General features: G+C 36.8%; 1 protein-coding gene across 2 annotated transcripts; it reads left to right on the forward strand.

Moving 5' to 3' along the window:
- The first annotated feature begins 38407 nt into the window (after positions 1–38407).
- Positions 38408–52130, forward strand: LOC110789965 (uncharacterized). Of its 2 annotated transcripts, none has more exons than XM_021994694.2 (14): positions 38408–39003; positions 41432–41518; positions 41977–42080; positions 42223–42273; positions 42489–42660; positions 42786–43106; positions 44342–44545; positions 44631–45146; positions 45271–45480; positions 45873–46061; positions 46260–46432; positions 50819–50971; positions 51111–51192; positions 51264–52130. In XM_021994694.2, exons 1-14 carry the CDS (start codon positions 38545–38547, stop codon positions 51651–51653), a joined length of 3111 nt encoding a protein of 1036 aa, XP_021850386.2. In that variant the 5' UTR covers positions 38408–38544; the 3' UTR covers positions 51654–52130. The 2 variants fall into 2 exon arrangements, with proteins under 2 accessions (XP_021850386.2, XP_021850387.2); XM_021994695.2 differs by having other exon boundaries at positions 38891–39003; positions 41439–41518.
- The last annotated feature ends 19959 nt before the right edge of the window (positions 52131–72089 follow it).

The following is a 72089-nucleotide window of genomic DNA, read 5'->3' on the forward strand; positions in this document are numbered from 1 at the left end:
CCAAGGATGAAGAACGAAGTGGCTGAATTTGTGGCTAGATGTCTGACTTGTCAGAAGGTTAAGATTGAGCATAGGAGACCTCAAGGGAAGGTCCAACCTTTAGAGATTCCAAGCTGGAAATGGGACTGTATTTCTATGGACTTCGTCACTTGTTTACCTAAGTCAAAGACTGGGAATGATACAATTTGGGTTGTGGTAGATAGATTTACTAAGTCAGCAGTGTTTATACCAATGAAGGAAACCTGGAAAATGGAACAACTTGCTAAAGCCTACATTAAGAATGTTGTGAGGTTACATGGAGTTCCTAAGGATATCGTATCAGATAGGGATTCAAGGTTTCTTTCGAATTTCTGGAAAAGTGTGCAGAAGAGCTTTGGTACGACATTGAAAATGAGTACAGCCTTCCACCCAGCCACGGATGGACAAACTGAAAGGACTATCCAAACCCTGGAGGACATGCTTCGGGCATGCGTTATTGATTTCCAAGGAAGTTGGGAAGATAGCCTAGATTTGATTGAGTTTTCCTATAACAATAGCTATCATGCTAGCATTGGAATGGCACTATTTGAGGCTTTGTATGGACGAAAGTGTAGAAGTCCACTTTGTTGGAACGATATTAGTGAAACCATAGTGTTGGGACCTCAAATGATAGAGGACACCATGAACCAAATCCGAACCATCCAATCAAAGATTCAAGCGGCGCAGGATCGCCAAAAGAGTTATGCAGACTTGAAACGTAGGGATGAAGAGTGCAACATAGGTGATAAAGTGTTGCTCAAAGTGTCACCAATGAAAGGTGTCATGAGATTTGGAAAGAAAGGGAAGTTAAGCCCTAAGTACATAGGCCCATATGAGATCTTAAAAAGAATCGGAAAGGTAGCCTATAGACTAGCCTTGCATATGGACTTGCATAGAGTGCATAATGTGTTCCACATATCTCAGTTAAGGAAATATATCCCGGATAAATCGCATGTGTTGCAACCGGAGACCATAGAATTAGACCAAAGTCTAACCTTTGAGGAAAGACCTGTCAAAATCCTTGATAGCAAAGTGCGTAGTACGCGTACTAAAGATGTGAAAATTGTCAAAGTGTTGTGGTCTAATCAAGAATCTGAGGAAGACACTTGGGAAGCGGAGGACGAAATGATAAAAAATATCCCGAGCTTTTTCCCGAGGTTAGTTGAGTTACGGGGTCGTAACTCGTGTCTTTTAAGGGGGGTAGAGTGCGGTAGAATTTCGCGCTTTTTACCTTGTTTTCCCTTATTTTATGCTCAATTTAGTGCTTTCTATTGAATTTGCACTTATTATTGTCCTGTTTAATCATGTAAAGAGTACAACAACTTAAAATTTTTGTAAATGAACTTATTGAAAGTCTCAGAAAGTCTCAAGTTTTGAGTTGAATTTTGATTTCTGAACCCAAGTTTTGGGACGAAACTTCTTTTAAGGAGGGTAGACTGTAATACCTCGTATTTTTATAATATTTATAAGTATATTTTATTATATTTATAAAGCATTTTATGATTTATTAACATTTAAATAATATTTAAATGCATTTTATTTAATGTATTTTAATTAATTAGAATATTTATTATTTTAATTAATTACGAAACGAATTTAATTCTTGAGTCGGAAAATTAAATGAGTTGCAAATGATTTTTAAAGCTTCGGGTTTTAAATAAAAAGTCCAATTCGTTTTACTAAACGAGCCCAATCAATAGCATTTAATTTAAATCCTAAGCTAGCCCAATTCATTTAATTCCTAAGCCCAACTCAAATATCCTAAGCCTAGCCCATCAAGGGATTAGGGAGCCTATAAATAGGACTCCCCCATCATTAAATGAGCCCCTAAAATTCATAAACCCTCTTTTGTTTTTCTTGCCCCTCACTCCATCTCTCCCCTTCTCTCTCTTTGCTCGGCACCCGCACGCCCTCAAGGCTCGTGCCCTCGTGCTGCACCCGCACGCCCGCACGGCCTCGTGCTCTCGTCGCCCACACACACTCTCGCCCTTCTTCTCTCGCAGCCCGCCCAGCCAGCGCGCATAGCTGCTGGTGCGGTGCTGCTGTGTTGTTGCTTCGTGTGCATCGCACACCCACACCCTTGTTAGGTTATGATTCATATGACAAAACATAAATCATGCGGAAAAACCATAAAACCAGGAAAGCATATTATTTACACATAATCATTTAGCATAGTTTAGATGCATACACTTTGTTGCGTGCCCTCCCTAGCTGCGCCCGAACCGAACAAGAACAAGTCTTTAGGACTCCAAGTGTCGTCCCTCCGTAGATAGTCCACAGTACGTCCGGATCCGCCTCAAGATTGACAAACTAGAATCGCCCTTAAGATACTAGGATTTTCGGGTAGGTTAGTGCAAGTGTATGGCTGAATTTTTCTTTCAAAAACTTACCTTTTGAATACTTCAATTGTATCTGTAAATAATGACCCTACGCACTTATTTATAGAGGTATGGAAAAGGAACTGGAATCCTATTAGGATACTAATTAATTAAACTAGAATCCTAGTAGGACTCTGACTTAATTAATTTATCCTTTTAGGATTAGGAATTTAATCATATATCAAATCCTAATAACTTTAGGATTCGTGTACGAACACAAACACACACACACGCACGGCAGCCCACGAGGGGCGAATATGCGCGCGCGGACTGTGAGCTCGCAGCCCACGCCACGAGGCCCACACGCTTCAGTGGCCTTGGCGCGCGCTGGGCCTGCCTTGCGGTGGGCCTGGGCGCTGCCTTGGCTTGGGGCATTTGTGGCGCGCTGGTATGCTGGGCGATGGCCCGGCTTCGTGTTGGGCCTTCGTCCGGCAGGCCTCGTTCGATGCTTATTCGTACGATGCGCTTCCGATTGAATTCCCGGTTCCGGAATTCATTTCCGATACGAACAATATTTAATATTTCCGATTCCGGAATTAATTTCCGTTTCGAAAAAATATTTAATATTTCCGTTTCCGGCAATATTTCCGATTCCGGCAACATTTCCATTTCCATTAATATTTTCCGATACGTACCATGTTTCCGTTTCCGGCAACATCTACGACTTGGATAATATTTATATTTCCGATACGATCCATATTTCCGTTTCCGGCAATATCATCGTTTCCGGAGTATTCATTTCTTGCTTGTGACGATCTCAGCTCCCACTGAAACGAAGATCCGTCGATTCCGAATATCCATAGATGGAGTATTTAATGCCATTAAATACTTGATCCGTTTACGTACTATTTGTGTGACCCTACGGGTTCAGTCAAGAGTAAGCTGTGGATTAATATCATTAATTCCTCTTGAACTGAAGCGGCCTCTAGCTAGGCATTCAGCTCACTTGATCTCACTGAATTATTAACTTCTTAATTAATACTGAACCGCATTTATTAGACTTAACATTGAATGCATACTTGGACCAAGGGCACTATTTCCTTCAGTCTCCCACTTGTCCTTAGGGACAAGTGTGCATTACCTAATTCCTTTGTCGCTCGATGCTTGCTCTTGAACATAAGATAAGAGTTGTCATCCTTACTATATCCAGAGGTGTTTCTCGGTTTCAGAGTTCAACTGATCAAATAAACAGATAATCATAGCCTATGATTCATCCGAGCACGACCATGCATTTTACAGTTTCTAGCTCTCCGAGTGGCCTTGTACAACTTTTAAGCATCTCATCCCGATTTATGGGAGGATAATCCCAATCTTGCGATCTTGAGATTAGACTTCGTTTGATAGGTGATTACTTGAGCGTTGCCTTTATAGCCTCCTTTTACGGTGCGACGGTTGGTCAACGTCAAAGCAACCAGTTCTCAAACAAGTAATCTCAAATCACTCAGGTATTGAGGATTTAGTGTCTAATAATTTTAATGAAATTTACTTATGACAGATTTTCATCTCTTACAGTAAAGTTTCATAGGTCTGTCCGATACTAGTCTTCCCAAAGTAAGTATCTATGCAAATGATTATGACATTGCCATGTCCACATAGTTCAAGAAACAGATCTACTAGTCATCTTGCATTCTAGTCGTGTAATGTTTTCTATGCGTCCAATTTTACAGAAAACTCCGCCCAGGGACCATTTTCAACTTTTGACATTCAAGTTCACTTGATAGACATTTCTTAGTCACAGGACTGGTCCTGACAGTCTATCTTGAATATATCGTCAAATTGAAGGGACTCATCATTTAATAAACCCACAATTAAATGGAAAAATGAATTCTATTCATTTATTGTGAATGATTAACCAATAATGTTTTACAAAGATTTAAACTCTAAAACTTTAAAACATTAAATAAGGACATCAAAGCTATTCTCCAATATGCTTGATTCCCATGGCTGCAGTGTGCGAGTTGTGCTTCGCCTGCGGCAGAGGTTTAGTCAATGGATCTGATATGTTGTCACCAGTTCCAATCTTGCTTATCTCGACTTCTTTTCTTTCAAAGAACTCTCGTAGAAGGTGAAATCTACGAAGTACATGCTTGACTCTTTGGTGGTGTCTAGGCTCCTTTGCCTGTGCAATAGCTCCGTTATTATCACAATACAGGGCTATTGGTCCTTTAATGGAGGGGACTACACCAAGTTCACCTATGAACTTCCTTAGCCATATAGCTTCCTTTGCTGCTTCATGTGCAGCAATGTACTCCGCTTCAGTTGTAGAATCCGCAATGGTGCTTTGCTTAGAACTTTTCCAGCTTACTGCTCCTCCGTTGAGGCAGAAGACAAACCCAGACTGTGATCTGAAATCATCTTTGTCGGTTTGGAAACTTGCGTCCGTATAGCCTTTAACAATTAATTCATCATCTCCACCATAGACCAGGAAGTCATCTTTGTGCCTTTTCAGGTACTTCAGAATGTTCTTGGCAGCAGTCCAATGTGCCTCTCCTGGGTCTGACTGGTATCTGCTCGCAGCACTGAGTGCGTACGCAACATCCGGGCGTGTACATATCATAGCATACATTATTGAACCAATCAATGATGCATACGGAATCCCATTCATTCGTCTACGCTCATCAAGTGTTTTTGGGCACTGAGTCTTGCTTAGAGTTATTCCATGAGACATGGGTAGGTAGCCTCGCTTGGAGTCTGCCATCTTGAACCTATTTAGCACCTTATTGATATAAGTGCTTTGACTAAGTCCAATCATCTTTTTAGATCTATGTCTGTAAATCTTGATGCCCAATATGTACTGTGCTTCTCCTAGATCCTTCATCGAAAAACATTTCCCAAGCCAAATCTTGACAGAGTTCAACATAGGAATGTCATTTCCGATAAGTAATATGTCATCGACATATAATACTAGGAAAGCAATTTTGCTCCCACTGACCTTCTTGTATACACAAGATTCGTCTGCGTTCTTGATGAAACCAAAGTCATTGACTGCTTCATCAAAACGTATATTCTAGCTCCTGGATGCCTGCTTCAATCCGTAGATTGATTTCTTTAACTTGCATACCTTTTTAGCATTCTTTGGATCCTCAAAACCTTCAGGTTGTGTCATAAACACAGTTTCTGTTAAAACGCCGTTTAAGAAAGCGGTTTTGACATCCATCTGCCATATTTCGTAATCGTAATATGCAGCGATTGCTAACATTATCCGAATTGACTTTAGCATTGCAACTGGTGAAAAGGTTTCATCGTAATCCACACCGTGGACTTGCCTGTAACCTTTTGCAACTAATCTAGCTTTGAAAACTTCAAGTTTCCCATCCTTGTCCTTTTTCAGTTTGAAAACCCATTTGCTTCCAATGGCTTGGTAGCCATCTGGCAAATCGACCAAATCCCATACTTGGTTTTCTGACATGGAGTCTAATTCAGATTGCATGGCTTCTTGCCATTGCTTGGAGCTAGGGCTCGTCATAGCTTGTTTGTAAGTCGCAGGTTCATCACTTTCAAGTAATAGAACGCCATAGCTCTCGTTCTTCAAAATACCTAAGTACCTTTCCGGTTGAGATCTATATCTCTGCGATCTACGCGGGGTTACATCTCTAGATTGACCATGATCCTCACCAGATTCTTCTAAAGATCTCTGAGTTTCATCTTGAATATCATCTTGAGCATTCTCTAGAGTTTGTTGTTCGACTCGAATTTCTTCGAGGTCTACTTTTCTCCCACTTGTCATTTTGGAAATGTGATCCTTCTCCAAAAAGACACCATCTCGAACAACAAACACCTTGTTCTCAGATGTATTGTAGAAGTAATACCCCTTTGTTTCCTTTGGATAGCCCATAAGGATACATTTGTCAGATTTTGGATGAAGTTTGTATGAAATTAATCGTTTGACGTATACTTCACATCCCCAAATCTTAAGAAAAGACACTTTTGGAGGCTTTCCAAACCATAACTCATATGGAGTCTTTTCGACAGCTTTAGACGGAGCTCTATTTATAGTGAGTGCAGTTGTATTTAGTGCATGTCCCCAAAATTCTATTGGAAGTTCGGCCTGACCCATCATTGACCTAACCATGTCTAGCAAGGTTCTGTTCCTCCGTTCCGACTTACCGTTCCATTGTGGTGTTCCAGGAGGGGTCAATTCTGATAGAATTCCACATTCTTTCAGATTGTCATCAAATTCATAGCTCAGATATTCACCGCCTCTATCAGACCGCAGTGCCTTAATCTTCTTGCCTAATTGATTCTCTACTTCACTCTGAAATTCCTTGAATTTATCAAAGGATTCAGACTTATGCTTCATTAGGTAGACATAACCATATCTACTGAAGTCATCAGTGAAAGTGATAAAGTAGCTGAAACCACCTCTAGCATTTGTACTCATTGGTTCACATACATCTGTATGGATTAAACCCAATAGTTCAGTTGCTCTTTCTCCAACTTTAGAGAAAGGTTGCTTTGTCATTTTGCCAAGTAAACATGATTCGCACTTACCATAATCCTCTAAGTCAAATGGTTATAGGATTCCTTCCTTTTGAAGTCTTTCCATGCGTTTCAAGTTAATATGGCCTAATCGACAATGCCACAGATAGGTGAGATCTGAATCATCCTTTTTGGCCTTTTTGGTATTTATGTTATAAACTTGTTTGTCGTGATCTAATAAATAAAGTCCATTGACTAATCTAGCAGATCCATAAAACATCTCTTTAAAATAAAACGAACAACTATTGTCTTTTATTAAAAAGGAAAATCCCTTAGCATCTAAGCAAGAAACTGAAATGATGTTTTTAGTAAGACTTGGAACATGGAAACAGTCTTCCAGTTCCAAAACTAGCCCAGAGGGCAACGACAAATAATAAGTTCCTACAGCTAATGCAGCAATCCGTGCTCCATTTCCCACTCGTAGGTCGACTTCACCCTTGCTTAACTTTCTACTTCTTCTTAGTCCCTGAGAATTGGAACATAAGTGTGAGCCACAACCTGTATCTAATACCCAAGAAGTTGAATTAACAAGTGTACAGTCTATAACGAAAATACCTGAAGATAGAACGACTGTTCCGTTCTTCTGATCTTCCTTTAGCTTCAAGCAATCTCTCTTCCAATGCCCCTTCTTCTTGCAGTAGAAGCATTCGGATTCAGAAGTGGGTTGACTGGCCTTCCTCTTTTCAGACTTGGCGCCAGTTTGCTTAGTTGGGCTGGCCTTGTTTCCACCTTTCTTAGCATTCCTCTTCTTTCCAGATTTCTTGAACTTGCCCCCACGCACCATAAGCACATCTTGCTTATCACTTTTGAGCGTCTTTTCAGCGGTCTTCAGCATACCGTGAAACTCAGTGAGCGTTTTGTCCAGACTATTCATACTGTAGTTCAGTTTGAACTGATCATACCCGTTATGAAGAGAATGGAGGATGTTGTCTACAGCCATTTCCTGAGAGAATTGCTGATCCAGCCGACTCATATTCTCAATGAGTCCAATTATTTTGAGAACATGTGGACTTACGGGCTCGCCTTTCTTAAGCTTGGTCTCAAGAATTTGCCTATGAGTCTCGAATCTTTCGACTCGAGCCAGATCTTGGAACATGTTCTTCAACTCACTGATGATTGTGAAAGCATCTGAGTTGATGAACGTTTTCTGGAGATCTGCACTCATGGTGGCGAGCATTAGACATTTCACATCCTTGTTGGCATCAATCCAACGATTGAGGGCTGCCTGAGTGACCCCTTCGCCTGCGGCTTCGGGCATCGCCTCTTCCAGGACATACTCCTTTTCTTCCTGCATAAGAACTATTTGCAAGTTCCTTTGCCAGTCAAGGAATTTTTTCCCGCTTAACTTCTCCTTTTCGAGAATTGATCGAATGTTGAATGAATTGTTGTTTGCCATAATTAAAACTACAATTGAAAAGAATAAACAAATAAATAATCATTCACAGTTTCTCTTAATAAACTTAAATTCTAGCATACATGCATAATTCAATGTTCATTAAGCATTTTATTCAAGTTATGTGTTCCGGCAGGTGTGAATAAAATGATTCCAAGATCATAAAATCCATTGAAGAATTAAGCACATTATGTATTTAGACTTAATTCTAAAATCTTTTAGGTAAGCAAAAGCCTTTTGCTAATAATCTAGAAACTATACTTGGTTGATAGGCACGTCTAAGAACTTATTAGGTAAACCTATCGATTTTGCCACGACATAAAAGGACTCCTTACTTATATCGTTGAGTTTCACCAAAACTAACATGTACTCACAATTATTTGTGTACCTTACCCCTTTAGTATCGATAAGTAACACCTCGCTATGGCGGAAAACTATTACTAAGATCGATGAAGAAAGGATATCCAAGTAAGTGTTATTTTGGCATGGCACCTTTTAACTCAATTTTTAAGTTTGGAACTTAAAGCTCTTACTATGTTGGTTAGATTTTAAGTGAACTAAAATCCTTAATCATGCAACATAATCAAGCTTTGATCTCATGCATATTTAAGACATATTTAAAAGCAATAAATAACTTAAAACATGCATTAGATAAATGTGATCTAGTATGGCCTGACTTCATCTTGAAGCTTCAACTTCAAAGTCCGTCTTGAAAATCTCCGTGGGAGGCGCCATTTTCTTCAAATAGGATAAGCTATAATTAAACTAATTACAACTATTTGATGGTACGCAGACCATATTTGAATTGAAAAACAATCTTGGTACTTTAGACCAATTACATTCAAATTAATGGTACGCAGACCATATTTTCTATCCTATTTGGGCCATACTAGTCACTTCATAACCTGCAAAAGAGTACATATACAATATATATACCATTCACCCATTCATTATCATGAATGGCCCACATAGCTGGTTAGTAAAACACGTTATGCATCACATAAATATTTGCAGCAATTAATCAAGGCCACCAATAATCTACCAATTATTTAGTCCTTATTAATTCTAATCAAGTTGTTTAACCTTAAGGGATTTGTAGACCTAATCAAGAGTTTATGACTAAAAATGCTCCCACTTAAACCAATAAATTCATATGCTTTACTAATTTTAAACATAAAAATGTATTTCTAGTCTAACCGGAAACATACAAATTTAATTAAAATTTAAAGATCATATAAATTTATAATCGAATCCATTAAATTAATTTATTTCAGTTGAATTAAACGAACTTAAATTAATTCAAGATTTAACTTTAGTAAAATAATTAGTATAAATAAAATTTATAATAATTATAATATTCAAAATTAAATCCAAGAAAACAATTTAAATTTCGAATTTTAAAATTAATTAAAATCGTTTCCGAACTGAAAATTAAAATCAAAACGTACCAATCGTCGCAAGACGAGGCACTTTGGGCTTGCGCCCAAGCCCCATCAAGCTACGAGGCAGCGCGCCCCGCTCGATTGATCGTAGCACAAAGCATACACAGCCACACGCCACAGCTGGCCACGCTGCGCGCAGCCTTGTGTTGTGTCGCGTGTTGCTGGGCAGGCCAGCGCGCGCCGAGCGAGGAATCCCTCCCTGCTCGCGCGTTCTACTTGCTGGCTGGGCGAGCCAGGTGCGCTGTGGCGCGGCAGCATCGCTGCCCACACGCGTCTTGCTCGTCGCTCGTGCCTTGCATCGTCGCCCTCGCCCATCGTATAGCACATACGGCATACACGCACAGGCTCTCTTGCCTCGTGCACGCGCCATGCGCTAGGTTGCTCGCTGCATTCGTACCGCACAGGCGACGAGCTCCCTTGCTCGTCGTCGCGTGCCCGCACTATACAACACCCCTTAAGGGTAACACGTAGCTTCCATTGCTTTGTGCGTGCAACATTAATGAGCGGTTTATAAAAATTTAAAATTTTTAATTCAAAATTAATGACAAATTAATAAAACATATTAATTTCATAATTTTAGGGCGAAAAATCGAAAATTTATTAATCAATTAATTTCCGATTAACATGGATTCAAATCTAGGTCATAAAAATTAAAAATTCAACATAAATTAACAATTTTTATCGTGGATTTTAATCATAGATACCTAATTAAACTATTAATTAATTATGAAAATCAAATTAATTCTAAATTATTCGAATTTCAACAAATTAATCATAATTACAAATTAGGTTGTATAATTAATAAGGCTAGGCATTCAAACTTGTTAAACATATACTATAGGTCAATCAAAAATTCAAGATTTATCAACAAGAATCGCAAATACTTAATTTAACATCTTAAATTTACAAACTTTTGCGTTCGAAAAACTAAAACCTCCGAAAAGTCATAGTTAGGCTTCGAATTTGGGAATTCTGGGTTCGGCCGAAAAACACTATTTTTGTCAAAAATTTAGAATGCCTTTTACATGCGGAATTGACACAAAAATCACCCGATTTGGATGAGTAACGAAGAAACTGCCGAAAAACTGCGTACATATAATTAAATAAACGCAGTTTGCAATTAATTAACAATTACGAAAATTAATCACCCCTTTTAATTCCTTGCAAATTTGTGAAATTTAACCATGTTTATGCAATTTAGATTATGAAAATAATAAGAGGCTCGTGATACCACTGTTAGGTTATGATTCAAATGACAAAACATAAATCATGCAGAAAAACCATAAAGCCAAGAAAGCATATTATTTACACATAATCATTTAGCATAGTTTAGATGCATACACTTTGTTGCGTGCCCTCCCTAGTTGCGCCCGAACCGAACAAGAACAAGTCTTTAGGACTCCAACTGTCGTCCCTCCGTAGATAGTCCACAGTGTTAGGTTATGATACATATGACATTTACATAGATCATGCGGAAACAACCATTAACCCAGGAAACATATTATTTACACATAATCATATAGCATAATTAGATGCATACTCTTTGTTGCGTGCCTTCCCTAGCTGCGCCCGAACCGAACAAGAACAAGTCTTTTAGGACTCCAAGTGTCGTCCCTCCGTAGAAAGTCCACAGCACGTCCGGATCCGCCTTAAGATTGACCAACTAGAATCGCCCTTAAGGTACTCAGAAAATTCGGCACTTTTGGGGCAAGATGGGTGTTTGAATTTTCTCTCAAAAACCTCACTTTTGAATACTTTGAAACTTATGTATAAATTATGACCCCTAGGCCTTTATTTATAGAGTTATGGAAAAGGAATCGTAATCCTAGTAGGATGCGAATTAATTGGAATTAGAATTCTACATGAATTCTACTTAATCAATTTATCCAATAGGAATAGACATTTAATCATACACTGACTCTTGCAGATTCAGGAATCTCGCATGAGCTCAAACTCACACACACACGGCAGCCACAAGGGCTGCCCACGCATGCGAGCAGCAGCCCACGCAGCGCGGCCCACGCATGCGCGGCCTTGTGCGCGCTGGGCTGTGGCGTGCGTGCTTGCTGGGCGATGGCCTGGCTTCGTGCTGGGCCTTCGTCCGGCAGGCCTCGTCCGATGCTAATTCGTACGATACGCTTCCGATTAAATTTCCATTTCCGGAATCTATTTCCGATACGAACAATATTTAATATTTCCGATTCCGGAATTAATTTCCGTTTCGAACAAATATTTAATATTTCCGTTTTCGGAATTATTTTCCGATTCCGGCAATATTTCCGATTCTGACAATATTTCCGTTTCCGGCAATATTTCCGATTCTGGTAATATTTCCATTTCCAATAATATTTTCCGATACGTACCATGTTTCCGTTTCCGGCAACATCTACGACTTGGATAATATTCATATTTCCGATACGATCCATATTTCCGTTTCCGGCAATATTATCGTTTCCGGAGTATTCATTTCTTGCCTGTGACGATCTTAGCTCCCACTGAAACCAAGATCCGTCGGTTCCGAATATTCATAGATGGAGTATTTAATGCCATTAAATACTTGATCCGTTTACGTACTATTTGTGTGACCCTACGGGTTCAGTCAAGAGTAAGCTGTGGATTAATATCATTAATTCCACTTGAACTGAAGCGGCCTCTAGCTAGGCATTCAGCTCACTTGATCTCACTGAATTATTAACTTGTTAATTAATACTGAACCGCATTTATTAGACTTAACATAGAATGCATACTTGGACCAAGGGCATTATTTCCTTCAGTCTCCCACTTGTCCTTAGGGACAAGTGTGCATTTCCTAATTCCTTTGTCGCTCGATGCTTGCTCTTGAACATAAGGTAAGAGTTGTCATCCTTATTATGTCCAGAGGTGTTCCTCGGTTTCAGAGTTCAACTGATCAAATAAACAGATAATCATAGCCTATGATTCATCCGAGCACGGCCATGCATTTCACAGTTTCTAGCTCTCCGAGTGGCCTTGTACAACTTTTAAGCATCTCATCCCGATTTATGGGAGGACAATCCCAATCTTGCGATCTTGAGATTAGACTTCGTTTGATAGGTGATTACCTGAGCGTTGCCTTTATAGCCTCCTTTTACGGTGCGACGGTTGGTCAACGTCAAAGCAACCAGTTCTCAAACAAGTAATCTCAAATCACTCAGGTATTGAGGATTTAGTGTCTAATAATTTAATGAAATTTACTTATGACAGACTTTCATCTCTTACAGTAAAGTTTCATAGGTCTTGTCCGATACTAGTCTTCCCAAAGTAAGTATCTATGCAAATGATTATGACATTGCCATGTCCACATAGTTCAAGAAACAGAACTACTAGTCATCTTGCATTCTAATCGTCTAACGTTTTCTATGCGTCCAATTTTATAGAAAACTCCGACTAGGGACCATTTTCAACCTTTGACATTCAAGTTCACTTGATAGACATTTCTTAGTCACAGGACTGGTCCTGACAGTCTATCTTGAATATATCGTCAAGTTGAAGGGACTCATCATTTAATAAACCACAAATTAAATGGAAAAATGAATTCCTTTCATTTATTGTGAATGATTAACCAATAATGTTTTACAAAGATTTAAACTCTAAAACTTTAAAACATTAAACAGAGACATCAAAGCCATTCTCCAATATGCTTGATTCCCATAGCTGCAGTGTGCGAGTTGTGCTTCGCTTGCGGCAGAGGTTTAGTTAATGGATCTGATATGTTGTCATCAGTTCCAATTTTGCTTATCTCGACTTCTTTTCTTTCAACGAACTCTCGTAGAAGGTGAAATCTACGAAGTACATGCTTGACTCTCTGGTGGTGTCTAGGCTCTTTTGCCTGTGCAATAGCTCCGTTATTATCACAATACAGGGCTATTGGTCCTTTAATGGAGGGGACTACACCAAGTTCTCCTATGAACTTCCTTAGCCATATAGCTTCCTTTGCTGCTTCATGTGCAGCAATGTACTCCGCTTCAGTTGTAGAATCCGCAATGGTGCTTTGCTTAGCACTTTTCCAGCTTACTGCTCCTCCGTTGAGGCAGAAGACAAACCCAGACTGTGATCTGAAATCATCTTTGTCGGTTTGGAAACTTGCGTCCGTATAGCCTTTAACAATTAATTCATCATCTCCACCATAGACCAGGAAGTCATCTTTGTGCCTTTTCAGGTACTTCAGAATGTTCTTGGCAGCAGTCCAATGCGCCTCTCCTGGGTCTGACTGGTATCTGCTCGTAGCACTGAGTGCGTACGCAACATCCGGGCGTGTACATATCATAGCATACATTATTGAACCAATCAATGATGCATATGGAATCCCATTCATTCGTCTACGCTCATCAAGTGTTTTTGGGCACTGAGTCTTGCTTAGAGTCATTCCATGAGACATGGGTAGGTAGCCTCGCTTGGAGTCCGCCATCTTGAACCTATCAAGCACCTTATTGATATAAGTGCTTTGACTAAGTCCAATCATCCTTTTAGATCTATCTCTGTAAATCTTGATGCCCAATATGTACTGTGCTTCTCCTAGATCCTTCATCGAAAAACATTTCCCAAGCCAAATCTTGACAGAGTTCAACATAGGAATGTCATTTCCGATAAGCAATATGTCGTCGACATATAATACTAGGAAAGCAATTTTGCTCCCACTGACCTTCTTGTATACACAAGATTCGTCCGCGTTCTTGATGAAACCAAAGTCACTGACTGCTTCATCAAAACGTATATTCCAGCTCCTGGATGCCTGCTTCAATCCGTAGATTGACTTCTTTAGCTTGCATACCTTTTTAGCATTCTTTGGATCCTCAAAACCTTCAGGCTGTGTCATAAACACAGTTTCTGTTAAAACGCCGTTTAAGAAAGCAGTTTTGACATCCATCTGCCATATTTCGTAATCGTAATATGCAGCGATTGCTAACATTATTCGAATAGACTTTAGCATTGCAACTGGTGAAAAGGTTTCATCGTAATCCACACCGTGGACTTGCCTGTAACCTTTTGCAACCAATCTAGCTTTGAAAACTTCAAGTTTCCCATCCTTGTCCTTTTTCAGTTTGAAAACCCATTTGCTTCCAATGGCTTGGTAGCCATCTGGCAAATCGACCAAATCCCATACTTGGTTTTCAGACATGGAGTCTAATTCAGATTGCATGGCTTCTTGCCATTGCTTGGAGCTAGGGCTCGTCATAGCTTGCTTGTAAGTCGCAGGTTCATCACTTTCAAGTAATAGAACGTCATAGCTCTCGTTCGTCAAAATACCTAAGTACCTTTCCGGTTGAGATCTATATCTTTGCGATCTACGCGGGGTAACATTTCTAGATTGACCATGATTCTCACCAAATTCTTCTAAAGGTCTCTGAGTTTCATCCTGAATGTCATCTTGAGCATTCTCTAGAGTTTGTTGTTCGACTCGAATTTCTTCGAGGTCTACTTTTCTCCCACTTGTCATTTTGGAAATGTGATCTTTCTCCAAAAAGACACCATCTCGAGCAACAAACACTTTGTTCTCAGATGTATTGTAGAAGTAATACCCCTTTGTTTCCTTTGGATAGCCCACAAGGATACATTTGTCAGATTTTGGATGAAGTTTGTCTGAAATTAATCGTTTGACGTATACTTCACATCCCCAAATCTTAAGAAAAGACACATTTGGAGGCTTTCCAAACCATAATTCGTATGGAGTCTTTTCGACAGCTTTAGACGGAGCTCTATTTATAGTGAGTGCAGCTGTATTTAGTGCATGTCCCCAAAATTCTAATGGAAGTTCGGCCTGACCCATCATTGACCTGACCATGTCTAGCAAGGTTCTGTTCCTCCGTTCTGACACACCGTTCCATTGTGGTGTTCCAGGAGGAGTCAATTCTGATAGAATTCCACATTCTTTCAGATGGTCATCAAATTCATAGCTCAGATATTCACCGCCTCTATCAGACCGCAGTGCCTTAATCTTCTTGCCTAATTGATTCTCTACTTCACTCTGAAATTCCTTGAATTTGTCAAAGGATTCAGACTTATGCTTCATTAGGTAGACATAACCATACCTACTGAAGTCATCAGTGAAAGTGATAAAGTAGCTGAAACCACCTCTAGCATTTGTACTCATTGGTCCACATACATCTGTATGGATTAAACCCAATAGTTCATTTGCTCTTTCTCCAACTTTAGAGAAAGGTTGCTTTGTCATTTTGCCAAGTAAACATGATTCGCATTTACCATAATCCTCTAAGTCAAATGGTTCTAGAATTCCTTCCCTTTGAAGTCTTTCTAAGCGTTTCAAGTTTATATGGCCTAATCGACAATGCCACAGATAGGTGAGATCTGAATCATCCTTTTTGGCCTTTTTGGTATTTATGTTATATACTTGTTTGTCGTGATCTAATAAATAAAGTCCATTGACTAATCTAGCAGATCCATAAAACATCTCTTTAAAATAAAACGAACAACTATTGTCTTTTATTATAAAGGAAAATCCCTTAGCATCTAAGCAAGAAACTGAAATGATGTTTTTAGTAAGACTTGGAACATGGAAACATTCTTCCAGTTCCAAAACTAGCCCGGAGGGCAACGACAAATAGTATGTTCCTACAGCTAATGCAGCAATCCGTGCTCCATTTCCCACTCGTAGGTCGACTTCACCCTTGCTTAACTTTCTACTTCTTCTTAGTCCCTGTGGATTGGAACATAAGTGTGAGCCACAACCTGTATCTAATACCCAAGAAGTTGAATTAGCAAGTATACAGTCTATAACGAAAATACCTGAAGATGGAACGACTGTTCCGTTCTTCTGATCTTCCTTTAGCTTCAAGCAATCTCTCTTCCAATGCCCCTTCTTCTTGCAGTAGAAGCATTCGGATTCAGAAGTGGGTTGACTGACCTTCCTCTTTGCAGATTTGGCGCCAGTTTGCTTAGTTGGGCTGGCCTTGTTGCCACCTTTCTTAGCATTCCTCTTCTTTCCAGATTTCTTGAACTTGCCCCCACGCACCATAAGCACATCTTGCTTATCACTTTTGAGCGTCTTTTCAGCGGTCTTCAGCATACCGTGAAGCTCAGTGAGCGTTTTGTCCAGACTATTCATACTGTAGTTCAGTTTGAACTGATCATACCCGCTATGAAGAGAATGGAGGATGGTGTCCATAGCCATTTCCTGAGAAAATTGCTGATCCAGCCGACTCATATTCTCAATGAGTCCAATCATTTTGAGAACATGTGGACTTACGGGCTCGCCTTTCTTAAGCTTGGTCTCAAGAATTTGCCTATGAGTCTCGAATCTTTCGACTCGAGCCAGATCTTGGAACATGTTCTTCAACTCACTGATGATTGTGAAAGCATCTGAGTTGATGAACGTTTTCTGCAGATCCGCACTCATGGTGGCGAGCATTAGACATTTCACATCCTTGTTGGCATCAATCCAACGATTGAGGGCTGCCTGAGTGATCCCGTCGCCTGGAGCTTCGGGCATCGCCTCATCTAGGACATACTCCTTTTCTTCCTGCATAAGAACTATTTGCAAGTTCCTTTGCCAGTCAAGGAAGTTTTTCCCGTTCAACTTCTCCTTTTCGAGAATTGATCGAATGTTGAATGAATTGTTGTTTGCCATATTAAAAACTACAATTGAAAAGAATAAACAAATAAATAACCATTCACAGTTTCTCTTAATAAACTTAAATTCTAGCATTCATGCATAATTCAATGTTTATTAAGCATTTTATTCAAGTTATGTGTTCCGGCAGGTGTGAATAAAATGATTCCAAGATCCTAAAATCATTGAAGAACTAAGCACAGTTTGTCGACTTAATCCTAGAACATCTTAGGTAAGCAAAAGCCTTTTGCTAATAGTCTAGAAACTATTCTTGGTTGATAGGTACGTCTAAGAACTTATTAGGTAAACCTATCGAATTTGCCACGACATAAAAGGACTCCTTACTTATATCGTTGAGTTTCACCAAAACTAACATGTACTCACAATTATTTGTGTACCTTGCCCCTTTAGGACCAATAAGTAACACCTCGCTGAGCGAAAACTATTACTAGATTGATGTAAAGGATATCCAAGCAAGTGTATATTTTGGCATGGCACCTTTTAACTCAATTTTTAAGTTTGGAACTTAAGGCTCTTACTATGTTGGTTAGATTTTAAGTGAACTAAAATCCTTAATCATGCAACATAATCAAGCTTTTGATCTCATGCATTTTAAGACATATTTAAAGCAATAAATAACTTAAAACATGCATAAGATATTTGTGATCTAGTATGGCCCGACTTCATCTTGAAGCTTTGACTTCAAAGTCCGTCTTGAAAATCTCCGTGGGAGGCACCATTTTCTTCAAATAGGATAAGTTATAACTAATTACAACTATTTGATGGTACGCAGACCATATTTGAATTGAAAAACAACTTTGGTACTTTAGACCAATTACATTCAAATTAATGGTACGCAGACCATATTTTCTATCCTATTTGGGCCATACTAGTCACTTCATAACCTGCAAAACAGTACATATACAATATATACCATTCACCCATTCATTATCATGAATGGCCCACATAGCTGGTTAGTTAAACACATTATGCATCACGTAAACATTTGCAGCAATTAATCAAGGGCACCAATAATCTACCAATTATTCAGTCCTTATTAATTCTAATCGAGTTGTTTTAACCTTAAGGATTTGTAGACCTAATCAAGAGTTTATGACTAAAAAGTGCTCCCACTCAAACCAATAAATTCATATGCTTTACTAATTTTAAACATAAAATTGTATTTCTAGTCTAACCGGAAACATACAAATTTAATTAAAATTTAAAGCTCATATAAATTTATAATTGAATCCAAAATTTAATTTAATTTCAGTCGCATTTAAATTAATTCATGATTTTAATTTTAGTAAAATAATTAGAATAAATTCCATTTATTATAATTATAATATTCAAAATTAAAATCCAAGAAATTAATTCAAATTATTAATTTTAAAATTAATTAAAATTACGTGAACTGAAATTTTCAAATTAAACATTCAAAACGATCTAATCGAAACGCAAACACCCTACGCGTTGCACGCCCATGGGCTGTACGCACACAGCCATTGCTGGCCATGTGCGCGCAGCCCATGCGCTCGTTGCATAGCTGCTGCTGTCCCATACGCAAGCCTCCGCACAGCGCCCACCGCACGCGAGCTATCGCTCGCAGCGCGCGCGCGTTACCGCGCTCGCTGGTGCGCGAGATCGCTCGCTGGTGCGCGCGAGCCATTGCTCGCTGGGGCGCTGCATCGCTCGCTGGCGCGCGAGATCGCTCGCTGGTGCGCGCGAGCCATCGCTCGCTGGCGCGCGAGATCGCTCGCTGGTGCGCGCGAGCCATCGCTCGCTGGGCGGGCGACGTCGCGCGCTGTGCGCGCGAGTGATGCTGTGCGCAGCGCTCGTGGCACGCGAGCTTGCGCTCGCTGCGCACGAGGCTGCGCGCTGTTGTGCGAGGCAGCGCGCGCTGTGGCGCAGCTCGCTTGCTGCCCACACGCGACTGCCTTGGCTCGCCCCTCGCCCATGCCCATCCGTTCATTGCTCGTGGCACACGACACAAGGCAGGGCTGCTGCCTTGTGCTCGTGCACTACGCCCTTGCTCATTGCATTCGTGCCGCACGGGCGACGAGCTCCCTTGCTCGTCGTCGCATGCCCGCATTATACAACACCCCTTAAGGGTAACACGAAGCGTCCATTGCTTCGTGCGTGCAAGTTATTTGAACGAATCGCATAAAAATTTAAAATTTATATTTAAAATTAATGACAAATTAATAAATATTATTAATTTCATAATTTTAGGGCGAAAAATCGAAAATTTATTATCCAATTGATTTCCGATTGATATGGATTCAAGTCTAGGTCATAAAAATTTAAAATTTATCGTAAATTTACAATTTTTATGGTGGTTTTTAATCATAGGTTTCTAATTAAATTACAATTAATTATGAAAATCAAATTAATTCTAAATTATTCTAATTTTCAACAAATTAATCATAATTACAAATTAGATTGCATAATTAACAAGACTAGGCATTCAAACTTGTTAAACATATGCAGTAGGTCAATCAAAAATTCAAGATTTATCAACAGGAATCGCAAATATTTAATTTAACATCTTAAATTTACGAAATTTTGCATCCGAAAAACTAAAACCTTCGAAAAGTCATAGTTAGGCTTCGAATTTGAGAATTCTGGGTTCGGCAGAAAAATACTATTTTTGTCAAAATTTTAGAATGCCTTTTACATACGGAATTGACACAAAAATCACTCAATTCGGATGAGTAATGAAGAAACTGCCGAAAAACTGCGTACATATATTTAAATAAACGCAATTTGCAATTAATTAACAATTACGAAAATTAATCACCCCTTTTAATTCTTGCAAATTTGTAATATTTAACCATGTTCATGCAATTTAGATTATGAAAATAATAAGGGGCTCGTGATACCACTGTTAGGTTATGATACATATGACATTTACATAGATCATGCGGAAACAACCATTAACCCAGGAAACATATTATTTACACATAATCATATAGCATAATTAGATGCATACTCTTTGTTGCGTGCCTTCCCTAGCTGCGCCCGAACCGAACAAGAACAAGTCTTTTAGTACTCCAAGTGTCGTCCCTCCGTAGAAAGTCCACAGCACGTCCGGATCCGCCTTAAGATTGACCAACTAGAATCGCCCTTAAGGTACTCAGAAAATTCGGCACTTTTGGGGCAAGATGGGTGTTTGAATTTTCTCTCAAAAACCTCACTTTTGAATACTTTGAAACTTATGTATAAATTATGACCCCTAGGCCTTTATTTATAGAGTTATGGAAAAGGAATCGTAATCCTAGTAGGATGCGAATTAATTGGAATTAGAATTCTACATGAATTCTACTTAATCAATTTATCCAATAGGAATAGACATTTAATCATACACTGACTCTTGCAGATTCAGGAATCTCGCATGAGCTCAAACTCACACACACACGGCAGCCACAAGGGCTGCCCACGCATGCGAGCAGCAGCCCACGCAGCGCGGCCCACGCATGCGCGGCCTTGTGCGCGCTGGGCTGTGGCGTGCGTGCTTGCTGGGCGATGGCCTGGCTTCGTGCTGGGCCTTCGTCCGGCAGGCCTCGTCCGATGCTAATTCGTACGATACGCTTCCGATTAAATTTCCATTTCCGGAATCTATTTCCGATACGAACAATATTTAATATTTCCGATTCCGGAATTAATTTCCGTTTCGAACAAATATTTAATATTTCCGTTTTCGGAATTATTTTCCGATTCCGGCAATATTTCCGATTCTGACAATATTTCCGTTTCCGGCAATATTTCCGATTCTGGTAATATTTCCATTTCCAATAATATTTTCCGATACGTACCATGTTTCCGTTTCCGGCAACATCTACGACTTGGATAATATTCATATTTCCGATACGATCCATATTTCCGTTTCCGGCAATATTATCGTTTCCGGAGTATTCATTTCTTGCCTGTGACGATCTTAGCTCCCACTGAAACCAAGATCCGTCGGTTCCGAATATTCATAGATGGAGTATTTAATGCCATTAAATACTTGATCCGTTTACGTACTATTTGTGTGACCCTACGGGTTCAGTCAAGAGTAAGCTGTGGATTAATATCATTAATTCCACTTGAACTGAAGCGGCCTCTAGCTAGGCATTCAGCTCACTTGATCTCACTGAATTATTAACTTGTTAATTAATACTGAACCGCATTTATTAGACTTAACATAGAATGCATACTTGGACCAAGGGCATTATTTCCTTCACACAGTACGTCCGGATCCGCCTCAAGATTGACCAACTAGAATCGCCCTTAAGGTACTAGGATTTTCGGCTAGGTTAGTGCAAGTGTATGGCTGAATTTTTCTTTCAAAAACTTACTTTTTGAATACTTCAATTGTATCTGTAAATAATGACCCTAGGCACTTATTTATAGAGGTATGGAAAAGGAACTGGAATCCTATTAGGATACTAATTAATTAAACTAGAATCCTAGTAGGACTCTGACTTAAATAATTTATCCTTTTAGGATTAGGAATTTAATCATATATCAAATCCTAATAGCTTTAGGATTCGTGTACGAACACAAACACACACACACGCACGGCAGCCCACGAGGGGCGCCTATGCGCGCGCGGCCTGTGAGCTCGCAGCCCACGCCACGAGGCCCACACGCTTCCGTGGCCTTGGCGCGCGCTGGGCCTGCCTTGCGGTGGGCCTGGGCGCTGCCTTGGCTTGGGGAATTTGTGGCGCGCTCGCTTGCTGGGCGATGGCCCGGCTTCGTGTTGGGCCTTCGTCCAGCAGGCCTCGTCCAATGCTTATTCGTACGATGCGCTTTCGATTAAATTCCCGGTTCCGGAATTCATTTCCGATACGAACAATATTTAATATTTCCGATTCCGGAATTAATTCCCGTTTCGAACAAATATTTAATATTTCCGTTTCCGGCAATATTTCCGATTCCGGCAATATTTCGATTTCCATTAATATTTTCCGATACGTACCATGTTTCCGTTTCCGGCAACATCTACGACTTGGATAATATTTATATTTCCGATACGATCCATATTTCCGTTTCCGGCAATATCATCGTTTCCGGAGTATTCATTTCTTGCTTGTGACGATCTCAGCTCCCACTGAAACGAAGATCCGTCGATTCCGAATATCCATAGATGGAGTATTTAATGCCATTAAATACTTGATCCGTTTACGTACTATTTGTGTGACCCTACGGGTTCAGTCAAGAGTAAGCTGTGGATTAATATCATTAATTCCTCTTGAACTGAAGCGGCCTCTAGCTAGGCATTCAGCTCACTTGATCTCACTGAATTATTAACTTCTTAATTAATACTGAACCGCATTTATTAGACTTAACATTGAATACATACTTGGACCAAGGGCACTATTTCCTTCAACCCTCGCTCGCCCTCTCGCTCTCTCCTTCGCGCCCAACGCGCGCGCGCGCCCCCTCTCTCGCTCGCGCCTGTCGCTGCTCGTCGCCCCTTGCTGCGCGCACACACACGGACGTGTGTGTGTGTTGTTCGTGTTTGTTTTTCCAATCTCTTTTCGCCCAATCACATTAATTCGTGGTTGTTCCGTGCTATAGGCCGGATTGGTATAATTCTCTTCTTCCTTACCTATTCTATTTAAATTCCCTATTTTAAATTATTATATTAGTATTGTTTTGAGTAATTAAAATGCTGGGAACCGGTTATGAATACCGTGGTTTGAAGATTTGCGTGTTGTGATTCATTAGGCTTGTTTTAATTATTAAAGGATGAATTTTCAGATTTGTTTATTGAATAAAGCATCGATTTTTATGATAATAAACTAGTGTTATTGGGATTTTCAAGTTAGGGTGTTAACCTAGACCTAATGAGTCAATTGATTAGTATAATTAGGTGATGATTTTAATTATGATGATCAATTATATTTTCAGATTTGAATAAAGGTTTAAAGTTTCGATTTTTATTGATTTTAAAGGCGGAAAAAGTATGTTTTCGTACTAGGGATTGATTTTGCAAATTGAGACGATTTTATTATTGAAAAACGATTGAATTCTAAAGTTTAAAGGAGGTTTTAAATTTTATAAAGTTGCTGGAAATTTAATGAACATGGAAATAATTTAAGTTTCATTATTTTGATGATGGGAGGTGATTTCTAGTTGAGTGCTCGTTATTGCAAAGTGGCCCCTACGCTTAGGTATTCAAGGTACGTACAAGTCTAGGGCGACCACACCTTTTTGTCAATGACATTACATGATTGTTGATGATGTGAATTACATTATGTGGAATCATGTTTATTTTGGTGAACGAGCATGTGATTTGTGATGTTGGATTTATTGGATTAATTGTTGAACAAGCATGTTGAAATTATTATGAGTATGGATTTCATTGTCAATCATGTTGTTCAATATTTATGCATGTATGATTTATTTCACATGCAAAGGATGGATTATTTATTTGTATGCTATTGTACGGGATGTCTAGCATACTTTGAGCCAATTATTCATACCTCGTTGTACTATTTATTTTACCACATGTGAAGGGTTAGCTCACGTAAGCCACCGCACATGTAGGGTTCAGTTGGGAATGTTATGTATGAAATGAATTAGGATTTGTCGTGCAAGGGCACAACCCTCATGTTAATATGCATGATGTGGTGTCTCACTTTGGTGAGGAGGAACATGGTAGTAATATCACGAGTGTCTTGCTTGGTTGATCACAAGTCTTAAAACATTAAAATAAGATTGTTTTGGTTGTTGTTTATTAATTGTATGTGTGTACATTGTCGAGTCTTGAGTTCGCCTTTAATAAAATATTAATAAACGTAAAGTGCAACCCGAACAAGCGTCAAAACTCTTGGAACGTATATACCTTGAGTATGAACAATGGGGGGAGTCTTGCCGGAAAGCTCGTACTCCTACTAATGATACAAGACGTTGTTTCATTTATATTATGCGCAGGAATTCCGTCGGTATGGCCCGACACTCGGTATGACCCGATTTTATTATTATTATATTTGGTGTATGGTTGGCTCCCATCATCCTTCCTTTATGGAATATTTCTTTGGCCCGTTCGAAGCTTATTTTAATTAAATTGTGAGTCAAGAGTCGAGTCTTGTATTCATGATTGATTGTTAATTATTATATGGCTTTCGCATGTTGATTAACACTTAGTGAGTGATGCATGTTTTAGTTTCATTCAACCTATGCTTGTAAGTACTCAGCTTTTGCTGACTACGTGCTTGTGTGTTTTGGTCATGGCCTTTGCCCTAATGACCCTATGATGATCTATCATTTGCACTTGCATTGATGGGGAGTAGAATAAAGTAGCAGGTTGGTAGATCGGAATCATGTGGCTTGGGATGATCGAGAGAGTTGCATGTTTTCGTATTTTAAACTGTTTAACTTTACTTTAATTATGTTTGAAACGTTTGAATTATTTATATTTGGGTTTTGGGCCATTATGGTTCCAAATTGTAGGAGGCCTCAATATTTCATTAATTATGGTTTTTAAAAGTTAGTTGACATTCAATTCCGCTGCGTAAGTCTGGTAATAGCCTTAGCCGTTATCACGGTGGCGGTAATACTTTAGTAATTCCATTATTTTAAGTTGGAAAATGGTTTTATAAAAGCAAGGAATTATTAGGGTGTTACATTAATACTTTGTAAAACGTTTTGGTTAACCATTCATATAAATGAATAGAACTCATTTTTCCATTTAATTTTGTGGTTTATTAAATGATGAGTCCTTTTAATTTGACGATATATTCAAGATAGACTGTCAGGACCAGTCCTGTGACTAAGAAATGTCTATCAAGTGAACTTGAATGTCAAAAGTTAAAAATGGTCCCTGGTCGGAAGTTTTCTATAAAGGTGGACGCATAGAAAACGCTAGACGACTAGAATGCAAGATGACTAGTAGTTCTGTTTCTTGAACTATGTGCACATGGCAATGTCGCAATCATTTGAATAGATACTTACTTGAGAAGATTAGTATCGGACAGACCTATGAAACTTTACTGTAAGAGATGAAAATCTGTCATAAGTAAATTTCATTACATTATTAGACACTAAACCTCAATACCTGAGTGATTTGAGATTACTTGTTTGAGAATTGGTTACTTTGACGTTGTCAAGCGTCGCACCATAAAAGGAGACTATAACGGCAACGCTCGGGTAATCACCTATCAAACGAAGTCTAACCTCAAGATCACAAGATTGGGATTGTCCTCCCATAAATCGGGATGAGATGCTGAAAGTTGTAAAAGGCCACTCGGAGAGCTAGAAACTGAAAAATGCATGGCCGTGCTCGGATGAATCATAGGCTATGATTACCTGTTTATTTGATCAGTTGAACTCTGAAACCGAGAAATACCTCTGGACATAATAAGGATGACTACTCTTACCTTATGTTCATGAGCAAGCATCAAGCGACAAAGGAATTAGGCAATCCACACTTGTCCCTAAGGACAAGGGGGAGACTGAAGGAAATAATGCCCTTGGTCCAAGTATGCATTCAATGCTAAGTCTAATAAATGCGGTTCAGTATTAATTAAACAAGTTAATAAATTCAGTGAGATCAAGTGAGATGAATGCCTAGCTAGAGGCCGCTTCAGTTCAAGTGGAATTAATAATATTAATCCACAACTTACTCTTGACTAAACCCGTAGGGTCACACAAATAGTTCGTGAACGGATCAAGTGTTTAAGTGAATATACTATTCATTTATTTATGAACATTCGGAAACGACGGATCTCGGTTCCAGTGGGAGCTGAAATCGTCAAAAGGCAAAATATAGAATGCTCCGAAAATAATGATATTGCCGAAAACGAAAATATGGATCATGACGGAAATATAAATATTATCCAAGTCGTAGATGTTGCCAGAAACGGAAACATGGCTCGTATCGGAAAATATTATCGGAAATAGAAATATTGCCAGAATCGGAAATATTGCCGGAAACGAAAATATTGCCGGAATCGGAAATATTGTCGGAATCGGAAATAAATTCTGGAAACGGAAATATTAAATATTTGTTCGAATCGGAAATATTAAATATTTGTTCGAATCGAAAATGAATTCCGGAATCGGAAAACAAATCGGAAGCACGATGTAATACCCCGAAATTTTTAAACATGATTTTATTAAAATTAAAAATATTTATTAGCTTGATTTTGTTTTAAATAATTACGAATAATCGAATTTCGTTATTTTAAATGTTTTTATGATTTATTTTAAACGATAAATTTGTAAACGAAAATTTATTTATTTTTCGTTAACGATATTTTATAAAGAATTATTTTAGTTAAACATTTATATTTTTATTATTTTCCAAAAATAGCAATAGAATTTCTGAAGACTTATAACATTTCTAAACTACAAAAATAGCCTAACACCACAAATGAGAAACAAAATCCAATTTTCTTCCTCCTCTTTGGCATGTGAAACAGCATACCTGGCAAGCATGGAGCTTGCCAGACAATCCCACTTTTTGACTTCCCTTTTTCCCTAAACTTAGTCTGGATACATTCCTTGGTCTCCAAGCACTTCCCTTCTTCATCACTCTACCATAAACTCATAGATGTATCATGTGAGCTTCTTAAATTGAACAACATTCTGCTCAAATTTACCACAACCAAAAATCAGTTTCAAAATCCCTTTGCTTCTTCCCTATGCTCGAGCCACCGCAAACGACCACCGCCCGCCACTACCGTCACCACCACTTCCCAGCACCATCACCTCAACCACCTAGCGTCACTCGACCACCGTGCACCACCCCGCATCACCACCGTAGCCTCGCCTCCCCTCTCCTTAATTTCCCCTGCTTCCCGCCCTCACCCTGCACACTCTGCAGCCGCGACACCCACTCACTGTCACCACCACCACCAGTCGAGTCCACCACCACCCTTACCCTCGCCGGAAAACTACTGTAACTTTCCCCAACCACCCACAACGCCACCCAAACCCCCCTGTCTTTTGCCCCTACTCGCGCTCCCTCCTCCTTTTCTTGCCTGTACTGCCGCCGCCAACCACTCACCATCACCGTCGCATCATCCCGCACCGCCCAGCCAGCCACCTCCCTTCTTCCTCCTCGTGCTCTCCTCTGGTTCGCCCTCCCCTGTTTCAGCCCCTTTCCCTCCCCTGTTCGTGCCTCTCTTTCAAAAAAAAAAAAAAAAAGAAATCAGTTTCAACTAAACTTGATTTTTATTCACCTTAAACCCATACTTGGGTTGGGTTACTTCAATTTGGGCCTTTGGTGAGTTAAAAATTTGAATTACTATTTCAGATTTCCTAATTATTAAATTTCATATTCTCTAATTATTATTTTTCATGTTTTAATAAAATTTTATGATATAATTATTTACTAATAAATTGTTATTATTTTTCAGGTTAAATTATCAAATATTGATTTTACTAAAATAAATTACTAGCTTTATTAGATAAAAACGGAATTTAAATAATATTTTCATGTAATTGATTTATGAAATATCAATAAATATTTCATTGAAATTTCGAGCAATAATATTTAAATTTCGAAATGATATCTTTATTAAAATTCATTATTTATAAACTTATTATTTATAAAACATTGATTTAAAATTATTTATCGTTTAAAGTAATAATTCAATTATTTACTACTTTTAAAGAAATTGGACTGGAGCTCAGGACAAACGAACCAAGGAAAATCCTTAGCAAAATCGTGGAAGTGAGGTAACGGCTATTGCTAGTACCCGCAATTCCCTTATAAATGCGTTCATGAAATTACAATGTTATGATTTATTTATGAATTGAATGTTTTGACATGTTTTATGAATTGCGGGAAATGAAATGTGATTTGATTGGATTATTTATTGTAATATGATTGATTGAAATTCTTATAAAACGGTCTTTATAAGAAACCATGAATGAAATGATGTTTCTATGATGCCAGGAAAGAAATGATATTTTATTGATCCTAGGATCTAAATGATGTTTTATCATGATCTCATGATCTAAAGGAATTATGTTACTTCTACTGAAGTAAAAAGGCTAAAATGTAAAATTAAACGAAACATGATAAATGAAAGTGAAATTCCTAGTCCATTTGGCAGTATATGTTCACAGGTTACGATTCTCGGTCATGCATGTACCCATGGGGCATCCGCCCATTGAGCCAAGGCTCTCATGTTTTCGGGCCAAGGCCCCATGTTTATGGACAGCGGTCCATCGTGGAAGACGTTCCACCATGTCATACTTGCCACGACTAGCATGTGCACCCTAAAGCTGAAAATGAATTAAATAAAGGACTTTATAAAATGTTTTACATTATTCTATTCTCCCTGTGTTATTAAATAAAATGAATTGAAATGAATTTACGTTGCTAGAATAGTTCGTTACTGAGTCTTCGGCTCACCGTTATTTTGTTTTCTGTTTTAGGTACCGCCGGGAACGATGGGAACGAGTAGTGGCGAGGATTTCACTTTCATAATATTCACTTAGTTTATGCTTAAATGTTTTAATAGTTTAATTAAAGACTTTTAGTAAGTTATGTACTTTTTGATAATATAAAAGATTATTATATTAACTTTTTGGGATTTAATATCTTATGATTGATGGTTGCCTTGTAATTCCCAAGAGGGAGTTACGGCAGGTAATGCCCCGACCGAATTAGGTTAATTCCACTGTCAATTATGATTTTATAATTGAATTAGAGGTCGGGGTGTTACAGTTTGGTATTCAGAGCCAAGGTTCTGAACCATAAGTGCTAAACCTTACGGGTTTTCGCACGAATAGAATTCATTAGGCTTTAAGTAAAGAGTTTTAAGGAATGAGTTAAAAAGAATTTTCTAAAATCATGTTACTTAAGTTAAAATGAATATGAGTGTGAGTGTAGGAACGGGATGAACGGGTTTATTTTCTATGATTTATTTGCTTCCATTTGTTGAGACATGTTATGCTGAATGTTGCTTATCAAGACTATGAATGATGTCCCCAAGGGCTCGCAACGAGCACCATGATAACCACATTATGCACTAGGACTATGCCATATCGATGCAGTTATGAATGTTTTATTTTCTAGTAGAGAAATTGTGACATAGAAATTGTCCAATGATGTTAGAGAAATTTGAGTTTTATTATCCGTTGACCTATCTAGATTTGATGTAGTTTTCGGAATGAATTGGTTGAATGAATATGAAGCTAACATCAATTGTTTGAGGCATAGTGGCAAATAAGGATAGGATTTCATCCCAAAAGTTAGTGAAGAAAACCAATTGTCGCTGTTTTGAAAACCCCTAGTGACCGATGGTGAGTTTTTCTGGTTATCCTTGTAGTGTTTTCGATCACCCATCACCGATACATCTATCGTTTTTTTTTTAATAGGCAAATGTTTTCCAGAAAAGAAACCTAGTATGCCTCCACCGAGTGAATTAGACTTTAGCATTAAAGTAATCACAAGATTCACCCCTATTTCTAAAGCCCCTATAGAGTGACACCAATTGAGTTGCAAAGAATCGAGAAACAATCAAGTGATTTACTTGGATAAGGGTATTTTCAACTGAGTGCTTCACTTCTGGGAGCCCTGTCATATTTTTGAGGAAAAGAATGATGAAACTGTGAGGTTATGCATAGGTTATAGAGAGTTAGACAAGTATCATTTACCCCTTATTGATGATTTGTTTGACCAACTTCGAAGTACATAAGTATTTTCAAGAATAGATTTGAGGTCGTGATACTATGAACTTTGCATTAAAACTTGAGGATATTCCAAGGACAGCCTTTAGAACCAATCATGGTTACCATAAGTTTGTTGCAATATCTTTTGGGTTAACTAATGCATCAACTGTATCTATGGATGTAATAAACCGCATTATCAAACCATACCTTGATGAGTTTGTAGTTGTTTCCATTGATGATATTTTGGTACATTCTAAGAGTAATGAGGAACACGAGGAGCATCGGAGAAAAGTGTTAGATATGTTGATTGAAAACTAATTATATGCTAAGTTGTCAAAGTGTAAATTCTGGCATTAAGGAAATATCGTTTTTAGGTCATATTATTTTTGAGAAAGGTGTATCTGTTGATCATGAGAAAGTAAAAGCAATCGTGGAATACCCTAGACCAACCAATGTCCCTGAAGTATGAAATTTTATGGGTTTAGCTGAAGGTTATCGAAAATTTATCTAAGATTTCTCTAAGGTTGCCTTACTCACAATCCGATTGGTTAGAAAGAATATCAAATTTATGGGGAATGATGATTGTAAATCTGCAATTTCAGAACTTAAGAGACGTATCACAATTTCCTATATCCTTGCCTTCCATCCGGAACTAAGAGATTTGTTATTTATATTAATACTTCTAAACATGGAATATGATGTGTCGAAATGGAACAGGAAGGTCATAGATGATTCTCTCGCCAACTCCAAGTCCCTGAATAGAACTACCTTACTTATGATCTTGATATACAATACCCTACCAGAAAAGCTAATGTTATTATAGATGCTTGAGTCAAAATCTTACCTAAATTCGATCCTACCTTTCTACGAGCCAACCAAGATGATCTGTAAAACCTAGAAGTTAAGTTGTTAAGAATAAAGGAAATGTTTGTTTAAATGCGTTAAGTCAGTACCGAGACCAACTTTGATTGATGAGACTAAGGAAATATTTGTTATGGAAGTCAAGTTCCTTAAGGATAAAGGAAACGTTTGCTTGAATGCGAGGCCAACTTTGAATTATGAGATTAGGAAAGCACGAATTAAGGATTTGCAATAGGAACAAATGATCGTTGTGGAAGTCATGACCATTAGGTTCGAGATTATTCTGAGCTATCACCATCAGCTACACGTACTAAAAGATCGTCTATTGACAACAAACATAGAACCAATGACATTGTTAGCATGCTTCAGGAACCCATGATTGGAGTAGATTCTATGGCAAAACCACATGAAAAAGGCAGAAATGTTACCAATGGTCCTTGTAATTCTCTTTTCTAATTATTCTGTATGATACTCGTTGGTATTCCTTCATTTATTATTTGTTATACATGTTTCGAGTTTATACCAATTCGGTTGACATGAATAGGATAGTGAGTACTAGGTAACCTGAAAGTTCAGGCATATTTAGAGGATGTAATGAAAGGATGATAGGTTGGAGATTATGAAAAAGATTGACATTTATGCGTATGAAAGAATAGGAGTAAATTACTCCGATGACTAAGAGGCAAAAGATTGAAATTGGAATCAGACAACTAGGGGAGAAACTGAGATAGAGAAAATTTTAGTTGCCCATAGTAAGTGCCCAAATATATATTCGAGAAGGAACCATGATAGACCTTTAACAAGAGAACAAGATTTTAGTTTTCAATGAGATGAGAAGATTTAATTTGAGGAAATCATTCTAAGAATAATAACGTGAAAATGTCACCTTGGGAACCCCAATCTTAAGTATAAAGAAACAATAGCGTATGAGTATAAGTTATAGAGAATCAAGCCAAGTTATGTTCATGAGTCCCGTATCAATGAAACTGGTACAAATTATTTTGAAGGTTCGTTGAGCTATTAAGAATATACTAGAGGTTGTGAACCAAATACCATAAAGTTACCTGAAGTTATTTTGGGATTATCAATTGTATGTGAGATCTTGATGAATCACAATTAAGGCCCATGCTTTGATACATTTAGTAAACCTACCTATGGATAATTTCAGAATTATGGAGAACCCTAAGGAACAAATTTGAGGAAAATACAGGAGTTCGTGAAGTTTTGAAATATGTCAAGTTGGCAAGAAAGTAGTTTCGAAGGCTATGAAATGGCAATCTAGAGTGAACAACCTAGACTAATCTATGCTAAGGTATCTACCGTATATTTTGAGTATATGTATAAATCTCAACCAGGATATGTTCAAGGACCGAGTCACGTAATTTGGGTTGAGCCCTCCATTGTTGAAAGAATTTGACTAAGGAGAGAGAATATTGAACATCACTGTTTTGAAGTGAAATCAAAGAAACGCATGTTGAAGGACTAAAAGATGATTGATATGCCTCTATTAAGGAAGCTAAGAAACTAAACAGAAATGTTATGAACCCAACACGAGTTTTGATGAAAGACCCATCTGAGGTGACACATGAATAAGATCTTGAGGAATTTTACCAAAATAAGTTATCAAGAATTAATCTGTCAATAAGTTTGATGATATCATAGAATGTTAGAAATTCGAAAAGAATGATTGAGGATTGCAATGAAATTGAGATTAGGAAATCAACAAATGACATATCTATAGGACCATGTAGGCTGAACTGAGTTTTCTGGGAGCTAGATTGTTTCTGATAAAGGCACTCTGGATTGCTTAGCATTATCTGCAAAATTCGAGGTCTGTCGACTTAAGAATATAAAGGATAAGTAACAAGTCACATGTCTAACGATGTATTCATGTCACATGATTGGACTCGAACCCTTGCAACGAACGTAATCCACAAAGTCACTTAGCGTAGAAGAAAAGATCGAAGTTCGAAAGCAAAACGAATCAAGTAATGAAAGTCAACGACAAGATCCCTCCAGTAAAAGGAGCCTAATAAAATAAAATAAAACGAAAACGAAATATCTTCAAATAGTTGCCTAAGAACGATATGATGTACGAATCTCCATGTTTTCTGTGAATGTGTAATGTATCAACCATGCTTATGCGTGAAATCAAATGATTGGTTATGACATGTATGTTTTCGATTAGTGAATGACGAATAGAACAATTAAATATGACTCGTTTGATTTTAAGAATGGCAAGTTCGACTGATCTCCAGTTTCGAGGACGAAACTTTTTCTAAGGGGGTAAGGATGTAATACCCCGAAATTTTTAAACATGATTTTATTAAAATTAAAAATATTTATTAGCTTGATTTTGTTTTAAATAATTACGAATAATCGAATTTCGTTATTTTAAATGTTTTTATGATTTATTTTAAACGATAAATTTGTAAACGAAAATTTATTTATTTTTCGTTAACGATATTTTATAAAGAATTATTTTAGTTAAACATTTATATTTTTATTATTTTCCAAAAATAGCAATAGAATTTCTGAAGACTTATAACATTTCTAAACTACAAAAATAGCCTAACACCACAAATGAGAAACAAAATCCAATTTTCTTCCTCCTCTTTGGCATGTGAAACAGCATACCTGGCAAGCATGGAGCTTGCCAGACAATCCCACTTTTTGACTTCCCTTTTTCCCTAAACTTAGTCTGGATACATTCCTTGGTCTCCAAGCACTTCCCTTCTTCATCACTCTACCATAAACTCATAGATGTATCATGTGAGCTTCTTAAATTGAACAACATTCTGCTCAAATTTACCACAACCAAAAATCAGTTTCAAAATCCCTTTGCTTCTTCCCTATGCTCGAGCCACCGCAAACGACCACCGCCCGCCACTACCGTCACCACCACTTCCCAGCACCATCACCTCAACCACCTAGCGTCACTCGACCACCGTGCACCACCCCGCATCACCACCGTAGCCTCGCCTCCCCTCTCCTTAATTTCCCCTGCTTCCCGCCCTCACCCTGCACACTCTGCAGCCGCGACACCCACTCACTGTCACCACCACCACCAGTCGAGTCCACCACCACCCTTACCCTCGCCGGAAAACTACTGTAACTTTCCCCAACCACCCACGACGCCACCCAAACCCCCCTGTCTTTTGCCCCTACTCGCGCTCCCTCCTCCTTTTCTTGCCTGTACTGCCGCCGCCAACCACTCACCATCACCGTCGCATCATCCCGCACCGCCCAGCCAGCCACCTCCCTTCTTCCTCCTCGTGCTCTCCTCTGGTTCGCCCTCCCCTGTTTCAGCCCCTTTCCCTCCCCTGTTCGTGCCTCTCTTTCAAAAAAAAAAAAGAAATCAGTTTCAACTAAACTTGATTTTTATTCACCTTAAACCCATACTTGGGTTGGGCTACTTCAATTTGGGCCTTTGGTGAGTTAAAAATTTGAATTACTATTTCAGATTTCCTAATTATTAAATTTCATATTCTCTAATTATTATTTTTCATGTTTTAATAAATTTTTATGATATAATTATTTACTAATAAATTGTTATTATTTTTCAGGTTTAATTATCAAATATTGATTTTACTAAAATAAATTACTAGCTTTATTAGATAAAAACGGAATTTAAATAATATTTTCATGTAATTGATTTATGAAATATCAATAAATATTTCATTGAAATTTCGAGCAATAATATTTAAATTTCGAAATGATATCTTTATTAAAATTCATTATTTATAAACTTATTATTTATAAAACATTGATTTAAAATTATTTATCGTTTAAAGTAATAATTCAATTATTTACTACTTTTAAAGAAATTGGACTGGAGCTCAGGACAAACGAACCAAGGAAAATCCTTAGCAAAATCGTGGAAGTGAGGTAACGGCTATTGCTAGTACCCGCAATTCCCTTATAAATGCGTTCATGAAATTACAATGTTATGATTTATTTATGAATTGAATGTTTTGACATGTTTTATGAATTGCGGGAAATGAAATGTGATTTGATTGGATTATTTATTGTAATATGATTGATTGAAATTCTTATAAAACGGTCTTTATAAGAAACCATGAATGAAATGATGTTTCTATGATGCCAGGAAAGAAATGATATTTTATTGATCCTAGGATCTAAATGATGTTTTATCATGATCTCATGATCTAAAGGAATTATGTTACTTCTACTGAAGTAAAAAGGCTAAAATGTAAAATTAAACGAAACATGATAAATGAAAGTGAAATTCCTAGTCCGTTTGGCAGTATATGTTCACAGGTTACGATTCTCGGTCATGCATGTACCCATGGGGCATCCGCCCATTGAGCCAAGGCTCTCATGTTTTCGGGCCAAGGCCCCATGTTTATGGACAGCGGTCCATCGTGGAAGACGTTCCACCATGTCATACTTGCCACGACTAGCATGTGCACCCTAAAGCTGAAAATGAATTAAATAAAGGACTTTATAAAATATTTTACATTATTCTATTCTCTCTGTGTTATTAAATAAAATGAATTGAAATGAATTTACGTTGCTAGAATAGTTCGTTACTGAGTCTTCGGCTCACCGTTATTTTGTTTTCTGTTTTAGGTACCGCCGGGAACGATGGGAACGAGTAGTGGCGAGGATTTCACTTTCATAATATTCACTTAGTTTATGCTTAAATGTTTTAATAGTTTAATTAAAGACTTTTAGTAAGTTATGTACTTTTTGATAATATAAAAGATTATTATATTAACTTTTTGGGATTTAATATCTTATGATTGATGGTTGCCTTGTAATTCCCAAGAGGGAGTTACGGCAGGTAATGCCCCGACCGAATTAGGTTAATTCCACTGTCAATTATGATTTTATAATTGAATTAGAGGTCGGGGTGTTACAGTTTGGTATTCAGAGCCAAGGTTCTGAACCATAAGTGCTAAACCTTACGGGTTTTCGCACGAATAGAATTCATTAGGCTTTAAGTAAAGAGTTTTAAGGAATGAGTTAAAAAGAATTTTCTAAAATCATGTTACTTAAGTTAAAATGAATATGAGTGTGAGTGTAGGAACGGGATGAACGGGTTTATTTTCTATGATTTATTTGCTTCCATTTGTTGAGACATGTTATGTTGAATGTTGCTTATCAAGACTATGAATGATGTCCCCAAGGGCTCGCAACGAGCACCATGATAACCACATTATGCACTAGGACTATGCCATATCGATGCAGTTATGAATGTTTTATTTTCTAGTAGAGAAATTGTGACATAGAAATTGTCCAATGATGTTAGAGAAATTTGAGTTTTATTATCCGTTGACCTATCTAGATTTGATGTAGTTTTCGGAATGAATTGGTTGAATGAATATGAAGCTAACATCAATTGTTTGAGGCATATTGTCTGGTTATCCTTGTAGTGTTTTCGATCACCCATCACCGATACATCTATCGTTTTTTTTAATAGGCAAATGTTTTCCAGAAAAGAAACCTAGTATGCCTCCACCGAGTGAATTAGACTTTAGCATTAAAGTAATCACAAGATTCACCCCTATTTCTAAAGCCCCTATAGCACGGAGCAGCGAGCAAAGGGCCGAGCAGCAGCACCCAACAAGTGGGCCGCGTACTGGTTGCTGCCAACGCCCAGCGCGCATGGGCGAGCAAAGCAGCAGCGCCCACTCGTGGGCTGCGTGCTACACGACCAAAGAAACGTGGGCTCAAGGCCACACGTGCAAAGCCTTGGCCGGTTAGGATTACTTGCTTGCCAATTAATCGTGTTTTCCTAATTCTACTGAAATTAGATGTTTTAGTTAAATCTAAAATACTTAGTATTTGATTAAACGTAAAATTCTAATGTTATTAATTAATTAGAATCCTTATGGATTTAGTTAATCGATTTCTAGTAGGATTCAAACTCCTCTATTTCCACCCTATAAATATGTGGTTCATGATCACAATTTATAATGCAATTCAATAGTATTCCAATACATTAAGTACAAGAGAGAATTTAATATTTGCCTAACATTATTGTGAGTTTCCCGAGTGCACATAAAACCTTAGAGAATATTCTAGTTGGTTGAATCTAAGGCGGATCCGAACGTGCTGTGGACTATCTACAGAGGGGCGACATTTGGAGTCATATACTTGTTCTTGTTCGGTTCGGGAGCAGCTAGGGAAGGCACGCATCACATTGTATGTATCCTAATTATGCTAATTGACTATGTGGCAATTAATTTGGATTTCTGTTTTTATGGTTTTTCAGCATGAATTATATTGTTTATATTATTCATAACCCTACACATTGTTGACAAGTGGGTTATAGTTTCATCATTGAACCTCCCGACACGGGACAAGGCTCAAATGTAGGCGTCTACGGTTAACCCCCACTTTGTTTGAGTCGGGTTAAGACGATGATCAAAGTATTGTCAGACGAGGTGCACCTGGTGTATCTAGCCTTGAGTGAACCAAATTCGGGTGAGGGGATCTCACGAGCCCTCGAGTGATAATATTTGACTTAAGGGTCATCACTTGGAACATCAAGATTTCTCCTCATGAGTCATTTGAAATCCGTTGAACTGAATATAGTACAATTTTTATTTTCTTAATATTCTCGCATGCATAGCGTGCATCTAAGACTAGTCATAATTAATTCAACAACAAGAACCCTAAATTTCAAGAACATATCATACATTCAATGAAAATATCCATTAACTTTATCAACATCTTTGATTGCTTCATCGTCTGAGGAAGGAGGTTCCTACGTCCATTCAGATGCCTCTTTTTCGTTTAATCCGCCGCTTCCCTCACCTATTTCACTCGAATCCACGCTCGACAATTGTTTTACTCTACTTCATCAATTCATCTCCAACATCCGGCAACCAATTGCAGTCATGGTCGAGCTATGATGGGTGGTCGTGGTCGAACTCCGATGGGTTTCTCAATGGAGTTTTTTCGATCAATGGGAGACACAAGTGAGAAATGGAGAACTTATCTTTTTTCTTTTGATAATCTGTCCACCTCACTTATTTCATGTTACAACCTCAAGCCATGTGTTTTTACCGTTCATTTTCCTCCCCCACCCCCCCCCCCCAAAACTACTTTAATTTTCAATTCTCCGTTTTCTTTTACATTGTTATGTATTTTCTTTCACTTAACAATTATGCAAAAATACTTCCTCGGGCGCGAGACGGCCTAGCTTGTCGAGGAAACATTCGGATATGTGCGAGCAAAAACATATCAATGGACAATCTGGTCATTTTGGAGGATTTCGCATCACATAAAAACGTCATGTTTCACATAAAAACACAATTGTTCTTATTTTTTATACCATTGTTTTTATATTATACCAATTTCATTTTCCATACCATTTTTTCCATTTACCTTTTTCTTTTACAATAATATGGATATCAAAATTCACTTCCTCTCAAACGGCCACGCCCAATACAAGCATACACGTTTATGACTTCAAAGATTATGATAGGACAATGACCCATGGTCGCACAGTCCGCCGCAATACTCGACGTCTATTAAAACATACACCGTGATCACATGCAAAATTTGTCTGATCAAACCAAAATTTTGGGTCCCGTAACGTAATCTTACACCCAACTTCCCACTTCGCTTTTCCGATTTAATTAAATTTTAATAACACTTTCGCAAAATTAAAATCCAAATTAGATGCTTTGATCACGACTGCTGGATAGTTAGTTACTCCAATCACATTTCTCTAATCCTTCACTCTCTCACTCTCCCACTCACTTTCTCTCTCCTCCTGTCCTCACTCACTGAGTGATGGGCCGCAACTCACTGAGTTCGGCAGAAATCGCCGCCTCTTCTGTCGACGACAATGGCGATCTAGGGTTTCGTTCGAATCACGATCGATCTCTCTTCAAGCGCGCACATCCTCTTCCGCACAATTCCGACGCATTGAAGTTAACTGATCGTCAATTTTCCTCTGCCAGCCTTCGGTACCGTTCTCGCCGGAAATCGTTTCAATTTAAGGGGAATTCGTTGATTTATGCCGTCATTTTGCTTGCGGTATTTGGATTTGCGTTCGCTTCTATGGTTTTGCAGAGCTCTATTACTTCCGTATTTAGGCAAGGCGGCGATGACGGTGGCGCACCGATGCGCGGGTTGAGGCTTGGGACTGGTTTGAGGTTCATCTCTTCGGCAAGGTTTCGAGAAGAAGGTCGCCTTGATCTGCTTAGAAATATGCCTTGGAATGGCGTTAGGCCTCCTATGCTTGCTCTTGTAAGTTTCTTCTGGTTTTTTAATCATGTTACAGTATTTCATTATAAATTTTGTTTTCTTTTTAAGAAAATGATATCAAAACATTAAGCATTAACTAAATATTACGGAGTAATAGCTACGACTGAACATCGTATTTTTGTGATGATTTATCAAATATAGTTGATGCTTATGCTTTGCTGATTGATGTGCATATGAAGGAGGATATTTAATGCTTATGACAAAGAAAGAAAAAAATCAGATATATGTCTTTGCATTGGCAACTTACCAACTGTCCATTTCTATTCAGAAAAGAGATTGAAAAAATTGACACTTGTCAAATGTGTCATCTAGAGTGCACAAAGTTGTTCTCTTTTACCAATGTTGTTCAAGCTCAGTGATTGTGATTTGTTTACTGAAAGTGTTAGATTAGAGAGAAGAACAGAGGTGTGTGAGAAAACACTCAAAACAGATTATCACTTGAATTATGAAGAAAACATTACGGTTTTGTGGTAATTGAGAGAAATATAGCTCGAACTTTGATTCATTATTCGATTTACAATTTAATGTTTTGGATGGCTCACATTATTCTTTAACTCTGAGCAAGTAAGGATATGGGGTATTATTGAACCTTCTAAACTACGAAGTATGATATTTAACTTGGATGAACTCCAATGGCTGTAATTCTATTATTTTGTTAATTATAGTTGCCAGTCTATTAGTTGGCTAACTTAGAAAAGGAAAAAATAAAATTCCATTTTATTTGTTATTTTGACTTTGGGATATAATTGACTAAATCAAAATGGCTCTTAAAACCTCTTCCCTTACTTTCCATGAAGTAGAAGATGGTCGACCCGGTCGTTCCGTTATCGCTTTTGAGTCAATTGGAATCAACCTCTCTGCAATTGTAGGGGTAAGGATCCATACGTCCGACCCCCTTTGTTGCGGGAGCCTCTTTAAGCCATTGGGGTAATGATAATGATAATGAAATGGTTTTACTTCCTGAGTTCATGTACTATGTGTTTCACTTTCAACCATACGTACATGCATTAAGCCCTTAAATACTTGAATGAAGTAGACCATTTAATGTTTGAGATAAAACTGACAATTTTCTAGACTTTAGTCGCCTCTAATCCTCTGCTGCCTGTATAGTGTTACTGAATGAGATTACAGAGTAATGTACTACTATTGCATAAGACAACTTGTTTTTTGTCACTAATGTTTCAAGATCTTTGAGCAAGTGCTTAGATTGGTGTAGCCAGCTTTGCGTATTTTGGTGCATCTTTTGTATTCAGTAAAAACAGAATTTCAGTAATTTTAATAATTGCAAGTACTTGAGGGTGTAGTAAATTTACAATGCAGTATTCAGTTACAAATGTAGAAATAGTCTATTTTATTTGAGTAAAATGCAAATACCAACAGAGAACAAGGTTAAAAACATTCTTGCCAGTTGCCACCTAGTATGCACAAATTTGGAAACTTTAACTTGTCGAGGTTTTGAATTTTTACTTATGTCGAGGGGTCAAAAACAAGGATAGTACATGTTATAGTTCTCGTCTCCTGGTACTTAAAAAAAAATATTGTTGTTGTAATACGAGTACCTCATATTTAACTTGTACGTCTTAAGTTCGTTAAATTAGCTGGTAGTTGTCTGTTGGCTGGCAACCCTTATAATTGGGTTTATCAATGACACATTTATGATGCTGCAGTTTGATTCATCCCTTTCCTCCAAACTCCTCTTGATGTGTAGGCTATTTTACTCTGACTCTTCATTTCATCTCAAGCACCCGTGTCATATCCTCGACACTCGGCCATGGGTATGGACAGTTGACACTTCATTTTAAACCAAATACATGGATTATTTTTAATAAAATAGCCTTGCCTGACACTTGGGTACGTATCCCTTTTCAACATGAATACTTGAGTCTGAGTAACATATGTGTAGGAAATAAAACAGTGGGAATGGTTTGACTAACATTGCTTGATTTGACTACAAACTCGATCCATCTAGTTTGAGAAATTTATTTTCTGTTGGAGCACTTACTAGGCTGAAAATTTGTGTTTTATATCAAAAAGGAAAAGGGTCTGAAGCCCCTAATGGTGACTTAATGATCTAGGCTAACCGCTTTTGATCTATTTTAGCTGGTGGAGTGCCCATGGTTGATATTTAAAGCTTAGCAAGTGATTTTCTTAGTTCATCGATGTCTAATTTTTTCTCCTCCCGAGAAACAGAGGAAGGAAACTTGTAAGCCAACTGAAGATAGAAATAGATGGGTAATTATAGCTAATTGTTGTATGCTTCTGTAAAATTCTTCTAACCTCTGATAATGCTTCGACTTGACGAGGAAATGTTATATTAAAATTATGACGACATATGATAGCACTCCCTCTTTTTCTTCACCTCCTTTTTTCCTGAGTATTTCTGTTGTTTAAGGATTCCATATTGTGTCAGATTTTAGGTAACATGAAGAAAAATTCTGAGTCGTTAATGCTGTTCACCGTGATGAAGAATTTACGGCATATTGGCTACATGCTGAAGGTATTCTTTTTAAGTTATGCATTGTTCTTTTTTCCTTCTATATTATAAATGTAATTCTATCTTTTCAGAATTGCTCATTTGGTTTATGATTAATTGAGAAACAGGTAATATTGTCATGTCCGCATTGTTTTCTGGTTGCTATTAAATATATCTTGTGATTGTAAACCCATCCATCCATAACAATACGCAGTTTGCAAATTTAATCAAGTACATTTGCTCGTCTCTGTAACTTTCTACCCGTTGTGGGTATTTTTGTGTGTGTTGGGGGGGGGGGGGGACTTAGATCACTGTGTAAGAAAGCTACGTTGTCTCTTTTTCATGTTGACTTTTTCAGATTTGTTTTACTGCTCCTCTGAAATGTAATCTATCTGGACTCTGCATTACAGACTGGCTTTTTTTCTTCAATTGATTCAATATAAGTTGGGACCCTCATGGGCAATCATGTTGTTTGATGGCAGTTATATGCTCTGAAGGATGGTGAAGCACGAACAATGTGGGAAGAAATAGGAGGTCGAATGACAATTCTAAATCCTAGAAGATATGACCAGTTTGATTGGTCCCTGTATGTTTGCTCATTAATCTACTGCACTTATGTTATGTTTGTAGCAAGAGAAGTTTATGGACAATTAATCCCTTGACATCAATTTGTTAGCTTTCTGCACTCGTTAAAAAGTGATAAATTTCATGTTCTTTTCATTCAACAGTTTTGAAGGTGTCATTGCAGACTCTCTTGAGGCAAAAGAAGTAGTATCAAGGTACCTTTTATCCTCTCTTGCTCAGTATATCAAAGATATTTGTTTTTTCCGCTGCATCTGTATAACAGAATATGGTGCTGCTGAGGTATGGCATTATATTCTGCGAAAGACCTCAGGAATAAGGATTCTGCGTAATAGTATCTGTTGATTGTTAAAACTTTATTTAGTCCTTCTACATAGAGATGTTCTGGTCAGTGAGTGTTATATTTGTGCAGCCTCATGCAGGAGCCATTTTGTTCTGTTCCGCTTGTATGGATTATTCAAGAGGTTAGGCTTGCAAAGCGCCTTCTACATTACGAAAAGATGGGCTGGGACCATCTTATTTCTCATTGGAAACATGCACTTGGCAGAGCAGATGTTGTTGTCTTCCATGATTTTTCCATGCCGGTAATTTATTTGACTTTTGGTTTGTTCAACTACACAAACACTTCCCCTTCCTTTTTTTTTTTTTTTTTTTTTTTGAGATTTCTCTAGGCTGTTCTCAGTTCATATATTCATATCATTGCTTACAGATGTTATACAGCTCTCTTGACGGTGGAAACTTCTTTGTGATTCCTGGATCACCAAAAGATGTGTGGTCTGCTGAAAGCTATCTTAAAATCCACTCCAGAAATGATTTGCGAAAGAGCAATGGTTATGATGCAGATGATGTGCTGATTGTGGTTCTTGGGAGTTCCGTTTTCTACAATGAACTATCTTGGGATTACGCTGTTGCAATGCATACTATTGGACCCCTTCTTGCCAAGTATGCGAAGGGGAAGGATGCTGCTGGATCCTTTAAATTCATTTTTTTATGTGGAAACACCAGTAACGGATCTAATGATGCTTTAGAGGTAATTCAATATCACTTATGCAAACTCTTATGTTTGACGTCTAGAGAGCTGTTCCAGGAAACAGTCTCCAAAACTATAGAAGTACCTTGTCTAAAACTATAAAAGTACCCCCCTAAAACTATAAAAGTACCAACTCCCTCGCGCGTTGGAGAAGGTTATTGACAAGTGTTACCTGACTTTTTATGCTGGTGTTACTCATACATTGTATTCGTTGTTACTTTTCTTGTTTTATTGCAGTTTCTTGAATTTCATATTAGAGGTTCCTTGTATAAAAATACCTGGCCTAAAAACTATAAACTTACCTCCCCTCAAACTATAAAAGTATCTTCCCTGAAACTATAAACTATAAAACTATAGAAGTATCTCGACTAAAACTATAAAAGTATCTTCCTTGAAACTATAAACTATAAAACTATAGAAGTATCTTGACTAAAACTATAAAAGTATCTTCCCTGAAAGTATAAACTATAAAACTATAGAAGCATCTTGACTAAAACTATAAAAGTACCTGGCCTAAAACTATAAAAGTAACTGACTTATACCTATAAAAGTAACTGCCCTAAAACTAAACTGACGTTTTAAAGTTCCGTTAACCAACGCGTTGGACTTAGTTACAAGAGTGAACATGCCACACCATCATCAAGTTGATGGTGTGGCTGGTCACATATAAGACTTTAGGTACCAAGACATGGAAACTAAATTAGGAAAAAATATAAGTATATTTTTTTTTTTCTAGTAACAAGCCTTGTTAAACTCAATTTAGCTTTATGTATACCAAGTCCCTCAAGAATCCAGGTCAAAAGACTTCTTTAGGAAGTCTTCTGGCCAAGAGGATTAATCTGAAAAAGATTATGTTTTTTTTTTTTGGATACTAAGATTATTTACTTAGTGCTGCGTAGCTTTACCCTAGTCCGTTTCCTGGCTTGAACGTTAAGAGTGTAGTTTTGTTTATCTGTCTATTGTAAGATTTCTTTTGTCTAAAATGTAGTTTTCTTCTGAAACCTAAAAGTAAAATCTTTTAAATCAAACTAGTCCTTGTCAAGCTTATTAAGAAAATGGAAGTAGTTTTCTGGTCATTTTTTCCCCTCTTAGTTTTTTATAAAGTCAAAGTCATAATAAGAGGACGGGTTAGCTAGTCTCAGAAACTAATTATATGATGTTATAGTAACAATCACTTTCCATTGTAGTTTGGTGTATTTTTTATATTGTTATGTTATTTCTTTCATTTGATGTAGGGTGTTGCAGCTCACCTTAGACTTAGTCCAGGTTCCATGAGGCACTATAGCCTGGACCATGATGTGAATGGAGTAATGTTGATGGCTGACATAGTTCTATATGGATCATCACAAGAGGAAGAAGCCTTCCCATCATTGCTAATCAGAGCAATGTCCTTTGGGATTCCTGTTGTTGTACCTGATCTTCCAGTCATAACCCAACACGTGAGTGTTTTTCCCAGAAATGTTTAACATGACTATTGAGACACTGTATTCCTTGTTGCTCTGGTTAAAATTACGGAAAATGCAGGTTGCTGATGGTGTTCATGGAATGATTTTCTCTAAACACAATCCAGATGATCTGCTGAGAATCTTCTCGCATTTAATATCAAGTGAAGGGAAAATCTCTGAATTTGCTGGTTCAGTTGGTTCTGCTGGGAAGCTTCTCGCTAGGAACTTATTAGCTTTTGAATCCATAACTGGCCATGCAAAGCTTATGGAAAACGTGGTTAATTTTCCTTCCGATGCAATGCTTCCTTCTCCGGTATCTCAAATTCAAGAGGACTCATGGGAATGGAACTCCTTTAGTGAAGTAATGGAACAGACTGCTGATGACATGATAAGTATTGACGAGGAAGGCAATATAGTAGAAGGTTCTAACATTGTCCAATTGCTTGAGGAAGATTTCAATAGTTATGTAACCTTAAGAAATATATCTGTGGAGAACAGTGACATCACAGAACGGGATCTTTTGAGTACAGAAGATTTTGATGGTGTCGAACAAATTGCAAGTTTGGAAGAGTTTGAGAGGCGAGAAATGGATCAGGCATTTCCCTAGATCTTCTGCCTTACTCTTCTCACATTTACCTTATGTTTCTCCATTTCTTCTTCACTTTACCTTATGGACTAGCCACATAAACTTATGGGCGTCGTATTTTTCTGATCTACAGATCGACGAGAGAATGGAGAAGGACCCTGGTGCTTGGGATGAGATATACCGAAATGCTCGTAAGTCTGAGAAACTTAGGTTTGAAGCAAATGAAAGGGATGATGGAGAACTACAAAGAACAGGTCGTCTGTTGTGCATTTATGAAGTTTATACTGGTGCTGGAACTTGGCCACTTTTGCATCATGGCTCCTTGTATCGTGGTTTAAGTCTTGTAAGTTCTGTAATCACCATTTACTGTGAAGTCCTATCTCTAATAACCTATTTTCTGATTAGATGCTTCTATTTATGGTAATAAATTTCCCTTCATGTGAATCTTTTACTAGTATTCTTTTGACTAGGAAAAACATCTTAGTAATGAAAATCATTGGAAAGGTTATTAAAAGTTTACACTCTTAATGTAGGCAATTGATGAAATCCAAGTTAGCTTTGAGTTGTAGTATTGTGTTTTGATGAAACTGTAAAGCCCGAGTTGTTAGCCAGCAAACACACACACACGCGTGCACACATACTTGCACACATATTTTCAAATATATTATGTGGTACTATTTGAACTGCAAAATTAATTGATTAACCTGTTTCCCACTTGCCTTTTTTCCAAACCAGTCTAGAAAAACACGAAGGTCAAGCTCAGACGACGTGGATGCAGCTTATAGGCTTCCCATTTTAAATGACCCCCACTACCGGGATCTTCTCTGTGAAATGGGGGGCATGTTTTCTATTGCATATAGGGTGGATGATATTCACAAGAGACCATGGGTTGGGTTTCAGTCATGGAAAGCTTCTGGTAGACAGGTAAAATTTGACGCATTTTTTTGGGTTAGATTTGTAATCGGGATCCTAATCTTGCAAATTCAGTTAGATTTATTCAAGAATTCAAGCCTAAATACATCATATGAACTGGCTGAATACTGATATACTAGGCCGTGCTACTCATTTCTATATTCCTATTTGAGATCAAACTGTAGGTTTGATCTTCTGATGACAAAACAGGTTTCACTGTCATTGAAAGCAGAAAGAGCTCTTGAAGAAACAATACAGCATCAAACCAATGGAGATGCCATATACTTTTGGACACGATTGGACATGGATCTTGGTCTTTTAGGAAGCAACAGCTTGGTTTCCTTTTGGTCAATATGTGATATCTTAAATGGAGGATACTGCAGGTGACTGCTTATTTATTTATTTATTCATTTTAAAGCTCTCTCATAGAATATCTTTTAGTACTCCATATATTTCGAAATATTCTTAAAGCATATTTTCCTAGATGGAATATGCATTCCAACTCTACTTGATAAACTCTTCATCTACGGTCAGTTTCTAATTAAAGTTTAAACTATGGTGGCAAGAGAAGTACTTTTCATTGTTGCTATTTTATTGTTGCATATAATCAAGGTTTCATGGACACTAGTTTCTCTGAGGGGTTTTCTTCAATAGGATGTTATCGTAGAAAACTTCTTTCCTCACTTTCGAGCTTCTTTTGGATTGATAATTTTCTTCTCATGCTCTCAGTTCTTTGGAATTAGACTGTACATAGAACACTGATAGTGAGTTAACAGTTAAGGTGTTGTCTGATAGCGCAAAAAGACATAGAGATAGATTACAGAAGAATAGTACGGTAAAAAGTTATTTTGAATGAAATGGACCCTACGGTCCCTACTTGAGCTGATGCAATAAGCTGTCCATGGACCATGGTTGATGTACCCATTTTTGAAATGAGGAAATGCTTTACGATGCGGAATGGATACGGAATTTGTTCGCTAAATACTTTCTCCGTTTATTTTTAGTTGCAATATTTTGAATTTTACACTATTCACATACACTACTTTGACTCTCGGTGATTTACTGATTTATACTTAAAAAAATACATAGTCATGTGATATCTTTTTAGATTTGTCTCAATGTATAAATTCAAAAATTAACTTTTTATATTTTTTGCTATTTAATAATTAAAGATATTAATGGTTGAAGTTATGCGTTGGCAAACGTGAAAATAAGAACGTTAATAAATCGAGGAAGTATTAGATAGTGGTGAAATAATTTGCTCTAAAAAATAGTCTATCAAAATGCCCTGTAACAAATTTGAACTTATTGTTGTCCTCTCACTTCCAAAAAAACAACAGTGAAAAAGTAAGATTACTTTCGTCTCTAATCTCTTAACAGCCTTTAGGAACCTGTCAGCCACCAATTAACTTCTCTAGTCTGCTAGGCAACATATCTTAGTTATTCAGGCGTAGAGTGTTATTCAGAAGTCATTTGATCGACAAGTTACCACGTCCATTAACTGAAAGGTGATATAATAATGGGGCTTTTGATTACTGAACTTAAAGTTTATGGTCTTTTCTGCTTCTGGCCATCTATTGGTTAGAAGAACGAGGAGAGAAGTGACAACTAGTGAGCTTGTTAAAGCATGGTTACGAACTTTGTCAAACTTTCAAAATGTCGGTTTTTAATCCTCTTTGTTCGAGGTGTGTACAATTTCATTATTTTCCCTTAATTTTTTTTTCCAAACAATATCTCTTTGTAAGACACGAGATATTGAAAAGGTTAAGTGTGTAAAGGATGTGGAACAAAGAGTTCTGGGTGGAGACAAGGAGATAAAGGAGAGATGGAGGTCATATTTGACAACCTATTAATGGTGATCGAGGGCAAGATGTTGGAGATATAACTATCTCGCACGATTTTTTATGGTCAATTGTGAAGTCAAATTGACATTGAAAAAGATGTGATTGAAGAAAGCAGTAGGTCGCGTGGCATCCCTATCGAGATTCGGAGATGTTTGGGAGAGAGGGGAACTGATTGGTTGATAACTTTCTTCAACAAGATTTGGAGAAGCAACAAGATGTCATTGGAGTGGAGGAACAGTACATTGATCATTTGATCCCTTTGTACATGATTAAATGAGACATCTACGATTGTGCCAACTATCGAGGGATCAAGCTAATGAGTCATACACGAACCTTTTGGAGCGAGTGATTGAACCAAGGTTAAGGAGAAGTGTGAAGATTTCGGAGAACCAATTTGGCTTCATGCTAGGAAGATCAACTATGGAGGTCATTCATCTTATGAGACAACTAATGGGTAACTATCAGGATAAGAAGAAAAGTTTGCATGGTTTTCGTTAATTTGGAGAAGGCATATGATAAGGTACCGAGGGAAGTACTTTGGTGAGCTTTAACAAGGAAGGGAATTTCGCAAAAACATATTGACATCATTAAGGATATGTATGAGGGAGCCAGCACGAGATGTTGACCAGTGACAGAGGAGTTCCTAATCACGATTTGAGTGCATCACGGTTCCGCACTTGGCCTTTTTCTCTTTGCCATAGTAATGGATGAATTGACGAGTTCAATTCAAGACAATATACCATGGTGCATGTTGTTTGCAGATGATATTGTGTTGATGGAAGAAACGAAAGGAGGCATGGAAAGTAAGTTGGAATTATGAAGACGTACTTTGGAAGCTTGTGGCTTTAAGTTGAGCAGAAGTAAGACCGAGTATTTGGAGTGTAAGTTTAGCGGTAATAGAAGTAGAAAGGCAGGGCGATCACCTTAGATAGGAGGACTATAGAAGGTTCAGATTTCTTTCTCTACCTAGGACCTATCATACAAAAGGATGGGGAGTTGGATGGAGATGTCGGACATAGAATTAAATCAGGTTGGTTGAAGGGGAAGAATGCTTCAAGGTTTCTCCGTGTATGATCCAGACATGCCCCAATAGATTGAAGGGGAATTTGTGTTGTTAAACAATCTCGCATTCAATGGAGATACGTACGAGCGTTGGATGTGTGGCCATACAAGAAATGATCAATAGAGGAATGAAGCGATTAGGAAGAAAATGGGAATTGCAGCGATTGAGATCAAAATGAGGGAGAATAGACTATGGTGGTTTGCCATGTCAGACGGAGGCAAAATGATGCGCCGGTTAGAAGAATTGAAAAGGGCAAATGGATGAAATTGTGAGGGCTAAGGGAAGACCAAAACAAACATCGAAGAGTGTATTTGAGAGTGATGTGAGTTTATCGGGGATTGATATTACATCCGAAAGTTTCGCTTAAGCGACTACATACAAAATATTCGCATTAGGGGATTTATATAGGGTGGAGTGGAGGGTGATAATACATGCCGACGACTCAACATGACTTCTTTTCCACCTCTTGCCCTTTTTTCTATTTTTTTGCAAACTTCTCCCGTTTTCCTATTTTTATTTTTATTAACATTTTTTGCCTCTTCTTTAAACCGACCCATGTTATTTTCGTTTTACCTTTTTTTGTGCCTCGTGTTTACTCTTTTTAACATAACCTTTTATTTCTCTTACTTAATGTTCCATAGACGGTTCCTTACGAAGGGTTCATGTTAGCCGACCCCAATCATTTTGGGACTAAGGCTTGGTTGTTGTTGTATATCATTCAAGTAGATATAGGAGAAACAACTTTGACCTCATTCTATATACACTTTCACCTTTCTAGTTTTGATAAATTTGTATCTTATCATCTATTTCTGGCTTTCTCATTTTATATGATATTGCTTACAAATAGACATTCTTGTTTATTCGTGCCTGATTAAAACACTCCACTGGATTTCTTACATTTTAACTATTGCTTCAAAACTTAAGGGAAAAGGTTCTGCTGAATCCCTCTTAGTACCAAATTCTCCTAAACTTATCTTAACCACAAGCACCCAATCTTGTAGAACAGTCAACAGTTATTCCAGACTAACTTTGAAGAGCTGTGTTTGTTGGTTTCTCTTGTGTGTTATTTATTTGGCTGGAAATTCCAGGGGCTATTTTCAAATTGTAAGTGTGATCTGGCCTTTTTTGTGAGCAATATTTAAATCTTCTTTGTAAAAACTTTTTCCGTTGTTGTCTACAAAAATAAATAAACTTCAATCCCATTAGGAAGCTTGGCCTGTATTCCCTGCTCAAATTCCTACTTCCAGCTAATTGTGTGGAGCAGAGCACTAATAAGTTCATTGTTTCTTAGCACACATCAAAAAAGTTCTTTGGTTCATAGTTGGCATTTGCAAATACATTGGAACATTCAGCTTTTCTTCCTAATGCGTTAATTTCCATTAAGGTTAGTTTATTGTGAGATGTGAAGGATGAGTAGAGTTTTTTTGAAGTAAAAGGATGAGTAGAGTTAATCAGGCCCAAAAAAAAATTACATGCTTGTATTTCTTAGTTTTTGGGGAACTTTGCTTCCTAATTTACCACTGCATTACTAGTTGGTAATGTCAATTGTACTAGATGTGGTTCCCAAAATTGTGTTCTTTCCATTCTAGCCTGTTTGCTATATGTTTGCTTGTGTCCTGCAGGGCTCCTCATCTTCATAACTTCTCATTTTATTATGTAAACGTTATGTTGCTAGAGTTGATTGATTATGTTCATGAAGACACATGTTGAGTATGATAATACTGTTTGCCATATTTTGTACGTACTGCAAGCATTTGCTTATTTCCAGGTCCTTCATAGTTTGTATATTTCCGACATAAGCTTGTTGTTTATGACTTGGAAATTTTTGCTAAATGTGAATATTTTTTTCTACAACCCCTCAGAACAGCTTTTGAAAATGCTTTCCGACGTATGTATGGTTTGCCTTCAAGTGTTGATGCGCTTCCCCCGATGCCCGAGGACTCCGGCCATTGGTCTGCCTTGCACAGTTGGGTCATGCCAACATCTTCCTTTCTGGAATTTATGATGTTTACCAGGTAACTGTGCAGATATATAGAAAAGGGATTTTTTTCCATTACTCTTATATGATGTTCTAATTCCTACTTTAGAAGTCTTGAAGATGTCACACTGTATATAGAGAATAACCAAGTGATCTTGTAAATAACCTGTTCACAGGATGTTTGTCGATTCTCTTGATGCTATACACAGTGACAGCAGTAGAATAAAAAAATGTCCACTGGGAATTTCAGAAGTTGAGGTAATTGTTTTTGCTAAATTGATTCGCACATATCCAAGGGGAACGTATTGGTAATGCTTTTTTGTTTGCAGAAAAAACACTGTTACTGCCGGGTTTTGGAGCTTCTAGTCAATGTCTGGGCATATCATAGTGCACGGAGGATGGTATACATTGATCCAAATACAGGTCTGCTTGAAGAGCAGCATCCAGTAGACCTACGGAAAGGATCTATGTGGGTTAAATACTTTAACTTTACACTGTTAAAAATTATGGATGAAGACCTTGCAGAAGCATCAGATGATGGTGACCTGCAACATGAAGCCTGGTTGTGGCCACTGACGGGGGAAGTGCATTGGCAAGGTATATACGAAAGAGAAAGGGAGCAAAGATATAGGATAAAGATGGACAAAAAACGGAAAATTAAGGAGAAACTATTTGAGAGGATGAAGTATGGGTATAGACAGAAATCTCTAGGAGGATAATAAATCTCTAGTGCTGCATACAGCCTAAAATTTGTTATTGGAAGGCACAGATCCCCCGCCTAAGTACCTGAGCATGTTTTTAACTTCGTTGGGAAAGGATTAAGCCAACCAATGCCAACGACATTCTTTGCTAACCACCTTAACAGATCGCTCGTTCATGTGCATATATATTCATTTTATCGGGGGTAACTAACTTTCAGAGTATGGAGTGGAACAGATGATTTATTGCCAAGAGCTTCTTGATATCCGGTTGCTGAATTTCTAATAGCGGCATATACATGAAGGTAATTAAGGTTGAGAGAAGCAAGACATTCGTTGATTATATTTGCTTAATAATCAATGCTGAATGAACGTGTATAGTAAGTAGTCTCCTGCAATTGTATATGTAGTATATGCCAGATTGCTGACGGCATGATATGCAAATTTTGATACGATAGGCTACTTTATTTCTTAATGTAACATTGAGTCCTCTTCCTATTCTCTGTCTCTGATTCTTGCCACGCAAATTCTTATTTAAATATGGTGTACAATCTAATCTAATCCAATCTAATATATATAAAGGAGGCATATTTGCTGAATTATTAGAGCGCTACGTAAGAATTTTATTGGTTTTGGCCAATGAAAAATAAGATATGTAATTTATTTTTGAATTAAAAACATTGTTGAATTATTAGAGCGTCACGTAGGATATCTATCGGTTTAAGCCAATCAAAAATAAGATTTAGGTGCCACATATCTTTGACTACTAATATAACTCTACGTTGGAATTACAATGTCAATATCCTTTCTTAATAGTTGATACGTAGTATATTTACAATCTCATAAAAGGAGAATTTTGGGGCAACCGAATAGGATATGATATTAGACCATGTGCATCTTCGACCTTCGGTCAAATGAAAAATAATTTATATTTTATCATTCTCCTTCTTCCACATCATCTTCCACTAACTTGACATAATTCTTACTTAAATCTCTCATTTTTCTTCTACATCTTGACTCAAGGTTATTTATTTCCCTTACCTACTTTTTTACTTTTACATATACCCCACTTCAAATTCACCTTCAAAGTTCAAACACAATTATTAATTTTAACAAACAAATAAATATGAAATTAAATTTACATACATATAAATAAAAATGTAACGTATAACCTTAAACATACATATATAGCACAATGAAGTAAAATTGATACATAACTAACTACTAATTTTTGCTTAATTTCCCCTTCGTTTAAAATTAATATGAAAACCATGCATGAAATGAAAATTGCAAGCAACAACACATGAAAATAAAGTAGTAGAGTTAAAACAAAGTAGCAGATCATGCGTACAGAAAACAACAACATAGTTAATCTATACAAAATGCAAATTACATCCATGCAACTTGCACAGAAATTTGGCCCCACATCCCAAATTTACTAACTTGACCAAGGGTCACATATCCGACCCGGGTCAAGTTAATAAAATTTTGACCCTTGCACACTGTCAACATTGTATTCATTTTGTCATGTCAATTATCACTTGACCCCTACATGTCAAGGTTGTGTGTGCTCTTAGATGCACATAACATATAGTATAAGGAATAGTAAATTTTACTAATTATTCAAGACTAACAGTCAAATATAGTAAGGAGTACTGGAGTATGACATTACTACGTAATTACCAAATAAGCTCACATGATATTCTAAATATCTAAATTTATTATCCCATTATTTCCATGATAAAATTAGAATACAACATACATATAAATCATAAAAGTTCTAATCAAATTATAATTTCAAGTTACACAATGCACTATAACTCTTCAAGATAGAAATTGAAAATTATAATCAAACCATAATTCCAAGTTAAGATAAGAATTGACAATTCTAATCATATCCAAATTTATAATTGATTAAGTCCTATAAATTGATCGTATTGTTCAACTCATAACCCATCGACAATCGCATCTCTCACTTTTATTTTTCCATAACCTATACATAATCACATCTTTGACTTTAATTTTGGTGAACCTATGTATTCACCAAAACGCAACCTAATAACATAAGTAAAAATAGTTATTAAAAATAAACAAAATAGAACGAAAGTCGTGCATCGCACGGGCTTCAAATGCGCAACGAAGGAAAGTCCAGTCATAAAATTGAATACTAATTATTTAAAAAAAAATAACAAATAGATAAATATGGTAAAAGATAAAATTCACTTCATAATAATTTAAGATAAAAAAGTAATTAGATAGAGGTTTGAGAAAAAAAAATAAAAATACTGATTTATCACGTAGGATTGCTTAAAGAGAAACTTTTGTGTGAGACCGCCTCACAGGAAACACCGCCTTGTTGGCAGTTGTAACACCCTAATAATTCCTTGCTTTTTATAAAACATTTTCCAACTTAAAACACAGGAATTACCAAGATATTACCGCCACCGTGATAATGGATAAGGCTATTTACCAGGATTACGCAGCGTAATTAACTAACTTTCAAACATATTAAATAAATAGTTAATGGTCATTAAACAAGTTGGAACCGTTGAGGCCCAAACTAAAACAAATCATTGGAAATCCATTAACTGAAAATAGTAGTATTAGTCATGACTATGAATAGAAATAGAAATAGAGTTTATAAATTACGGAAGTATAAAACTCTCAACTCGAATCCCATGATAACTTCTCCCGCAAGTTATCTCTACAAACCTGCTTTATTGAAAATCTACTCCCCAACAACGCAAATGCAATTGATGGATCATCATAGGGTCATTAAGGCGAAGGCCATGACCAGAAGACATGAAGCACGAAGTCAGCAAAAGCTGAGTACGAACAAGCTAGAATAACTTTCTATCCTAACATGCTTCACTCGAGGAATTAATAATCCACATGCAAAAGCCATAAAATAAACAAGTAAACATGGAGACAAGACTCGACACGAGACACGACTCTTGACTAACAGTTTAATAAAAAGTAGCTTCAAACGGGTAAAGTAAGGTATCCTCAAAAGGAAAGAAAAGGGTGATGGGAGCCAACCATACACCAAGATAAGTCGGGCTACTACCGACAGTCGGGCCATACCGACAGGAATTCCAATACAAAACGGCATAAAAGAGAATGAAACAACGTCTTGTATCATTCTAGGAGTACAAGTTTTCCGGCAAGACTCCCCCCATTGTTCATACTCAAGGTATATGCGTTCCAAGAGTTTTGAAGCTCTTTGAGTTACACTTTACGTTAATTAGTATATTATGTTCAAGGCGACTCAAGACACAACATACAAACAATTGAACAATTAAACAATTCAACAATGACTCTTTAATATTTTACTTCTTTAGGACTTGTGATCAAACAAGACTCAAGTGAAATTACTCCCATTGTTCCTTCTCAAAAACACTGTTTGAGATAACCCGACATTGCCTATTAACAAGCGGGGTGTGCCCTTAGCACGAATTGTCCTTAATTCAATTCACATAGACTCTCTAACATATTCTACCCCTTTGGTAGAATATATATTGCTCACTGGCAATATTCGACTGGCTCAATAATTATGCTAGACATCCTGTACTATAGCATAATAATAATAACAACTTGCATGCGCACTACCCATACATGCAAACCAATTGAACAACATGCTTGACATAATTCAACGATTATAAAAGTCCATAACATGATAGTTCAATAGAATCTATAAAGCATAATTCAATTCATAACATGCTCGTTCACATAGATTCAACAATAACAATAATATGCTTGTTCTCAACATTAAACATGAATTCATAATAACATATTCATTCCCAATCATCAAACATGAATTCATAACATCATATAAGTTCACATGATTCGCATTCAATACACTTCACAAAGTCTTCAAGGGATGGGTGGCCACCCTAGTCTTGTACGTACCTGGAATACCTAAGTACGGGGGCCACTGTGCGAATCACGACTCACTAGAAATCAACTCCTATAAAACAAAATAAGAGAACCAAATTATTATCCATGTTTACTAAATTTCCAGAAACTATTTAAGAAACTAAAACTCTTAGTTTAATTAGAAATCAATCATTAATTGATACTTTAATAGTCTCAAATAGTCAACTCAAGTCCTAGCATAAAAACATTGACTTTTTTGCTTTAAAACCCTTAAAAACCAACTTTTTAAAGCTTATAACCAATCTGAAAATTTAGGTTGATTCCCATAATTTAAATTGTCATTAAATTATGTGAATCAATCGCTCAATCGATTTGAAACCGAAACCCTAACAATGGTTTAATCCGAAAACATGTTTTGACTTCAAAAATCAACACTTTATAAACTTATTAAATCTGAAAATCATGATTTAAATCATCAAAACCAATCTCTTTAATTAAAACACAATACTAACCCAATACGGTGTTCACAACCGTTTTAATTAATCTAAACAATCCAATACTTAAATTTAATCACAATACTTAAATCAATTTAAAACTGAAAATTAATATTTTTGAAAACAAAATTTGATCTTTCCAATTGGCAACACACACACACACAACAATTATTCGTGTTGTGTGCGTGTGCGTCGCACGAACAATGCAACAACAACACACGCAACACGCACCGCAAGCAGCAGTGGCGCGCGCGCAAGGGGCGAGAGGGGCGACGAGGGCGCTGGGCACAGCAAGGCACACACACGCGGCAAAGCGTGCGCGCAAGGGCAGGCGAGAGGTGTTGGGCACAGACGGGACACAGCGCGCGCACACACAACACTGTTGTTGTGCTGCGACGCGACGCGGGACGAGGGCGAGCAAGGGACGAGCACGCGAGTGCGCACAACAAGCAGCAGCAGCAGCAGCGGCCTCGTGCACGAGTGCTGGGCGCTGCGGGGCTGCGACGCGACGAGAGGGAGAGAGAGGGGTGCGCGTGAGGCGCGGCTGGGCACGAGCACAAGGGCACGGCTCGTGCCTTGTGGCTCAAGAAAGGGTCGGACGAAGAGGAGAGGTAAGAGAGGAGAGAGGAGAGCAAAATTCAGAATTTTTAAGTTAGGGGATCTCATGAAGGGGAGGGGTATTTATAGGTTCTCATCCCTTCATGGGTTAGGTATTAGGGTTTAAGGTTGGGCTTGCTTTTTGGGCTTAGTTGAATTTAATCCTTGCAAGCTTTTGTTGGGTTTGATTATGGCAAACAACTGGGCCTTAATTAAATTAAATTCGTTTTTGAAATATGACCCAACAATTCCCGATTAAATAAATTCATTGAATTTATTTTATAAAAATACGGTTTTCGAAATAATTAATATTTAGTTAATTAAAAATAAAAAGCGCATTTAATTCTCATTAAATGAGATTAATTTATAAAAATACAACGAAATGCTTTATAAATATAATAAAATATATTTATAATTATAGAAAAATACGAGGTATTACAGCAGTCTTGCTGACAGCCCTGTTGGCGCATGTGCTGACGTCACTTTTTTTTGAAACAAAAATTTTGGAAATTTTTTTTAAAAATTTTTTTTTTAAGTTTTTTTTTCAAGCTTAACTAATTGGATTTCATGCTTAATTTTTTTAATCTAATTTTTGTTCGAAATTACAATTTTCATTTTTTTTGGGGTACTAACTAAACTAGTGTAAAACATAACTAAAAGTAATAAAATCATAACTAATTGAATAACAAAATAGTTAAGGCATAAAAACAAATAGTTAAACTTATGAGTCGAATAGTTATTAATTTTAAACAAACTTATTATTAACTAAAAATCATAAAATCTTAACTAATTAGTTGCAATGCTTAACTAATTGATTTCATTGCTTAACTAATTAGTTTAAATGCTTAACTAATTAGTTTCAGTGCTTAATTAATTGATTTCGTTGCATAACTAATTGGTTTCGTTGCTTAACTAATAGAATATCAAACTTACCTAATTACTTCCAGTGGTTAACTTAATTAAATCCAGTGCATAACTAATTGCTTCCAGTGATTCACTAATTGGTTGCATTGTTTAACTAATATGTTACATTACTTAACTAATTTATTACATTGCTTAACTAATTGGTTCTGAAGCTTAACTTATTAGTTTCATTTTTAACTAATTGATTAAATTGCTTAACTAATTATTTTCAATGCTAAAAATTTTATATCTTAACTAAAACTCTGAAATTTGTTATCTGAAACTCAAAAATACATAACTAAAACTCAAAAATTCTTAACTAAAACCAAGAAAATCGTAACTAAAACTGGTAAAATCATAACTAAAACTCGGAAAATCATAACTAAAGCCATGAATGGAAACTAAAAAATACGTAACTAAAACTCAAAAAACCTTAACTAAAACCAAAAAAATCGTGACTAAAACTTAAAATTTCATAACTTAAACATAGAAAATCAGTCCAACAATTCCACTAAGAAGACCATTATTTCAGAATTATAACTAAAACTAAAACATAATTATTCTTAACTAAATACAAAAAAGGTGTAACTAAAACATTACAATTCATAACTAAAACTAAAACGAAACTAAAACAACTAAAACACCAGTATCTTCGACCAACATTAGTATATTCGACCAACATCAACGGTCACAGTGCTTCCAACTACGAATCATCAGTATATTCGCAAGAGTTGACCTAATTGCTCCTCAAATCTTTACCGGCGGCAGCGAAGGCCTCCACTATCACCGCCATTGAATACTCCGCCTCCTCATCCTTGACCTCCACTCATCTCCAACGACGAAGCCTCGCCTACGCATACGTAACCACACAATCAAATTAAATCAAAACACAAAACAGAAACCAAAATCAAACCAAAAAGCATATTCGATTAACATTTGAAAGATAAAAAAAAATTGAAATCTAAGCAAAGCAAAACAGTTTTATTCAAACCTAAATCAACTAGATCTGGCCTTCACCGATGGAATAACCGCCTTCGATTTGTTTCTCAAATAGAGAGGCGACAAGGCCGAGGACTTCCTCACCTGTTCTCGCACCTTCGATCTTCTTGCCCTTCCCTTACATGCGCCGTCTTCATACTCGGTCACCTTCAAATTTCGCCGGAAAACATCCATTGAAGAATAATGAAGCTTCAACAGATCGAAAACACAAATTAATCCAAAAAAAACTGAAAAATAAAAACCTAAAACCGTTAAGAATAAATGGAGGAGAGATGAAGAAGAATAGAGAGAGACATGGAAGATTACCTCGATCATTTCTTGCGACAATGACGTACGCACGCCGGCGAACATTTGAGGAGAGTGAGAGGCGGAGGCGGAGGCGTGACGGCGACGAAGTTTTTGGGGAGAGGGAGGAGAGAGATGCGGAGAGTTTGAGGGAGGAGAGAGACGCCAAGATTTTGAGGGAGGAGAGAATGAAATAAAATGAAAAATATGTTTATATATTTATTTTTAGAAAAAACATATAAGCTGACGTCAGCGTTTAGTTGGAATTTTGGTTGCCATCAAGGCGGTCTTTCCTGTAAGACCGCCTTACCTAAAAGTTTGTATTGCTTAAAAGTAGTATTGTATCAATCTACACCTCCAAAGCTTCAACATAATGATACAAAAAGGTTATTTAACCGGAATTCCGGATTATACTTTGGATCAAATTAATCAAGATGACGAAACCATAGATTCCTATATATGATCAATTTTTAATCTCTTTTTCCTATATAAACCAATAGTTGATTAACAACATCATCTCTTAAGATAGATTTCTTTTTTTGTTTATAAACTTAATTATGTTTTGTTGGTTTTATATAGTCATTTGAGACTTCCATGTAATCCTTCATTTCTCTTAAATATTACTAACTATAATATTTTCACTGGCTATACTCGGTCACTTGTATATTTGTATTGATTTTTGCACGTTTTATTTGTAGGAATGATCTACTCCAAATATATAAAGGAAAGTTTTTTTGATGAGGATTGGCAGCATCCACGTAGGATTGTCCAATCACTAATTATAATTAAATATTATAAATTAGGAATTATAAAATAAAATAAATACATGTAAGATAAGAAAAAGTGAGTTCTTTATAAGATAAAATTAAAGTGAATATTTTAAAAGATAAGATTTTATAAATTATTTTATACATTTGAAATATTTTTAATAATAAAAAGCTAAAAGGTAAAATCTAATAATACAACGCAATACTCCCTCCGTCCCGGAATACTCGCAACGGTTTGACTTTTTGCACTATTCACATAATTCACTTTTACCCTATTTTATTTATAGTATATGAAGATAAGTGTTAACATATCATATATTGTTAGCTTCATCTTAATATGTATTTTCAAAATATTAATACCTTATAAGTTTTTATAATATATAATAGAAGATATTGATGGTCAAAGTTGTGTATTGGCAAGCGTGTCCAAGCAAGCTGTTGCGAGTATTCTGGGACGGAGGGAGTATAAATTAACCCGTGCATTTGCACGTGCTTAAATCTAGTAAAAGTTAATTTAAAATGATTAAAAGTTACCTCGATATATATAAAAGCTATCTATTTATTTGTGGAAAAAATATTTTTTTTAATAAAAAATTATTTCTTCAAAAACACTTATAAAGGTAAACATTTAACCCTTTTCTCAAAATTATTTTTTTCATAATATAAAAGTTATCAAAACATGTTAAAAATTACAAAAGGATGGTAAAAGTTATCTCGATTTACAATAAATTTATTGTACAATTTATTCATGCAAGACCTTTGTTCTTAAGCGAGTGAGAAATGAATGCTAGTCATAATTATTAATTAACTAGTTCAGGACCCGTGCAACACACAGTTACTAATAAGATAATTTATTGTTTTAATAGTAACTAAATAAAAGACTTGCGATATTAGGAAAACGTGAAAATAAAAATGATATATGAAAAAGTATAAATTCAAAGTTGTGTAAAAACAATATTCAAACGAACTAAATTTGCATATTACAATACAAAGTTAATGATTATATTTGTTACTTGTATGTAGATCTATCTAACAAAGTTAGCGAAACCGAATGACTGACCCAAGACTAATTTTCGAAAAAAATCCGAGCATAAATGAGTTAGTCAAATGCCACATAGTTGGAATTGAGTACCATTTTGATAAATGGACTTCTAATGTTTGTCTATACCATGTCTTATTATTTTAATTAACATTTCCATGTATTATTATTAACAGTAGACTAACGTTAGAAGTCCATTTATCAATATTATTTAACTTTTTTATCAAATTAAAAAGTTATAATAATATAGAAATAAAGTCATATCATAAAGGAAAAACTAATATTGATTCACTTTTTCTACAATAATATATTATGTTGTAACATTTATGGTAATTGAATTATGTTTATATTTCATTTTTATCTTAGTTTCCTATAGGCAATGTATTTTTATTATTTTAATTAACATTCTTACTCACCATGTATTATTATTAATAGTAGACTAACGTTAGAAGTCCATTTATCAATATTTTTTTTATCAAATTAAAAAGTTAAAATAATATTGAAATAAAATCATATCATAAAGGAAAAAATAATATCGAATCACTTTTTCTACAATAATATATTATGTTGTAACATTTATGGTAATTGAATTATGTTTTTATTTCATTTTTATCCCAGTTTCCTAAAATAGGTAATGTATTTTTTTTAAAGTACAAAAAATAAAACATATTTTGGCAGAAAAAAATTACACCAGGAAATGACACGTGTCATTTCTGGTGTCTATTTTAGTATAATGTAATAGATGATCAAATAACCGCAGTATTAAATGAACATTAAAGTACTGTTAATCACAAGTGCTGCAAAATTGATTACAAAAAAAGAAAAAAAAAAGAAAGGCAAAGTCGGCCTCAAGCCCTCAGCAACACCAACTATGACTTGGGTGCACCCAACAACATAAACTTTGACTAATAGTCAAAACAACACCAACTACCAGCTATAGGTGCAACAAATTTTATTAATGACGATGGAGTCTTAAGATTTCGCCGGAAACCCAAGATTCTGTCGGAGCAGTACAATATTTTTATTTTAAATTTTTTTTCCTTTTTTTTATAGTACTTTTTGTTTTTTTTTTGTGTTGTTGAGGCTTTTTTTTCATTTATTTTCATAACTTCACACATTTTTCTTTTATCTCCAAAACTCTCCACCTTCAACGTTAAAAAAAAAAAAAAAAAAAGCTCTCCATCTACCAAATTTTAAGAAGCTCTTATTCTTTAAGAACACCAGTTGATTCGAAGGAGAAAATACGGTCAAAGAGGATATTTCTTCTCCTTTGGTAGGTACCTATACTGAACTATTTCTTTTTAGTTTTTTTTTTCTTTTTTTTTTTTTTTTTTTTTTTTTTTTTTCTTTTTTCCAGTTGTTGAAGAATTTTAAGTATTCTTTTTGTTATTGTTGTAGTGTGGGGTTATTTTATTGAATTCGTTAATTTCTTGTAGAGTTTTAGTCGAAGTAAAGAGATCACATGGAAGAGATTAGCTCCCACGACTTCTTCCCTTTTTTGATAGAGGGCGTTGACTCGTACTCTCCAGGCAGAGTGTTTCACACGTTAGTTGTGCCTGACTTAAATTCTTTGTCGGGTCCCTCAAGACGGGAAGTTTGATCAATATTTTATGCAAAATCTGGGTTGATTTGGGACAAACATGTCCAATATCCTACAACACACCCTGTAGTGGAAGCTCTTTTACATGTTGCTAGAATTGTTGAGGCTCAGACCGATGGTGAATCAAGCTTTTCGGTGGTGCTCCGAAATCTAAACATGGCTCTCACCCAATAAAAAAAGGAAGTCGCTAAAGCGAAGCTTTTGGGATGACATGTTTCTTTCTGGTTTGACACCTCTTGGTCTCCCAGGGCTGGTCGGAAAATGTAGAATGCTCTTTTTTTTTTTTTTAATGTGTTGGCATATAGTAATTGTTAATTTAAGTTCTTTTGATTATGAGATACAAATTTTGGTTTTGTGTTTTCTTTTTTATGTGAACTTAGGTAATGGAAATTAGGTCTACTATTACATTATTCCATGGAGGAGTATTATCTCCACAAATGGAATATGTTGGCGGAAAAGTAAATTAATGGAATGATGTGGATCTTGATTATTGTGCATCTCTGTGATTGTATTTTCTACTTCGAATCCACTGGTATTCTTATAAAAATAGAAACTTTTTAAAATTTGGTAGATGGAGAGTTATGGAGAGAAAATAAATTGTTTGAAGGTATGGAAATAAATTTTTAAAAAAAAGCCTCAACAACACCACACCGAATAAAATAAACAAAAACATTGTAGCCCCAAAGGAATCTCAAATTCCCAGCTGAATCTTGGGACTCCGGCGTCACTATATATTGATTCGCTACACCCATAGCTATAGTTGGTGTCGTTTTGGCTATTAGTCAAAGGTTGTGATGTTGGGAGCACCGAAGCTATAATTTGTTTATTGAGGCCAATTTTCCCCGATAAAAACAGTCATAACTATCAGTGATCTTACTTAAACAGTCTCAACTACTCACATCGATTAACTAATAACGAGCCAAATTAAGTATACAATCTATGGAGTATTTTACAAAGATGGGCCCTTGACAATATTTAATTGCTATAGCAGGTAAAGCACTTCCATGTATCCTTCACATACCCTTTATTCTTTCTTTTCATATCCTCTTTGAACCCTTCCTTCTAGTGATCTGCTTCTTCCCCTTCCATTTTACTCTTCCCTTTTACTCTTCTCTTCATCTCACTACTCTATAACTGCTACTCTAATTTGTAAACCAATCAATTAATTGCATCAAAATTTCATTCTCCTTTGGGATCAACAACGAAGGACACAAATAAACAACAATTAACAACATAACATCAATGATAGTGGTTGTAGCACCGGAAAACAAACACCGTGCAAAGACAGTGGATGTGGGGCAGCGTGTCGGTAGTAAGAAAAAAAATCCATGGCTGCAACTGGGTGAGTTTTGAGTGGTTTTTGAGGGATGTTTTCCGGCGAACATTTAAGTGATTTATGGTGGTTGATTTGACGGAAAAGGGTCACCTGTTTTGTGGTAACTAGGATCTGGAACGTGCACTATCGTGCGCGGATGCCTACCGGAAAAAACGATGAATTTTGTTCTTGCAAATCAAACTTGATAAAAACAAAGAAAAATAGATGTTTTTTTTTGCTTTGTTGATGTTATCTTGAATGAGTTGATCCCATTATATAACAGGTGCTGAAGACTCATAGCTATTATTTGGAGTTTGAGGAGTTAGATAATTAGGCACATAAGATGGGTACATCGTTATTATATTGTAAATATGGAGGACAATGCTTGAATGGTTTAGAACTTCTGTAAAATAGTCTTATGGCTTACACATATACGTGTATGTCAGGGAAGTTAAATCCCTATATGTATGTGTAACAGAAATGTCATTTATGTATCCAATAAACTGTTGTTCCATTGTTCTTTCACATACTGAAAATGACTTAACAATCAATAAAAATACAAGAAAAGACAGAAAAGATACTTCAATGTGAGCAAAGAGAAGAATAACTTAACATACTGACGCATTGTAGTTCACATGCAACATCCTAAACTCATCGGTTACAACAGTGCAACTGTACAAGATTTCTGCAAATTATCCCAATACCAAAATGAATTAGCAACATCAAACAGCATAAGATGTAACTACCATAAGATAAAAATGAAAAATTAACTATTACAAAAAAAGGGGAATAAATAACTGTTGAAATAGGCTTTATAGACCGCCTTATAACCGTTCTTCTGCTAAGCGATGTCTATATATAAAATGATTGTAGGAGGCGTTTTCTATACTTAGTTATAGAGTACAGTGGTCTTAGATAACAATCCTCTATTCCTTCCTCAAAAAGAAAATTTAAAATGAATAGACCACAGTTAGGAAACATAACAGTTTTGTATTTAATAAAATTCAGGACATTTTACTATTCATCCTCTTTTATATTATCTTGGAGGACGGTTTTTAAGATAACTGTACTCTATTCCTCCTTTTTTTTTATAAATATATACAATTATTTTTTGGACAAATAAGCATCAAATATAATAATTCACGACACATTTGGACCCTTTGCCTCAAAGTGAGTACGTACTCACAGGAAGCAGCCTCACAATCATTTAATAACTTAAGCAGCCTCCTACTATTTCTGCCTTGCTCTAAGTTTTACTGCCTCAAACCAAATGTTTTAAAACTAATTCGAAGTATATCCCTACGAGCATAAACAACTTCTTTAGAACATTAACTTCATGGAAACCGTTGTCCGAACATCAGGTGCAAACAACTGATCTCTCTACTTAATCTTCTTCTTTGGCCTTAACTGCAAACCAACAACACAATTTTTCAATATCAAAACAAAACAACCATGAAATCGAAGGTGAGTTTGTAGGCTGAAAGCTAAATAATACGTTACCCAATCTGGTTGTCGTGGCCACATTTCTTCTTCCTACAGCACGGGGTGCAAGTGAGTATAGCATCTAAAAGATTAAAATAGAGTTAATAATTGTACTGGGGAGATACTTTTAGCAAATACTATGTAGGTCATAGTCATACAACGATTTCAACTATGACATTTTGGTCGGTTATGAAAGCAATATTTACTGGATCAGATAGAAATAATGAAGGTAAATAATCCTAGTCAAGCAAAATTTATAAACAACATCAAAGTCCTACATTCAATAACAATTGATAGCCAAACACATAATATACAAATGCTCACAACACTGCTCACAACATTGAGTCTAAGCTCAACACTTATTGTACTCATTGGTAGACTAAAGAATCTTTAGTAGTAAGAGAATTTCCAACTTAATAGCAAAAGGACTATGCACAATAGATTATTTCAAATGTCGAATAATCATTGAAAGCTTGTTAAAAACACATCACGCAACTCCAAGACACTTACTTGCAGAAAATCGATCATCTTCTCTAGCTTGGTTGACTTTCCTAGACAGAGCCATCAGAGAAGGCTCTGTAATTTCACCACTGAGCCCCAGAACCAGATGAAGATAGAATAAACTCTGAAATTGCACAAGATTTAATAAAATAAATCTAATGAATGAACAAAATTGTAACAAAACTAATTGGCATGCAAAAATATGTTTAATTATTGTGCTTAGTGTATCACTACAAATTTTCTTGGAATATAAATAATTTTGATCAGATGCTCAACTCAATTGACATACTTATATACAATTAAGTAATCAACCCATTAGAAAAAGGTAAAACAATAGCAGAAGATAAGTGATTCAACTAACCCTTATGAATGATGTAGTAAGCAAGAGTATGATCACCTTCAAACTGCTTTCAAGAAAAGATCAACCTCTCCTGGTCTGGTGGATTGTCTATCATACATAAAACAATCAATTTCCCTCTCATTCGATACAACAAAAACCAATGCTAAAAATATATCTAGGCCATTTAACAAATAACACTATTAATATATACTCACCATATGCTTAATTATCTCACCAAAAAACAAAACACAATCACATGTTCAATAGAATTATCTTTCGAACTTCTGTTGGATTATCTGTTGGATTTTAAAAATCATAACCGAGTTATAATAATAATTGTATGCATTGTAAGGGTGGGGGCTTGAAAGATGCAAGGAGAACAATTTACATGGATAATCATCCATCGAGTATTTCAAAGACTCGCATTACAACTTTACAAGTTATAATAATAATTGTATGCATTGTAAGGAAATTTCAAAAATCAGGCTGATTCCATCCCAATCACAGTATATTCATATAGCTTCCATAAATATTCCAGAAAAGAACTTACCTAAATACACCAAGTACACTAAGAGTTGGAGGTCCTTTCTTCTTTGCTAAACTCCTCTTCATGAGGAGAACTGCTCCAGCTCCATCACTAACCTGGCTAGAATTACCTAAGAAATGGGGAAAAAATAAAAATAAAGTGTAAACACGCGTGTTCTGTTTCTTCCATAATTGACTTCTCCATTAAGTCCAATCTCACATACCAGCTGTTGAGGATCCATCCTTTTTAAAAGCAGACTTTAGCTTTGCCAAATCTACCATGTTAGAGCTTGGCCAAATACCATCACCAAGAGAGATTGTTACAAATTATTCCTCTCCAGATTTTGGGTCCACAATCTAGGCAACAAATAAACAAATAAGAAACCATTCATTACCATCCTTAATGAAAGAGAAAAAAGCTTCATCTCCATTACTACCTTGGTTGAAACCGGAACGATATCTTCTATGAATTTTTCTGATGCTATGGCTGCTGCAGCTCTTCTATGAGATTCCACCTGCAATACATAAGATGAATTCCATTAAGATGTGTGGCTTATAAGAGACGCGACAAGCTTAAATAATTAATGAACCTTACCGCCGCCTGGTCTTGTTCTTGTCGTGTCACACCATAATTTTGTGCGACATTCTTGGAGGTTATACCCATAGGGAGAAGACAGTCATAGATTTTTGATGCATAGCAAATTCAGCTTTGCTTCATAATTACCTAACTTGCTAAAAATATAATATTGAAATTACCTTTGGGCTACAAGGCCTATCAACACAATCAAATGTCATAAAATCTACTCCAGCGCCTATTCCTGTAGGAACACAGCAATAAGATGTTTCATAGTTCATACGGTTGAAGGTTACAGTCTAAACCAAACGAACATTGCCTGTTAACAGTTCTGATGGGCATTGTGTCTGTAACAAAAAGAGGACTAACAAATCTGGTCACCCTACAAATAATTTCGTCACTGAACACACGAACCCGGTTATGATTTTAAAATCCAACAAATATTAACAGAATTATGTTTGCCACATTAACCTCGTCATTGCCATATTCAATGGCACATTCAAAGAGATATTCGGATATAGACTTAACTTATGAAATCTAATTTCCAAATAGGTTTGCCACATTGAACCAGAACTATAAATATAATAACTTTGTTGTCGTCTACTTAATAATTCAATTACTCATACATTAATTTTCGAAATACAAGCAAACTAAAAGAAAATCTCAGTTCCCAATTTAATATAGGTTAGAAAACTTTGCCAAAATCAAGTTTATATCAATCAAGATTATACCTTTACAATTACCCAATTGAAATTTCAATCAACCACATACAAAATATCAAATCATGAGCGAATTAAGTTTAAATTCAACTTAAATTATCCAAATGCAATCAATCAAAACGATTTAAATCACACCCATGTCATAACCCACATCAAAATTCCAATAAAATTACAACTTTTAACAAAATTCAGCAACTAAAACCCATAAAGATTATACCTCAGTATTGACGGAATCGATGGGACATGACAGACGGTGTTCATCGGAGGTTAGAAGGCGGTGGGAAAGGTCGTGCTTTGCTTTTGCGGAGTTCTCGATCTCATCAGTTAACCTGATCTCTGTTTTTAAGTTGAATAATTAATTTTTTTGGTGGTTTTGGGAGTATATTGTCGCTGAATAAGTTTGAGTTTCGACCTTTTCTTTTCCAATTGAGTAACGCCGGTAACAACAAAAGTAATTACCTTACTTCTTATAAAATCAACAGTTCAGCAGAAAATCAAAGCGGAAAACTTCAATAACTTCAAATAAAATCTATGCTGCAAAGATTCAGATTTCAGTAACTTCACAAGTTTTAAGTGAAGACATCCATAACAGCAGAAAAACCCAGGAAAAAAAGATGGAAAATTGCAATTACCCAGGAAAAAATAACACTAAAATCCCAAATTAGAACATTTTAATTACTCTATTTGTCAATAAAATCAAGAAAAAGATAAACTGGTGAAGAAGATGGAAAAGAATGAGTACCTTACACCTGTAGACACCTACTTTTGTCCCCATTCCCGAAAGGGAATGTTCGATGATGAGAACGTAAATCTCCACTTGACAACGCATCTCCTATAAAATAACGAATCTCAATTCCCCTTTTCATTTCACCCGAAACCTGCTATTAATAGAAACCTGCTATTTATGGAAACCTGCTAAAAATAGTAACTGCCGTAATGGGTAGTTGTTAAAAGTGGCAAGTCATAAAAGATAGAAACCTGTTAGAATTAGGTGTTGCACTCCAACATAAATCCTAAATGAGATAGAAATTGCGAGAGAATCCTATTCCTAATACGATTCGAAAATAAGAGTTACGTATTAATTAAAATCCTAACGATCCTAGAGTTCGTAATGGGCCTAGATGCATTCCATCATAAAATTAATACGCACTAAAAGACTCGATTAAGTCTCAAACACTCCGGATTCTAGGAATCCGAATCTAACTAAGAAAACAGCCCAGATCCTATTTTCAATGCCTGGCTCTGGGCGCCGAAATCTTCGGCGCTCAGGCCTGGGCGCTGAAATTACCTGGGACGTGTTCTTTCCTAATTCCTCGTGGATTAGAGCTCTACAATTCTATCTTTCCACGAACTCTTTTCTATAAATATAGCCCTAGTTCGACGTGAAAAAAGAACAACACACAATTATTATTCTGAGTATTGACTCTAAACCCCTAAGCCTAAGCCTCACGCTGCAAAAACTGATAACGGTTCTGTCGCAATCGATCCATAAATCGAACAGAACGTATCCTGTCCCATAACTTGAGATTCGTTAAATAAAAGGAGAAATAGCAAAGTCAAAGTGGTTAGTTTTCTGAGAACCGTGACGCACTTCTCAAGGGTGCGTCGTAATGTGTCCCTTTTCCATGATTTAATTGCTTTCCTCACCCTTTTTATGAACTGTTAAACTAACTAAATCTGATTGTTCTATAACGCCTAATAAATATGATATTTAGGTCCCTTAATACAATCTAAATCAGATAATCGCGCTCGATCTAGTACTATATGTTGCATATTGTTAAAATCAACTCAGATTAGTTTAATAGTTAACGCATGTCCCTTCAATTATTTATGCTGAGCTAGTAAGGATATCCTGCCTCTGGAGTTATCGAAGAGCGAGTACTCCTCTCGGTAGTTACAGTCCCCCGAACCCTCAATCTCTACCTTGCGGGTGTATGTTGAGAGATCCCCACACCAGGGATCACAAGGGAACCTACGGCCGTCGTGGTCAAACATAATTGCACTCCCTTTATGTCACGATAACCGGGTTTTGTCAGTTTTTCTCATTGTCGTTAAAAACTGAATGACGACTCCTATATTACTAGTCAATTGGGTGTAAACTCACAGGAAATCCAATTACACTTGATTTGACAAAAAGAAACGTCACACCCACGAGGGACAAGGTCAAGCATTAGCCTCGTGCTTTTTCAACCCCCTCACAGTGGCGACTCCACTGGGGATAGTGAAGGAAATACTCGTGCTCGTAGGTAATAAAAATAGCCGAAGGGTGAAACGATCCTACCCCGCGTTTATTTCCCCATCAAGTTGGGACGACCTGAAAATCAGCATATTAATGTGAACGGACAGAACCGCATAACGAATCTTGGCTCCCTCAGGGAGTTAGGACTAAGGATACCCATCGCCAACCGGGGGGTGCATACGCTTCGAAGTTGTCCACTCGGCACTTTCGCTAGTAGTACACCCGTCCCAAACCCAATCGCTCGCCCATTAGGTCCCTCTAATTGGTGCATGCCCCCTTGGCTTACATCGTGATTGGCCTCTTGGGCGAAATTCGTCTGTTGAAGGCACTACATCGACAGGGGCATGTGTTGGATCTGCGATAGAAGCGGTACCGAGCCAGGCGCAAAAACTACCCATAGAAGCCTATCATAAACTACATGACATATTATTATTGCCTCATGATGTAATGTTAGTTATGTGTAGCGTAATATGTGATTGTGTGTGACAAATAATGCTAGAAAACCAACGACCTTAAAAATTGCCCAAACATTCATAAACCAATTGGCCAAAGAGTTATACCGAAGTACGTGTTCCGCAAACCCGAACGATCGCCACAAAAATAAGCGACGCTCGGGATGGCCTGTAACGAATCCCACAAACGCTGTGCAATGCGTAAAGGACGTTATAAGGAAGGCACGCAAAATTAAAGTCGCAAAAACAAAAGTATACGCAAACAGAAAACGAGAACCAGCCAGGGACGCATTTTCAACGCCCCTGGCTGGGCGCCATAATTTCTCACGCCCACAGCTGGGCGCTGAAGTTGCTGCCTGGCCTTTTGGTCAGGCACAACAGCCTCGGTGCCCGCGCATAAAGAAAATACGCAGCGAAAAAAAAAAAAACTTTTCGTAAAAAAAATTTGCTGCGAGGGCGTATGAAAAAGCACTCGATTCTAAAAGCGACTAAAACAAAAATAAATAACTCTTTGTGTCGTTGTTAGGCCTCCTATGACGACAATGTTCGGCTCCAAAACCGAGCACGCTAATTGAAATAACCTTGAATGTCACATGGGCAAAGTATTCAAAAAAATAATGTTCAAATGAATTTTTCAAGGAAAAATAATGTTCGAATAAAAAAATAAAAAAATCCGAGTCTAGACTAGGCTATGCCAAAGTACAATCTAAATCCTAAGTCTTAGTTGTCTTATCCATAGAATCGGTCCTAATGCTTGGTGTCGTTCTGCAAGTTAAAAGGTTAAACCATATTGAGTCTCCCTTCCTAACATTTAAATCAGTAAGCACCCATATGTAATTGTCATCCCTTGCTAAGAATTTACGGCCTCAATACTCTCTCTCACCAATAAAAAGAATATATTATAGTATTTGCAAAATGGAAATATTCACATTCTGAAAATCATTTCCCCATAGTCGCACAACCCCCAAAGTGAACCTAAGGTGTCAATACCATTGGCAAGAAAAATTAATGGCCTCAAGGCTTATGATCACATTGGGTCACGACCATCATAGTCCTCTCGAGCCACTCGCTCCTTGAAATACTCCTAAGTACGGACTAAAAGATTTTCCATGAATGCAACATGACGAACCATGAAAATACCCAAATCGGCATACCATAAGGCTACCATTGGGGTAAAGCAATACACACTAAGAGGGAAGCCGCACTAATGATTCTAGTCTTGCAAAAATAAAAATTCAATCTCCCCAACTAACTACCTTGCCAACATTAAGCAAAATGGCGCATGACAAATGAACACCCAAGGGTTAAAATCTAAAGTGTCAACCAACGAAAGTTATGGTCAAATTAGCCTAAGTCTGAGAGTTGCTTGGTCAAGTATTATAGGCTTACGCCACGTCATTATTTTGAGTCTAGGCTACCTCCTTGTATTCATACACGGGTTATAATCAGAAAGATTAATGAAAGTTCGAGTCTAAATCACAACTTCCAATTAAATCCCGAAAACTGTAAAAAATTATTTTCGATGTAATTCTTTCGTTAAATTTCAATAAGGTAAAAACAACATTTTGAATCTACGCTATTTGCACATTTTAAGAAACGACTAAATACGCTTGCAAAGTAAGACAATTTAAAAGTCCACCCTAGGCCTACTAAAATTAAAGGTCCACCCTAGGCCTACTAAAATTAGAGGTCCACCATAGGCCTACCAAACGAGGCTCACTCAGTCTCACCTCGTGACTCAAAGACCACA

The sequence above is a fragment of the Spinacia oleracea genome, chromosome 5 (assembly GCF_020520425.1).
Source record: "Spinacia oleracea cultivar Varoflay chromosome 5, BTI_SOV_V1, whole genome shotgun sequence".
Taxonomy (NCBI): Eukaryota; Viridiplantae; Streptophyta; class Magnoliopsida; order Caryophyllales; family Amaranthaceae; genus Spinacia; species Spinacia oleracea.

Excerpts from the sequence above, each read along its gene's own strand:
- LOC110789965 (XM_021994694.2), top strand. The coding sequence starts at position 38,545 with ATGGGCCGCAACTCACTGAGTTCGGCAGAAATCGCCGCCTCTTCTGTC. Across the intron at positions 46,433-50,818 it reads TTAAATGGAGGATACTGCAG|AACAGCTTTTGAAAATGCTT; the intron begins GTGACTGCTTAT and ends ACAACCCCTCAG. Across the intron at positions 50,972-51,110 it reads GAATTTATGATGTTTACCAG|GATGTTTGTCGATTCTCTTG; the intron begins GTAACTGTGCAG and ends ACCTGTTCACAG.